This window comes from Triticum aestivum, chromosome 1B, assembly GCF_018294505.1.
Source record: "Triticum aestivum cultivar Chinese Spring chromosome 1B, IWGSC CS RefSeq v2.1, whole genome shotgun sequence".
Taxonomy (NCBI): Eukaryota; Viridiplantae; Streptophyta; class Magnoliopsida; order Poales; family Poaceae; genus Triticum; species Triticum aestivum.
The window spans coordinates 199665036-199737124 of NC_057795.1; the positions used below are offsets into that span (position 1 = coordinate 199665036).

The 72089-nt window shown below is 46.3% G+C and overlaps 1 protein-coding gene and 1 pseudogene across 3 annotated transcripts; both read left to right on the top strand.

Annotated features, from left to right (window-relative positions):
- The first annotated feature begins 19390 nt into the window (after positions 1-19390).
- LOC123115563 (casein kinase 1-like protein HD16) lies at positions 19391-29685 on the top strand. Of its 3 annotated transcripts, none has more exons than XM_044536711.1 (16): positions 19391-19774; positions 23433-23567; positions 23646-23719; positions 23877-23946; positions 25812-25867; positions 25962-26033; positions 26118-26212; positions 26299-26365; positions 26460-26589; positions 26670-26888; positions 27119-27261; positions 27337-27511; positions 27620-27710; positions 28706-28734; positions 28814-28863; positions 28975-29164. In XM_044536711.1, the coding sequence occupies exons 1-15, from the start codon at positions 19685-19687 to the stop codon at positions 28856-28858; spliced, it is 1491 nt and encodes a 496-aa protein (XP_044392646.1). In that variant the 5' UTR covers positions 19391-19684; the 3' UTR covers positions 28859-28863; positions 28975-29164. The 3 variants fall into 3 exon arrangements, with proteins under 3 accessions (XP_044392646.1, XP_044392633.1, XP_044392638.1); XM_044536698.1 differs by adding an exon at positions 29244-29685 and having other exon boundaries at positions 19392-19774; positions 28706-28863; positions 28975-29163; XM_044536703.1 differs by adding an exon at positions 29244-29685 and having other exon boundaries at positions 19392-19774; positions 23471-23567; positions 28706-28863; positions 28975-29163.
- On the top strand, positions 29556-31007 carry LOC123078000 (acetylglutamate kinase, chloroplastic-like; annotated as a pseudogene).
- The last annotated feature ends 41082 nt before the right edge of the window (positions 31008-72089 follow it).

Consider the following 72089-nt stretch of genomic DNA (forward strand, 5'->3'; position numbering starts at 1 on the left):
CCCCCCCCCCTTGAGATGGGATCTCTAGGGGGCGGAGCACCCCATAGGTCCCCTATATAAAGAGGGGGGAGGGAGGGCAGCCACACCCTAGTCCCTGGCGCCTCCCTCTCCCCTCTGCAACACCTCTCCCTCTCGTAGAGCTTGGCGAAGCCCTGCCGAGATCACCGCTACTTCCACCACCACGCCCTCGTGCTGCTAGATATCCATCAACCTCTCCCTCCCCCTTGCTGGATCAAGAAGGAGGAGACGTCTTCCCAACCGTACGTGTGTTGAACGCAGAGGTGCCGTCCGTTCGGCACTAGGATCTTCGGTGATTTGGATCACGGCGAGTACGACTCCCTCAACCCCGTTCTCTTGAACGCTTCCGCGCATGATCTACAAGGGTATGTAGATGCACTCCTCTCTCTCGTTGCTAGATGACTCCATATATTGATCTTGGTGAAGTGTAGAATTTTTTTATTTTCTGCAACGTTCCCCAACAGTGTTCTGTCGGGGATATACCCCACGGCGTAACCCGGCCGGACTTGGCGACTCACTAATGACCTGCCCTGACTGGACGACTCACTAAGTGACCCGCCCGAGCCTGGCAACTCATGGGTGACCCGGCGAGCGGGTCAGAGGAACGACAAGACTCGGTGGCCCAGAAGGTGGTTTAGGGAAGGCCGGATCATGTTACGGTGGGCCGGTTTATAAGGAAAGCACAAGGAATGTTTTCCTACCAAGGAAGCAAGACTAGGACTCCACTTGTAATAGACTAGTCCTAATCTTAATAGGACTCCACATGTAACCCGCCCCTTCAACTTTTATAAGGAGGGGCAGGACACCCCAAGAGGGACAAGCAACAAGAAACAATTTCTAGGGCTAGACACAAAGAGCCGGTTGACCGGCAACTCCCTCATGATCATAATGAGACCTAGCCACAAACAGCATGTAGGGTTATTACCGGATGATGTTTCCCGGGGCCCGAAGCTGTCTAAATTCTTGTCTTGTGTTGCATCTCTCAATTCTGCCCAACCCCTCTCAAGCTACTGCATAGATGTGTTGGCCTTGCGACTAAGTCCTGACACTAAGGACATCTGACGTGACAATTCCACGACAGTTGGCGCCCATCTTGGGGCTACGCACGGTGGTGTTGAGTTCTTGTAGGGATCTCTTTAGGGTTCGAGAAGCTCGCGAGATGCCAGATGAAAAAGAGTTGGCGCAAAAGTTCACATCTTCGACAAACATCCAAAACGGCATATTCAAGATTTACGGTCAAAACAAAATCGGGGTTGTATCACTGCCATCGCCATAACTCGCCGAAATCAAGAGGAGATTTTTTTGGCCGATGCCAAACTACCGCAGCAGTCAACCCAAGCTGACAGCGGTTTCCATTGGAGGATTGGTGACCGGGTCCTATTACTACTACATCTACAAGCAATGGACCAATCTGCATAGAGAAGTCCCAAAATACAAAGTCCCAAGGGAATCAATGGTTGCTCCTACTACTTTGGGCGTGAAGGTCAAATCAACTCCAAAGTACTTCCACTAATACGTAATGAAGATTAGCACTATTTAGTACTAGTGGATCGGTTTTATTCTCTCATCCAATTGCCTGATTCATCGAGCAATTAGGCTAGACGTTGAAAAAAAAGATCCGACCACGACCTGGGTCCTGGGCTCTACCATCGGTGCTTGCGCAGACCCACCTCCGAGCGGCCTGCGGCTTCAGCGGCCTCGTCTCCGCTCCCAAGTCACCCATCTGCAGTCCCAACATCAAGTCATCTCCGCCAGAGCTTCAAGTCACCAGCAGTTGCGGTCCTCTATTCCACCAAGATCGATCGATTTTTTCTGCCGTAGTCAACCTACTGCAGTAGTCAATGGAGTCCGCTGAGTTTTGATACGTCCATTTTGCATCATGCTTTTATATCAATATTTATTGCATTATGGGTTGTCATTCCATGTTATGTCACAATACTTAAGGCTATTCTCTCTTATTTTACAAGGTTTACATGAAGAGGGAGAATGCCGGCAGTTGGAATTCTGGGCTAGAAAAGGAGCAAATATTGGAGGCCTATTCTGCGCAACTCCAAAAGTCCTAAAACTCCACGGAATGTCTTAAAATAAATAAAGAAAAATTGTCGCCAAAGATGAAGGCCAGGGGGCCCACACCCTGCTCACCAGGGTGGAGGGCGCCCCCCTGGGCGCGCCCCCTACCTCGTGGGCCCCCTAGTGGCTCTCCGACGCCCATCTTCTCCTACATGAAGTCTTCCAATGAGAAAAAATAGAAGGCAACCTTTCGGGACGAGACTCCGCCGCCACGAGGCGGAACCTTGGCGGAACCAATTTAGGGCTCCGGTAGAGCTGTTCTGTCGGGGACACTTCCCTCCGGGAGGGGGAAATCATCACCATCATCATCACCAACGCTCCTCTCATCGGGAGAGGGCAATATCCATCAACATCTTCACCAGCACCATCTCATCTCCAAACCCTAGTTCATCTCTTGTATCCAATTCTTGTCTCCAAGTCCGGGATTGGTGCTAGTAGGTTGCTAGTAGTGTTGATTACTCCTTGTAGTTGATGCTAGTTGGTTTATTTGGTGGAAGATCATATGTTCAGATCCTTTATGCACATTATTACCCCTTTGATTATGAACATGAATATGCTTTGTGAGTAGTTACGTTTGTTCCTGAGGACAAGGGAGAAGTCTTGCTATTAGTAGTCATGTGAATTTGGTATTCGTTCGATATTTTGATAAGATGTATGTTGTCTAGCCTCTAGTGGTGTTATGTGAACATCGACTACATAACACTTCACCATTATTTGGGCCTAGAGGAAGGCATTGGGAAGTAATAAGTTGATGATGGGTTGCTAGAGTGACAGAAGCTTAAACCCTAGTTTATGCGTTGCTTCGTAAGGAGCTGATTTGGATCCATATGTTTCATGCTATGGTTAGGTTTACCTTAATACTTTTGTTGTAGTTGCGGATGCTTGCAATAGAGGTTAATCATAAGTGGGATGCTTGTTCAAGTAAAAACATCACCCAAGTACCGGTCCACCCACATATCAAATTATCAAAGTACCGAACGCGAATCATATGAGCGTGATGAAAACTAGCTTGACGATATTCCCATGTGTCCTCGGGAGCACTTTTCCTATTATAAGAGTTTGTCCAGGCTTGTCCTTTGCTAAAAAAAGGATTGGGCCACCTTGCTGCACTTTATTTACTTTTGTTACTTGTTGCTCGTCACAATTTATCCTATCACAAAATTATCTGTTACCACTTATTTCAGTACTTGCAGAGAATACCTTGCTGAAAACCGCTTATCATTTCCTTCTGCTCCTCGTTGGGTTCGACACTCTTACTTATCGAAAGGACTACGATAGATCCCCTATAGTGGGTCATCAAGACACTTTTCTGGCGCCGTTGTCGGGGAGTGAAGCGCCTTTGGTAGGTGGAATTTTGTAAGGAAAAATTTATTTAGTGTGCTGAAATTTTCTGTCACTTGTTACTATGGAAAGTAATTGTCTGAGGGGATTGTTCGGGGTATCTTCACCCCGTACAGTAGAGCAAAGAGTTGCTCCTCAACCTACTCAACCTACTGAACCTATTGAAAATGAAACTCCTTTTGAGATTCCTTCGGGTATGATGGAAAAACTGCTAGCTAACACTTTTACAGGAGATGGAACAAAGCATCATGATGAACATTTACGCTATGTGGATGATGTTTGTGGACTATTTAAGCTTGCAGGTATACCCGATGATGTTGTTAAGAAGAAGGCCTTCCCTTTATCTTTAAAGGGAGACACATTGACATGGTATAGGCTATGTGATGATATGAGATCATGGAACTATAAAAGATTAAAATTGCAATTTCATCAAAAGTATTACCCTATGCATCCTGTTCATCGTGATCGCAATTATATATATAATTTTTGGCCTCGCGAAGGAGAAAGCATCACTCAAGCTTGGGGGAGGCTTAAATCAATGTTATATTCATGCCCCAATCATGAGCTCGCAAGAGAAGTGATTATGCAAAGTTTTTATGCTTGGCTTTCCGATAACAATCGCACCACGCTCGATACTTCTTGTGCTGGCTCTTTTATGATGAAGACTATTGAATTTAGATGGAATTTATTGGATAGAATTAAATGCAACTCTGAAGATTGGGACCTCGACGAACGTAAGGAGTCAGGTATGACACCTAAGTTTGATTGTGTTAAATCTTTTATGGATACCGATATTTTCCGTAAGTTTAGCATTAAATATGGACTTGACTCTGAGATAGTAGCTTCTTTCTGTGAATCTTTTGCTACTTATGTTGATCTCCCCAAGGAGAAGTGGTTTAAATATCATCCTCCCATAGAAGTAAAAGTAGCTACACCTATTAAAGTTGAAGAAAAGATTGTCACTTATAATGATCCTATTGTTCCCACTTCTTATGTTGAGAAACCACCTTTCCCTGTTAGAATGAAGGATCATGCTAAAACTTCAACTGTTGTTCGTAAAAGCAATATTAGAACTTACACACCTCCTGATCAAGTCAAAGTAGAACCTAATATTGCTATTGTTAAAGATCTCTTGTCTGATAATATTGATGGGCATGTTATTCAATTCTATGGTGAAACTGCCAAAATTGCTAAACCTTGTGATAGAGATAAACATAGACATGTGGTAGGCGTGCCTGTTATTTCTGTTAAAATAGGAGATCATTGTTATCATGTCTTGTGTGATATGGGTGCTAGTGCTAGTGTTATACCCATTGACTTATACAAAGAAATTATGCATGATATTGCACCTGCTGAGTTAGAAGATATTGATGTTACAATTAAACTTGCCAATAGAGATACTATATCTGCAGTGGGAATTGTTAGAGATGTTGAAGTCTTGTGTGGAAAAAACAAATATCCCGCTGATTTTCTTGTTCTTGGTTCTCCACAAGATAGCTTTTGTCCCATTATATTTGGTAGACCCTTCTTGAATACTGTTAATGCTAAGATAGACTGCAAAAAGAATGTTGTTACCGTTGGCTTGGATGATATGGTTCATGAGTTTAATTTCTCTAAATTTAGTAAACAGCATCGTGAGGAAGAATTGCCTAGTAAGGACGAAATTATTGGTCTTGCTTCTATTGCCGTACCTCCTAGTGATCCTTTAGAACACTATTTGCTAGACCATGAAAATGATATGTTCATGAAAGAAAGAAGGGAAATAGATGAAGTATTCTTTAAACAGGAACCTATTCTGCAACACAGTTTGCCTGTTGAAATCCTAGGGGATCCTCCTCCACCAAAGGGTGATCCCGTGTTTGAGCTTAAACCGTTGCCTGATAATCTTAAATATGCTTATCTTGATGAAAATAAAATATATCTTGTCATTATTAGCGCTAACCTTTCAGAGCATGAAGAAGAAAGATTATTGAAAACTCTGAAGAAGCACCGTGCCGCTATTGGATATACTCTAGATGATCTTAAGGGCATCAGTCCCACTCTATGTCAACATAAAATAAATTTGGAAGTTGATGCCAAACCAGTTTGTGATCCTCAACGACGTTTGAATCCTAAAATGAAAGAAGTGGTAAGAAAGGAAATACTCAAGCTTCTGGAGGCAGGTATAATTTATCCTGTTGCTGATAGTCAGTGGGTAAGTCCTGTCCATTGTGTCCCTAAGAAGGGAGGTATTACTGTTGTCCCCAATGACAAAGATGAATTGATTCCACAAAGAATTATCACAGGTTATAGGATGGTAATTGATTTCCGTAAATTAAATAAGGCTACTAAGAAAGATCATTGCCCCTTACCTTTTATTTATCAAATGCTAGAAAGATTATGCAAACATACACATTATTGCTTTTTAGATGGTTATTCCGGTTTTTCTCAAATACCTGTGTCGGCTAAAGATCAATCAAAGACTACTTTTACATGCCCTTTTGGTACTTTTGCTTATAGACGTATGCCTTTCGGTTTATGTAATGCACCTGCTACCTTTCAAAGATGCATGATGGCTATATTCTCTGGCTTTTGCGAGAAAATTTGTGAGGTTTTCATGGACGACTTTTCCATCTATGGTTCCTCTTTTGATGATTGCTTGTGCAATCTTGCTCAAGTTTTGCAGAGATGTGAAGAAACTAATCTTGTCTTGAATTGGGAAAAGTGCCACTTTATGGTTAATGAAGGTATTGTCTTGGGGCACAAAGTTTCTGAAAGAGGTATTGAAGTTGATAAAGCCAAGGTTGATGCTATTGAAAAGATGCCATGTCCCAAGGACATCAAAGGTATAAGAAGTTTCCTTGGTCACGCCGGATTTTATAGGAGGTTCATTAAGGACTTCTCAAAAATCTCTCAGCCTCTGACTAATTTATTACAAAGATATGCGCCATTTGTCTTTGATGATGATTGTGTAGAAGCATTTGAAATACTTAAGAAAGCATTAGTCTCTGCACCTGTTGTTCAGCCACCTGATTGGAATTTACCCTTTGAAATTATGTGTGATGCTAGTGATTATGATGTAGGTGCTGTTCTAGGGCAAAGAGTTGATAATAAATTAAATGTTATCCATTATGCTAGTAAGACTCTAGACAATGCTCAAAGAAATTATGCTACTACCGAAAAGGAACTTTTAGTAGTTGTATTTGCTTGTAATAAATTCAGACCCTATATTGTTGTTTCTAAAGTAACTATTCACACAGATAATGCTGCTATTAAATATCTTATGGAAAAGAAAGATGCAAAACCTAGACTTATTAAATGGGTTCTCCTGCTGCAAGAATTTGATTTACATATTGTTGATAGAAAAGGAGCTGAGAACCTCGTTGCAGACAACTTATCTAGGTTAGAGAATGTTCTTGATGACCCACTACCTATTGATGATAGCTTTCCTGATGAACAATTAAATGTCATAAGCACTTCCGGTAGCACTCCATGGTATGCTGATTATGCTAATTATATTGTTGCTAAATTTATACCACCTAGCTTCACATACCAACAAAAGAAAAAGGTTTTCTATGACTTGCGACATTACTTTTGGGATGACCCACATCTTTATAAAGAAGGAGTAGATGGTGTTATTAGACGTTGTGTACCTGAGCATGAATAGGAACAGATCCTATGCAAGTGTCACTCTGAAGCTTATGGAGGACACCACGCTGGAGATAGAACTGCACATAAGGTATTGCAATCCGGTTTTTATTGGCCTACTCTCTTCAAGGATGCCCGTAAGTTTGTTTTGTCGTGCGATGAATGTCAAAGAATTGGTAATATTAGTAGACGTCAAGAAATGCCTATGAATTATTCACTTGTTATTGAACCATTTGATGTTTGGGGCTTTGATTATATGGGACCTTTTCCTGCCTCTAATGGATATACTCATATTTTAGTTGCTGTTGATTACGTTACTAAGTGGGTAGAAGCTATTCCAACTAGTAGTGTTGATCATAACACTTCTATCAAAATGCTTAAGGAAGTTATTTTTCCGAGGTTTGGAGTCCCTAGATATTTAATGACTGATGGTGGTTCACACTTTATTCATGGTGCTTTCCGTAAGATGCTTGCTAAATATGACGTTAATCATAGAATTGCATCTCCATATCACCCGCAGTCTAGTGGTCAGGTAGAATTGAGCAATAGAGAGCTCAAATTAATCTTGCAAAAGACTGTCAATAGGTCTAGAAAGAATTGGTCCAAGAAACTGAATGACGCATTATGGGCCTATAGAACTGCATACAAAAATCCTACGGGTATGTCTCCGTATAAAATGGTTTATGGAAAAGCATGTCACTTACCTCTCGAACTAGAACATAAGGCATATTGGGCTATTAAAGAGCTCAACTATGATTTCAAACTTGCCGGTGAGAAGAGGTTATTTGATATTATCTCACTTGATGAATGGAGAACCCAAGCTTATGAAAATGCCAAGTTGTTTAAAGAAAAGGTGAAAAGATGGCATGACAAAAGGATACAAAAGCGTGAGTTTAATGTAGGTGATTATGTATTGCTATACAACTCTCGTTTGAGATTTTTTGCAGGAAAACTTCTCTCCAAATGGGAAGGTCCTTACGTTATCGAGGAGGTCTATCGTTCCGGTGCCATAAAAATTAACAACTTTGAAGGCACAAATCCGAAGGTGGTAAACGGTCAAAGGATCAAACACTATATCTCAGGTAATCCTATAAATGTTGAAACTAATATTATTGAAACCGTAACCCCGGAGGAATACATAAGGGACACTTTCCAGAAGGTTCCAGACTCCGAAAAGGAATAGGTATGTGGTACGGTAAGTAAACCGACTCAAAAACAATTTTTAAGGCAATATTTCTCCGTTTTGGAATATTTAGAAAAATAGAAAAATAAGTAGCAGTCCGGGGAGGACACGAGGCCTCCACGAGGGTGGAGGGCGCGCCCCCCTACCTCGTGAGCACCTCGTGTGCCCTCCGGACTCCGTTTCCTTGCACGATACGTATTTTGGTCGGTAAAAAATCATTATATATACTCCCGAAGGTTTTGACTCTCGTATCACGCAAATCTCCCATGTTCTTGTTTCGAGCTATTTTTCTGACAGGTCTAGATCATCATGACGACCCCAAGTGCTTCCAAGGACAAGTTCTTCGAGAAGGTAATCAACCCTTACCTCGCGGAGGTGCTGCGACACCCTCAAACCATTGAGATGCGTGATGGGTTGCTGCACATCCGCGATGTTGAGGGACCAAAGGGAACCAGAAGCGTGGAGTCGAGGCTCGAAGCAATGGAGCAACAAGTTCTCAAGTGTCAGGAGATGGTGGAGCGTGGAATCAACGCTACCCATAAGATGCTCGCGGAGTTCACCAACAACTATGAGCCGGATGCCAAGAAGACCGAGGAGGCCATCTTCAAGCTACATGAGAAGATCGAGCACATCCAAGCCCAAATCTATGATCTGCAAAACCAAAACTGTGAGTATGAATATAGATTCAAAAGGATGAGTTTGGCTGCAGATTTGAGGATTCCGGGGACTCGTTCATCCTTCTATGATGGTGAGCCTATGCCATGGAAGGTGGACGACAAGCTTGCATCATCAACAACACCTCCACCGCCAACAACAAAGAAGGAGACATAATCACATGGGTATGGGCACTCCCCTTGTCAACTGCTAAGCTTGGGGGAGGTGCCCTGGTATGTATCACCATCACAACTCATGTCTTCACCGTTTTTCTTAGTTCGATCCTATTAGTAGTATCTTGATTTAGTAGAATAAAGTCATGGCATGATCTAGTTTTGAGTTTTGCTTTATGATCCTTCTTTGTAATCAAGTCCGTGAGCTATATAATAAAGATTAGTTTTGAGTCAAGGGCTTGAGTATTTTGCCATGATCTTGGGTGATTAGAAGAAAAAGAACAAAAAGAATCAAAGAGTTCATATTGAAAGTTATGACTCCACATAGAAAGACTATGATGATTAAAAGTTGTTGGGAGTTGGCAAATATAGCTTTGGTCATCGTTGCAATTAATAGGAAGTAATAAGGAAAGAGAGGTTTCACATATAGATATATTATCATTGACATCTTTTATGATTGGGAGCACTCATTAAAATATGACATGCTAAAGAGTTGAGGTTGGACAAGGAAGACAACATAATGAGTTATGTTTTCTTACATCCGAGATAAAGTATGTTGTCATGGATCCTCTACGGTGTTGAGCTTGCCTTTCCCCCTCATGCTAGCCAAATTCTTAGCACTAAGTAGAAATACTACTTGTGCTTCCAAATACCCTTAAACCAGTTTTGCCATGAGAGTCCACCATACCTACCTATGGATTGAGTAAGATCCTTCAAGTAAGTTGTCATCGGTGCAAGCAATAAAAATTGCTCTCTAAATATACATGACTTATTAGTGCAGAGAAATAAGGTTTGTACGAACTTGTTGTGGACGCAATAAAAGCGACGGACTGCATAATAAAGGTCCACATATAAGGGGCAATATAAAGTGACGTTCTTTTGCATTAAGATTTTGTGCATCAACCCTAAACACGCATGACAACCTCTGCTTCCCTCTGCGAAGGGCCCATCTTTTATTATTATCATCTACCTTATGAAAGAGTCACGGTGATCTTCACCTTTCCCTTTTTATTTTATCCTTTGGCAAGCTCAGCATGTTGGAAAGAACATGATATATATATATATATATATATATATATATATATATATATATATATACATATATATTTGGATAGGGGAGCATGAATTATTATTGTTGACATTACCCTTGAGGTAAAAGGTTGTGGGGCAAAACTATAAGCCCCTATCTTTCTCTGTGTCCGACTAAAACTCCGTAACCACAAGTATTGCGTGAGTATTAGCAATTATGAAGGACTAAGTGATAGTTGAGTATGTGGACTTGCTTTTAAGCTCTAACATAGACTCTTTCCGATGTTATGATAAATTGCAATTGCTTCAATGACCAAAGGTATAATTTGTTGGTGCTCAATAAGGTTTCTGATTCATGCTTTGGCTTTGTGAAAAGATCATCACTGGAACATGAGTAATCATAAGACAAAATCTATTTATGTTGCTGTTATGGAAATAATCATGATGCCTTCATGTCCGTATTTTATTTTTATCGACGCCTCTACCTCTAAACATGAGGACATATTTATTGTTATCGGCTTTTCGCTTGAAGACAAGCGAGGTCTAAGCTTGGGGGAGTTGATACGTCCATTTTACATCATGCTTTTATATCAATATTTATTGCATAATGGGCTGTCATTCCATGTTATGTCACAATACTTAAGGCTATTCTCTCTTATTTTACAAGGTTTACATGAAGAGGGAGAATGCCGGCAGCTGGAATTCTGGGCTGAAAAGGAGCAAATATTCGAGGCCTATTCTGCGCAACTCAAAAGTCCTGAAACTCCACGGAATGTCTTAAAATAAATAAAGAAAAATCGTCGCCAAAGATGAAGGCCAAGGGGCCCACACCCTGCTCACGAGGGTGGGGCGCGCCCCCCTGGGCGCGCCCCCTACCTCGTGGGCCCCCTGGTGGCTCTCCGACGCCCATCTTATCCTATATGAAGTCTTTCGATAAGAAAAAAATAAAAGGCAACCTTTCGGGACGAGACTCCGCCACCACAAGGCGGAACCTTGGCGGAACCAATCTAGGGCTCCGACAGAGCTGTTCTGCCGGGGACACTTCCCTCCGGGAGGGGGAAATCATCACCATCGTCATCACCAACGCTCCTCTCATCGGGAGAGGGCAATCTCCATCAACATCTTCACCAGCACCATCTCATCTGCAAACCCTAGTTCATCTCTTGTATCCAATTCTTGTCTCCAAGTCGGGGATTGGTGCTAGTAGTGTTGATTACTCCTTGTAGTTGATGCTAGTTGGTTTATTTGGTGGAAGATCATATGTTCAGATCCTTTATGCACATTATTACTCCTCTGATTATGAACATGAATATGCTTTGTGAGTAGTTACATTTGTTCCCGAGGACAAGGGAGAAGTCTTGCTATTACTAGTCATGTGAATTTGGTATTCGTTCGATATTTTGATAAGATGTATGTTGTCTAGCCTCTAGTGGTGTTATGTGAACGTCGACTACATAACACTTCACCATTATTTGGGCCTAGAGGAAGGCATTGGGAAGTAATAAGTAGATGATGGGTTGCTAGAGTGACAGAAGCTTAAACCCTAGTTTATGCGTTGCTTCGTGAGGAGCTGATTTGGATCCATATGTTTCATGCTATGGTTAGGTTTACCTTAATACTTTTGTTGTAGTTGCAGATGCTTGCAATAGAGGTTAATCATAAGTGGGATGCTTGTTCAAGTAAGAACAACACCCAAGCACCGGTCCACCCACATATCAAATTATCAAAGTACCGAACGCGAATCATATGAGCGTGATGAAAACTAGCTTGACAATATTCCCATGTGTCCTCGGGAGCGCTTTTCCTATTATAAGAGTTTGTCCAGGCTTGTCCTTTGCTACAAAAAGGATTGGGCCACCTTGCTGCACTTTATTTACTTTTGTTACTTGTTGCTCGTCACAATTTATCCTATCACAAAACTATCTGTTACCACTTATTTCAGTACTTGCAGAGAATACCTTGCTGAAAACCGCTTATCATTTCCTTCTGCTCCTCGTTGGGTTCGACACTCTTACTTTTCGAAAGGACTACGATAGATCCCCTATACTTGTGGGTCATCAAGTTTGTTCCGCTACAAACACACATATTGGATCCATCTGAGAACAAGTATGCATGCTACAAGGATGTACTGCACAAAGCGGGAGTAGTTGAGGCCACAGACTTGGTTTTTGTCTCTGTCTTCATTCCTAAGCCGCCATAATCAGGCGCGCCTCTGACGGCCGCTCGAGATTGATCCGGACTCGGACTTGCCGGCCGCGTGCCCGTCTCCTGAATTGCTGGGTGGCTCCGCCACGGATCTAACCTGAGTCGCCATTGTCCTTGTTGCCAGGCCGCCCCGGTCTCAACTCCGAGCCATCGCTCGTTCGAGCACACCCATCAAGATCACAGAGAAAAGATTAACGTGTGTTGCATGTTGACCAAAGCGAACCAGAAGACATCAAATCATGAACTACTAGAACACGAAGCCATAAGTGGATTTAATATGCGGGGTCAGCAGTATGCGTTTTGACTGGTTTAGACTACGCCGCATCCAGCTCTGTTGATCACTGGAGCCGCTGCCTTCGTGGACGGCCTCGCATTTACCTTCTACCGCACAAAGTCCCAGCTTTGAGCCGCCATGGCCTCGCATCACTCTTGCGCTGAGCCGCCCGCTGGCTTCGTCACATTTTGGTGCCCCCGCCGGGTCTTGCTGTCGCACGCCGAGTCGACTGAACGTCGCCGGGCGCCTCCGCGCCAAGATACTGCTCCTCCTGTCGTGCCGACCTATTAACCCGTTGTGGAGCGCGCTGACTCGTTGTCGCCGCGGCCTTGTCTGCATTGGCAAACTGCTTTTGTTGCCACCAAAGTTGCTGCCGCGGGCTCGTTGAGAGCCGCCAAAGTGCCTCCATTTCCAACGTGATTAGTTCTGGGAGGCCATTAAACAAAGGGCCAACAATGCTTTTCATCAGTTATTCACATGACTACATTACCAAGGGACAAATACTGGAGCAACAATCACTCACGGGCACAGTGAATGGAGATGTTTTCGACCAGCGAGGTAAAGCTGCAACCAGTGACGGTGTTTTGGCAAGGAGGTGACCCGCTAGGGTCACGTCAGATTATGGTTTTGATCCCTGGTATCGATGATCATCGGACGAAAAATACCAGGTGATGTCCATCCAAATTTATTTTATTAACATATTGTTTTTATCAAAGAACAATTACTTGGTCTATGATATTTTTCTGCAGGACCATTATTCCTACAAAAAGGTGTCGCAAAAGGGGCATGAGCAAATATTATTTTTTGCACTAGCGCTCGTCCTGCACAAGTTGCCGCCCCTACTACATCAAATTTGCCCGTCTGCGAGGCTGACCACGCCTGTGATTGACTCGACTATCCACGCGGCTTACTGCGCCTGCGATTAACTCGCCCATCCGCACCGGTTTATAGTGCCGCAGGCAATTCATCTATTGTCCGGGCGAATCAGGTGATATTCATCCAAGTTTGTTTTATTAACACATATTATTTTTGTCAAAGAGCAGTTTCTCTTTGCCTTGGTCTGCAATATTGTTTATGCAGGACAGTTGTTCATTGCAAGAGTGATAGTCGAACGAGATGCTTGACGAATATATGTGTCAGCCACCGCCTCTGCGGCTCAATTTACATCAACACGATGCGGCTGACTTGTTCATCTGCACGGATTACCGCGCCCATGGCTAACTCTCCTGCCCGCGCCGTTTTACAATATCGCGGCTGATTCATTTGTCTGAGCCGCCTCTGATGTTGCGGTCGTCTTTTCCATCCATCTCTCACGGCCTGGTCTATGTCAACAGACCGGGTCGCACCTGTCTGCATGAGTTGTTTATTGAGTATGAGCAAGTAACTGCTTGGGTAGCCCGATTTTCTTCCAACAGATTGGAGGCAAATTATCATGTATTATCATCCGCTGTCTGCACTGGATGGCTTAATGGGCATGCGCACAAGTTGCCGCCACTACAGTTTGGTTAACTTCAAACAGCCAGTTGGAAGGAACCATTGGCCGAGTTGCTGACATGGCTCATACGGGATCATTTATAACCCGTCGGGATTCAACATATTTCAACAATCTGCTGTTCAAGTATATGTCGATTTATATTACGGTCAAATATGGAGAATCTCGAGACAACTCCTCGAGTCGTCTTAAGACTCGGGGGCTACGATGACATGACTCGGCGGAATTGGCCAGTTTCAATGAGTTCAAGGACTCTGGATCATTGGAGGGAAGATAACCCGGTCCTGGAGGCTACCACCATATTGGTAAAAATTTAAAAGCCGTCGGAAGATTTCCGGCTCAAAATGAGGATTCTGGTTCAAAATCCAGTTCAAGGGAAACTTATTTACCATAAAGCTTTGAAGCTCTCAATATCCGGTTCACAATCCGTCTTAAGGACAATCTGTCTCCCACAAAGTTTTGAAGCTTTCAAATCCGGTTTAAAGTTCCGGTTCAAAAAGAATTAATCTCTCGCAAGTTTGAGTTCTTAGAAAAATTAAAGGTTGCCAAAGAGAACTTGCTGCCATGATGCGTGGTTCAAATATGGGTATCCTACCTTACAGTTTATCTTATTATGGTCACTTGGGGGCTTCCTGTTCATCGAGCATAGCTGTCGGTACCCTCTTGATCGGCGTAATGCCAAAACTTATAAGATCACTTGGGGGCTTCCTGTTCAAACATAGGTCGTATTCGAACCAAAGAGAACATAGCTGTCGGTACCCTCTTGATCGGCACAATGCCAAACTCACGAGGGGGCTTCTTGATCGTATTCAAATCATAGCTTAACCTCTTTTGGGTCCGACTTTGATCGTATTCAAATCAGAGTCGTTAAAAAACTCTCAAGGTCATTTGGGGGCTTCCTGTTCAAACATAGGTCGTATTCGAACCAAAGAGAACATAGATGTCAGTACCCTCTTGATCGGCGCAACGCCAAAGCCACTGGGGGCTACATGATCGTATTCGAATCCTAGCTTAACCCCTTTGGAACGGTTTACTGATCATGGAGCGTGGCCTCAACACCAACCAGATGATGATCACGGAGTTCACCAACAACCACAAGCTAGATGCCAAAGTCATTGGGGAGACCATCTTCAAGCTTCAAGAGAAAATTGAGCACCTCCAAGCCCAAATCTATGACCTACAAAACCAAAACTGTGAGTATGAATATAGATTCAAGAGGATGAGTTTGGCTGCAGATTTGAGGATCTCGGAGACTCGATCATCCTTCTACGATGGTGAGCCTATGCCTTGGAATATGGACGACAAGCCTACATCATCAACAACTCCTACTTCACCACCTTCGAGGACATAATTAGATGGGTATGGGCACTCCCCTTGGCAACTGCCAAGCTTGGGGGAGGTGCCCCGGTATCGTATCACCATCACACTCCTTTCTTTACCGTTTTATTTAGTTCGATCCTTTTAGTAGTATCTTTATCTAGTAGATTGAAGTTTTGATATCAAGTAGTTTTGAGTTTTGCTTTGTGATCTCTTTATGTAATCGAGTCTGTGAGCTATCTATAATAAAGATTAGTGTTGAGTCAAGGGCTTTGCTATATTGCTATGATCTTGAGGAAGCAGAAAGAATAAAATAGTTCATATTGATCTTATGGACAGTAATGACTTCACACATAGAAAGTATGAGGCATAAAAGTTGTTGAGAGTTGATAAATGTAGTTTTGGTCATCGTTGCAATTAATAGGAAGTAATAAGGAAAGAGAGGTTTCACATACAAATATATTATCTTGGACATCTTTTATGATTGTGAAGCACTCATTAAGTATGACATGCTAAAAGAGTTGATGTTGGACAAGGAAGACAATGTAATGGTTTATGTTTTCTCACATCTCAGTTAAAGTATATTGTCATTGACCTTCCAAACAAGTTGAGCTTGCCTTTCTCCCTCATGCTAGCCAAATTCCTTGCACCAAGTAGAGATACTACTTGTGCTTCCAAATATCCTTAAACTCAGTTTTGCCATGAGAGTCCACCATACCTACCTATGAATTGAGTAAGATCCTTCAAGTAAGTTGTCATGCTGTAGGCAATAAAAATTGCCCTCTAAATATGTATGACTTATTAGTGCAGATAAAATAAGCTTTATACGATCTTGTTGTGGAAGCAATAAAAGCGACAGACTGCATAATAAAGGTCCACATACAAGTGGCAATATAAAGTGACGTTCTTTTGCATTAAGATTTCATGCATCCAACCCTAAACGCACATGACAACCTCTGCTTCCCTCTGTGAAGGGCCTATCTTTTACTTTATGTTTTTACTTTATGCTTGAGTCAAGGTGATCTTCACATTTCTCTTTTTATTTTATCCTTTGGCAAGCTCCTCGTGTTTGAAAGATCATGATATATATATCCAATTGGATGTAAGTTAGCATGGACTATTATTGTTGACACCACCAAAAGATGAATACGTTGGGACGCAACACAATAAGCCCCTATCTTTCTTAATGTCCGGTTGAAAGTCTATAACCACAAGTACCTCGTGAGTGTTAGCAATTGTAGAAGACTACATGATAGTTGAGTGTGTGGACTTGCTGAAAAGCTCTATTCTTGACTCTTTCTGATGTTATGATAAATTGCAATTGCTTCAATGACTGAGATTATAGTTTGTTAGTTCCCAATGAAGTTTCTGAACCATGCTTGACATTGTGAATTGGTTGTTACTTGAGCATAAGAAATCATATGATAAAATCTATTTATGTTGCTGTTATAAGAATGATCATGATGCCCTCATGTTCGTATTTTATTTTTATCGACACCTCTATCTCTAAACACGTGGACATATTTTTTGATTTCGGCTTCCGCTTGAGGACAAGCGAGGTCTAAGCTTGGGGGAGTTGATACGCCCATTTTGCATCATGCTTTTATATCAATATTTATTGCATTATGGACTGTTATTACACATTATATCTCAATACTTATGTCTATTCTCTCTTATTTTACAAGGTTTACCATGAAGAGGGGGAATGTCGGCAGCTGGAATTCTGGCTGGAAAAGGAACAAACATTGGAAACCTATTCTGCATAGCTCCAAAAATCCGGAAACTCCACGAAACTTATTTTTGAAATTAATAAGAATTATTGAGCGGAAGAAACACCTCAGGGGGCCCACACCCTGGCCAGGAGGGTGGGGGGCGCGCCCACCCCTACTGGGCGTCCCCTGTCTCCCGGGCCCCCTGGTGGCCCTCCGGTGTCCATCTTTTGCTATATGAAGGCTTTTACCCTGGAAAAAAATCTGGGCAAGCTTACGGGACGAAACTTCGCCACCACGAGGCGGAACCTTGGCGGAATCAATCTAGGGCTCCGGCGAAGCTATTCTGCCGGGGAAACTTCCCTCCGGGAGGGGGAAATCATCACCATCGTCATCACCAACGATCCTCTCATCGGGAGGGGGTCAATCTCCATCAACATCTTCACCAGCATCATCTCCTCTCATAACCCTAGTTCATCTCTTGTATCCAATCTTGTATCAAAACCACAAATTGGTACCTGTGGGCTGCTAGTAGTGTTGATTACTCCTTGTAGTTGATGCTAATTGGTTTACTTGGTGGAAGATCATATTTTCAGATCCTTAATGCATATTATTACTCCTCTGATTATGAACATGAATATGCTTTGTGAGTAGTTACGTTCGTTCCTGAGGACATGGGTGAAGTCTTGCTATTAGTAGTCATGTGAATTTGGTATTCGTTCATATTTTGATGAGATGCATGTTGTCTTTTCCTCTAGTGGTGTTATGTGAACGTCGACTACATGACACTTCACCATTATTTAGGCCTAGAGAAAGGCATTGGGAAGTAATAAGTAGATGATGGGTTGCTAGAGTTACAGAAGATTAAATTCTAGTTTATACGTTGCTTCGTAAGGGGCTGATTTGGATCCATATGTTTAATATTGTGGTTAGGTTTACCTTAATACTTCTTTTGTAGTTGTGGATGCTTGCAATAGGGGTTAATCATAAGTAAGATGCTTGTCCAAGTAATGGCAGTACCCAAGCACCGGTCCACCCATATATCAAATTATCAAAGTACCGAACGCGAATCATATGAGCGTGATGAAAACTAGCTTGACGATAATTCCCATGTGTCCTCAGGAGCTCTTTTCTCATTATAAGAAATTGTCCAGGCTTATCCTTTGCTACAAAAAGGATTGGGTCACCTTGGTGCACTTTATTTACTTTATTTACTCGTTACTCGTTACAATTTATCTTATCACAAAACTATCTGTTACCTACATTTTCAGTGCTTGCAGAGAAAACCTTACTGAAAACCGCTTATCATTTCCTTCTGCTCCTCGTTGGGTTCGACACTCTTACTTATCGAAAGGACTACGATAGATACCCTACACTTGTGGGTCATCACCGGACACCATGGCGTTGTACGCTTACTCATTCTTCTTGCCGTCCATGCTGTCGAACACCGCCAGCGCCTTCTTGATGCAGCCACACTTGGCGTACATATCCACCGGGGACGTCTCCATGAACGTACAACAGTGCCCAATGGACGCTCCAGCCGACGTCGTAGGCGCCGAGGTGCGCGCACGCTGAGAGCGCGCTCACCATGGAGCTCTCGTCGGGCCTCCACCCGTCCCGCACCATCGCGTCAAACGAGTCGAGGCAATCCGTCCACCGCCCGGCCTTCATGTACGCCGCGAGCAGCGCGCTCCAGGACGCCGCCGTCCTCTCCCTGGCCACCATCTGCTCGAACGCTTGGCGCGCTAGCTCCAGCTCACCGCACTTGCCGTAGAAGCTGATGAGGTTGTTCTGCGTGTGCTCGTCGTGCTTGAGGAACCCGAGTTCTCAAGTCGTCCCTGCAGCTGCCTCCCTTGCCGCAATGCCGCGAGCTGCACGCACGACTTGAGAACGAACGGGAACGTTTAGCCGTCGGGCTTGACGCCGTTGTGCAGCATGCCGACGTACAGCCACAGAGCGACATGGCCGCGCATCAGTGTGTTGTAGTCGAACGCCTCCGGCTCGTCGAGCGTGGGAGCGGTCGAGGCCGAGCTTGAAGTTCCTCGCGTGCTGCTCTATTGTGTTAAGTGGGAATCCCACTTATTCCCACTTAATCCATGTTAGTTTTGGTGGGGTGCCCACTTTCTGAGCATCAAACTGTGTTGGGACCTGGTGGATTGGTGGTGGGACTCCAAACTAAAATCCCACATGCAGCCTGAGCCATTCCTAACCGGTCTGGTTGAGAGGTGCTTTAAGATTGGGGCAATCTAAATTTTTTGGAGCATCGAGATGGCCAAATTACATACGAGCCTCTACCTCCGGCTCCGGGAGATCGCACGACATACTAGTCCAGAAGTTTCGATCCCCTCTCCTCTCACTTTCCCGTTTGTTCTCCTCGCCCCCATTCCTCCCGGCTCGCCGTCGCCGACGGGACCGCCTCCTCCACCTTCCGCGCATCCCCACCAACATCTCCCCCAGACCTATCTCTAGCCACGACTAAGGCGTAAGGAGGAAGCAAGCGCCCACCTCCCGCCGCCTCCACCGCCACCGCTGTAGCAGCAGTAGCGGACGCAGGAGATTCAGAGCTGTGTGCTGAACACGAGCGTGGCAGGGATGGACGACGGCGACAGCGTCGCTCGGAGCGCAGACAAGGACGATGCCCCCCCGGGCGACGACGGGAGCTCCACGCCGCTCCCTGAGACGGTGAGGATCTCCTCTATTATGCAAGCACCGGGTGTTTGTTTCGAATTGTCCGCTGTTTGGTTTTCATCCGCGTGATGGAACGTCTTTGTTGGTGCGGTATCGCTCGGAGTTGAGCGATTCGTGCTTGGAATGGCACAATCTCGTGCGGCCGCAGGGTTCCAAGAGCTGGGGATGGAGATATCTTGTTTAGGACTATAGGTTCCATGCTAGAAACGCGAGTAGACATGAATTCGGTATGTTCTTAGGTCTGATATGGCATGAATGGTCGCAATTGAATGGCAGGACCCGCAGAGGTATGAAAATGTGACATGAGCATGCTGTCCGAGAAGTTCCTAGTGTTATGGATGGCGTGCAGGTCTTTGTTCTTAACCTACTATACTCGTGTTTTTCACGGCACAAATGGAGTAAATATGCTTCTTTAACATAGCAGGAAGTAGATGCGCGAGTTTGAATATGCTACTGTAGTTGTTATGGAACCATAGGAGCTAGTTAATGCAACAAGCAGTGCCTAACTGAGATTTCTAAATTTGGAAAAGGAAATGTGGGAATGCAGCCGCATAGGTTGGTCGGAATATGCTGTGCAAGTGCGTACTGTTTTTTTTTACAGAACAAATTGTGTATGATTTCTAGGGCTGTGAACTGAGTTGCACTATGCTTTTGTCTTGGTAAGACAAAACCTTCTTCAGTGCTGATTTTGTGTTCCTTTTTGACCCGTGCATGCCATTTATGGTACAAAATGTCAAAATAACTACTATTCAAATGGATATTAGCATCTCCAATAGACTAGTAGTTTTGATCACATATACTTTTTAGACTGCCAGTTGGTGGCATTCCAGAATAAACATCTGGATGCCTACATGCTGCAAAGCTCAAAATGTCCTTTGCTTCATGTTTTATATGTGGTATTACTACTTATTTTGGTCAGGGTGTTATATAACGAAATTCAAAGATGTGTGGGAGCCTGGAATTGTTCTTGTTAGGAAATAGTAGGAAATATGCAATTTGTACTTCCTGGGGGCCAATGGCCAGTATATATGTACATCTACGGTGGTAAATTTGTAGGAAACCCTTCATACAATGGGGGAAATATACAGGCTATACATGGAACATAATATAACTCACCCTGTTGCCGCGGGAAATTGATCCGCACAGCACCACAGATTCCTCGCTTACGTGGAGGTAAACCGACCGTTTTTTATGCAAAACGGTAAAGATGAGCCGAACCGTAGGGCTGCTAGGGCTGGGCAAGTGGGCAGAAGCTATGACCTAGGTGCTGGAAGGAGAAAACTTAGGAGAAAAAAGTAACGCAGAGTTGCAAAAGGATCGATTGATTGTAGCTTTTCAATCGGCCATGTACCCATATATATTAGGGCATGCTTGGCCTTTGGCAATTTGGAATAGGACTCCTGACTAGTCACGTACTGTTTTCTTGGCATACAAGCCAAATTCCTGATCTTTAATTAATTTGGTTAGACCTGTAAAATCACCAACCTGAGCCCAATAATAGTACACCTTCCATATTAGCTCCGCTCTGGCCGAATAGCTGATCATGCAAAATCTTTTCTATATCAAGCATTCTAGACCAGATCACTTTCCTTCTTTCTCTTCATGCGCGAGCTCCAGCACACAATTCTGTTGCATCCAGCCTGCTGCACCTATCCTCTGTACTTGCAATCATGTGGCCATTCTCAAACAATGCATCAACCAATTAGCTTAACCACCAAAATTAAATAATTTGGGTGACCATTCAAGCTGGATCCAAATTAGACTCTCAACACACGCCCCCCTGTTTTTGGTGCAATTTTATTTATCAAAAACACCATGGCAATATCTTGGGATGATTTCAACCACTTCACCGGCCATATCAATTGCTTAGGCGATGTACAAATAACACACTGGCAAAATTTTGCTTAGGGGGCTATCTGAAATCATATCGACCATGTTTTGCTTAGGGCGACATCTTAGATAATATCGCCCATAGTGCCATCAAGCTTCTTGCCACATGCGGATAGTACTTCTTCAAATATTTTCCACTTAGGCAATTTCTCACCCTGCAAAGATTGTAGAAAATATGAATTTCCAGGAACAATCTCTACAACCTTATGCGGACCTTCCCAACTCGGCGACCATTTGCCGAATTTATTATTTCTAGTTCCAATAGGAAAAATCGTTTTCCACACTAATTCTCCAATTTGAAACAATTTTCCCCTTTCCTTTTTATTATAAGCCTTTGCCACTCGTAATTTCTTTTTTTCAATCTTTTGCAAGGCTCTCAACCTTTCCTCTGAAATATCATCTATCCTATCCATCATTAAATTATTGTAATCCACAGGCGACAAATCATTTTGTCTGGCTACTCTTAAGAGCTTGCAAATTAATCTCCACGGGCAGCACTGCTTCCTGCCCATACACTACCTCATATGGTGTCACTTGAGTCACTCCGTGCTTAGATATCTGATGATCCCATAAAGCTTTCAAGAGCACTTCATGCCGCCTTCTCGGATGCTCCTTAATTTTCTTCTTTATAAGCTTAATGAAAGTTTTATTGCTAGATTCGGCCTGTCCATAAGCTTGAACATAATAAGGCGACAAATTTAACAATTTAATTCTAAAAGATTAGGCAAATTCACGAAATTGATGAGACATAAAAGAAGAGCCTTGATCAGAAGTACCGGCGGAGCAGCCCGAAACAAGCAAAACACAGGCACGTGCAAGCAGAGGCAGGGCAACAGCAAAAGTGCTCACACATGAGACACGGGTAGCAGCAGCGGGCGCATGGGGAGTGAGCAGCAGGCCAGGGTGCATGAGAATTGCAGCGGCGAGTGCTCGGAGGTGCAGAGCTGGGCGGCGGAATCATGGAGCCGGGTTGGCGGCGGTGGAGGTGCAGAGCAACGAGCCAGTGGCCGGGCGGAAATGGAGGTGGCAGCATGGACCCGGTGGGGCGATGCCGATCTAGGACGATTTGCAGGTAGTGGAGGCGGGGCGACATCAGCTACAGGAGACTGGCGGTGTTGGCTGGGCGATGTAGACCTGCGTCTTGGAATCGTGATCCAGCAGGGCGTTGACAAGTGTAGAATCATCATCCGAGGGCAGGTGGCGATGTGAACAGCAGGCAGCAGCAGCCGTGAGAAGGACGCGGCGGTGGCTGCCAAAAAAAGTTGTAAGTATGCAGGAAACCCCTCATACAACAGGGAAAATATACAGGCTATACATGGAGCATAATATAACTTTTAGCAGTTGTAACCACAGCACTAGCTCTAAAAATGATGATTGATGTACTTAATAGGACAGTGCAGGCATATGCCTCCTATTATAATCTTTGGAAATTACTACCCAATGGAAAAATTATAGTAGGTAATAGCCCCAACAGTCAAGAGTTCTTGCAGGTAGAAGTTATTAATGTTTTTCTCCTGACACGGGATGAGCCTTTGTTCATCCAGCTGTGCAAGATTCACTGAGTTTATTCACTGCCCAAGAATCTTTAGCATTTGATGTGCAGGAACCTAACTTTTTTCATTAGTCTTAGCAGTAGGCGTAGCCGCGTAGTAGGAATACCTGGTTGCTCAGTAGGAATATCTGGTTTTCAAGACGGGTGTAGCATGGTTGCATCGTTTTGGTGATTGCGTGACTCATATTCTTTTTCATTGAGGTGGAACAGATCCAGATTGGCAATTCACCTACCTACAAACTTGACAGAAAGCTTGGAAAGGGAGGATTTGGGCAAGTATACGTTGGTCGCCGTATTTCCACTCCTAGTCTCAGTGACAGGACACCTGGTGCAAATGCTTTGGAGGTCAATTTGTCTTATTTGGATGCCTCTTTGTATTTTAATAATTGCATTATATTTATATCATGTTTCTGTTTATGTTAGGTTGCAATCAAATTTGAACACCGAACCAGTAAAGGCTGCAATTATGGAGCTCCTTATGAGTGGCAGGTTTACAAGTAAGTGTTCAGTCTGTTCTATTTTTTCTTGTTCTTGCAACTTATTTACATTTTGACAATTTCCTTTTTGGTCTTGCTTTTCTGTACTAATTGTGATTGCAATTGGCATTTCTAGAATGCATATTAACTTTGTTTGCGTAAAACATCCATCTGGCAGCACTCTTAGCGGGATTCATGGTGTGCCAAGAGTACACTACAAAGGGAAGCAATCGGAGTACTATATCATGGTAATGGAGCATGTACCCTTTGCCTCCTTTTATGTGGTGACTTGCAAGAGGCCCATGTGTTGCACGGAACATCAAGATGCATTTATACGAGTTGTTTATCTTGTGGGAGACAAAGATGAACGAGGGAAGGCCTTATCGGCAAATGTGGAGAGGGGTGCGGGTATCTTTTTGCAAAATTGCCGTAGTTTGCTTTCTATCCGTCAGGTATAGATCGGACGGTCTATATTGCAGGATGGCAGGCACACCATCATCACCAACTCAGTTTTTTTATATGTGGTGATTCTGAGTGCATAGACACTTAGTAGTTGATTTCTGGTTTTACCATCGCCCCCCCCCCCCCCCCCGCCCTCTCTCTCTCTGGCACAGTATGCATGCTTGCTAGCTTGTTTGATTACCTTCTCACTCGCTACCTTTATGACATACAGTATAACACTGAATTTCCCCTTTTTGTGTTTCCTTTATCAGTAAACAACATAGAATGCCCTTGATCATCTTCCATTGGTGCTCTGCCCTGTAACTGATGAGACTAATGACGAAAGTTGTTCTTCCAATGGTGTAGACTGTAGGCATACCGAGTACAAAAGTTCCTGTCTTCTTTGGTATGTTGGTGGGATTATGGAATTAAAGTTTTGTAAACGGCTCAGAAGACAGAATGCAGTAGCATATTTCTTGTTTACGAAAATAAGGGCTTGTAACTCTTATGAGAAATATTTAAATTTTATGTTTGATCACTACTCCCTCCGATCCATAATAAGTGTCGCAGTTTTGAACTAAGATTGAACTAACCTTAGTTCAAAACTGCGACACTTATTTTGGATCCTGTCGCAGTTTTGAACTAAGATTGAACTAACCTTAGTTCAAAACACTGACACTTATTTTGGATCGGAGGGAGTACAAAACTTACCAAAATAAATAAATTGTATCCACAATCCTGTTGCTGATGACCACATTTTCTTAGGAGTACCACTTTGCGCTGCATGTAGATGTAGCCATTGGCCAAGCCACCACATATGATTGCTGGCATGCTCCATGCTTGTTAAGTTCGTTTAACTGATTAAATGTACCTATTGAATAAAGTAGATTGAATTTGATGAAGACGTAATGATTTGAGGTAGAAAGTCTTAATCAAGTGTGTAAATAATTTAATAAATACTAGAAACCAGTTAGGGCGTGAAAGTTCATATAAATTCGAAAATCATTAACCTTTCATTGCTTCTGAAGCACTCTGCTTTTGTTTATATAGCTGTTCACTGTTGGTTTTGAACTTTATTTCCACATAGTAATATATATATATAGTAGTCTTTCACCTTCTTGAGTGAATTTCAGTGTCACTGTTGATCCTAAACGTGCTCAAAACTTCAGTTGGATCAGAAGACTTGTTTCGTTAGCATCAGATTAACATCAATGGCCAAGAATATATGTGCATAGATGAGGGAGTACTGTTTAGTAAAAATCACAATTTTTCTAGGTAAGTCTGAAAGTCTAGTTCTTTTGTTTAGGATCTCCGACAATCAATCGGATCTGATGTGGTTGAGAGAAGTATTGGAGTGTGTGAGGTCCATTTGTTGCAGTGGAAAGAATATGGGAAGAGAGAAGTAGATGGAGAAAAGAGTATGGCATGTGGGTCCAGTGAGAAAAATAAATAAGAGAACAGATCGGAGAGGAGAGAGAATGAAGTGAGTTGAAATAAGTAACGATATATTGTTGGAAATGCAATTATAACCAGTGCATCACACCACATCTACCAAGCCAACTTTTGGACAATTTTAGCGCCAAGATGTTCCCACATCTTTTTGATTGCTTGTTCCATTGCAAAACTAGGATGTTTTTTTTCTAATGTAACCTATATATATATATGTATTCAGATTATGGACATGTTGGGACCAAGCCTGTGGGATGTATGGAATAATAATTCCCACTCGTAAGTATCTAATTAGTCATTTCCCTTTGTATGTATTCCTTAATGTTCATCGCTGGTTTGCCCAGTTAATTTGAGTTTTGTCTTTCTGTTACAGAATGTCTGTTGAAATGGTTGCTTGTATTGCTATAGAAGCCATTTCCATACTGGAGAAGATGCACTCAAAAGGGTATTTATTTGTATCTTGGCAATGGAGCTTTGTTTTATTGTTTTGGCATATAAAAACATAGCTAACAACTCTTGTTTATCATAGGTATGTCCATGGTGATGTAAAACCTGAGAACTTTCTGCTTGGACCCCCAGGCACACTGCAAGAGAAGAAGCTTTTTCTTGTTGACCTTGGATTAGGTAATCTTATTTCACTGTTCTTTCGATAATGATTTTCCAGTGTCTACTGTGTCCAGTGGGGTGCTAACATTACTTTCTCTCTGCAGCTACTAAATGGAAAGACACTGGTACAGGAGAACTAGTTGAGTATGATCAGAGGCCTGATGTCTTCAGGTTTGCAGGAGAAATACTAAGCCCTAAAGCCTTCCTTTTCTTATTAGTTTATTAGTTACTACACTGACATTTTTTCTACTTGTTTTTCCTACAGAGGAACCGTTCGGTATGCTAGTGTGCACGCGCACTTGGGAAGAACTGGAAGCAGGAGAGATGACCTTGAATCCCTTGCCTACACACTTGTTTTTCTTCTGCGTGGTCGCCTTCCTTGGCAAGGATATCAGGTGAAGTTTGGTTGGGAGTAAAATTTTCATTTTGCATTTGGTTCTTTTCCTTACCCAAGACTTTTGTGGAATAATTGTAGGGAGAAAATAAAGGTTTCCTTGTTTGCAAGAAAAAGATGGCGACCTCTCCAGAATCTTTGTGTTGCTTTTGTCCACAACCTTTCCGACAGTTTGTTGAGTATGTCGTGAACTTAAAGTTTGATGAAGAACCAAATTATGCAAAGTGCATCTCTCTTTTTGATGGAATTGTTGGCCCCAATCCAGACATAAGACCAATCAACACTGATGGTGCTCAGAAGGTACTGCATGTCGTGCCTTGTTACTTCTCACTAATTCATAACGTGTTATGAGTGATGACCATGCTCAGATGCTAAAACTATGTAACTGTGTAATTAGATTGTTCCTAGCTAACCTTCTGCAGGAAGTTCTTGGGCGTCATGGTTTAATGCTTACCGGGGAATTTGACTTCATATCATTTCAGCTGTGCAATGTGAGTTAGCATACTAATAATTTGTTGAATTTCTACCAGCTTATATACCAGGTTGGCCAGAAGAGAGGTCGCCTCATGATGGAGGAGGATGACGATGACCAACCCAAGAAGAAGATCAGGATGGGGATGCCTGCAACACAATGGGTTAGTGTTTACAATGCGAGGCGCCCTATGAAGCAGAGGTATGAATCCCATAGAGGTAAGCTAGCTTTAGATGGAAAGTAAACAATTCCATTCCAACCACACTTCTTTTGCAGGTACCACTATAATGTTGCAGATGGTAGGTTAGCACAACATATTTCAAAAGGAAATGAAGATGGCTTGTTTATAAGCTCAGTTGCCTCTTGCTCAAATTTGTGGGCTCTAATAATGGATGCTGGCACTGGCTTTACTTCTCAAGTCTATGAACTTTCTCCATATTTTCTTCACAAGGTTAGTCATGCTGACTTCTTTTGCATTGCACATCTTTCTTTCTCTTTCGTTTCTACAGCGTATCAATGGAGTAATTTATTTCAATATATTTGCTTTTCTTGCTCTTAGGAATGGATAATGGAGCAGTGGGAGAAGAACTTCTATATCACTGCGTTAGCAGGTGCAAACAATGGTAGTTCTCTGGTGGTCATGTCTAGAGGTAATTGCAATGATGTCTGCTGAAGAACGTTAGTCAATCAGAACAGAGACGTTAGCTGTCTGGTTTCCTTAAAAAACTAACCATGCAATAAACGGAAAAACAAAGACAAACCAGGCATCTTTTTGTGAAAACTGTTCTTTTTTTCTTTTTGTATTTGGTGAAAATTAATGAATCGGATAGTAATGAGGACATTGTCTTGGGCCTTCCTGGTTTAATTGGCCTGTTCTGCTGTGTATCTTCACAAGATACTCTAGGGTTTTTCTCGTCCCTCTGCCTCATTCTCACTATGTTTTTCTTTTCTAGTCTAATTTCTGTCTTCTCCCTCTGTTCGGCCATGCATTGCCATTCACTATACAGAGCCTCAATCTCATGTGAAATCATCTACTTTCGATTTGATAAAAGCGCCATGGTTGTCATCCAGCCTCTGTTAGGGCAGTGTTAGCTAGCAAGCTGGGCAAGTAGCAGGGGTAGCAGCTTGATTGAACATGTCATCCCAGGTGACAGCGAGTAGATACTTGCCAGGGATAACTCAGTCAATGGATCTCATGCTGCGTAGGTGGGGATTGTGCTCGTTGGGTTTCATGCTCTAGTGGGATGTCTATGTGTATGTTTATCTTGGAATTGCATTATATGTTGTCTTGGTAGTGGTACTAGTGCGTGGGAAACTAATATTTACAGGCTGGTGCTCGAACCAGCGAATTGCCAGATGGGCCGGTGAAGTGGGGGACCTTGCCTGTTTGATTACCGGTCTGACTTTAATAACTACACTTGCACTGGCAGTACCAAGACTCTGATCATGTTGTGTCCTAGTACTGTGGTTTCTCTCGAATCTTGCCTCTTCTTCCAGATAGTGTAGGATTGATCTGTTCAACATTAGTGTGGATAAGCATTGGCAGATCTTCCTTACAAAATGCTTTTGAAGTTGGAGGTCCTAAATATCAGTGTTCTTGTGAATACATATGTTTAAAAGATTGGAACTGACTTTGAGCCTCCAGGAACACAATATGCACAACAATCCTACAAAGTAAGTGACTCGTTTCCCTTCAAGTGGATAAACAAGAAGTGGAAGGAGGGGTTTTACGTCACAGCTATGGCCACTGCAGGAAGCCGATGGGCAGTGGTGGTGTCCCGGAATGCTGGCTTTGTAGATCAGGTGTGTCTGTGCTTTGCTGAATCTCAGTGTTTGATGGGGCATATGCTATAAAAATTATGAGGATACAGTTTAATGCCTGCGCTTTGTGTTTTAAACTATTTTCTGTTGTAGGTTGTGGAGCTTGACTTCTTGTATCCAAGTGAGGGAGTTCACCGGCGTTGGGATAATGGTTATCGCATCACGGCTACTGCTGCTACATGGGACCAGACAGCACTTATCTTGAGCATCCCCAGAAGAAAGCCTGCTGATGAAACGCAGGAAACCCTAAGAACATCTGCTTTCCCGAGCCAGCATGTGAAGGTGATCTAATATACCCTCCCTTTTATCTGATATCCGTGTTTTAGCTGTTCTTGACCAACTATTGATTCATATTGTTGCAGGAGAAATGGGCAAAAAATCTCTACTTGGCCTCCATTTGTTATGGAAGAACGGTATCATAAGTTCCATTTTGTTTGGCTAGCATGTAGAGTTTATTTAACGACTTTCAGGTTTGCGATTAGATGATGGAGTTTTGAAGGGCAATGGTATTCCTAATTCACCCATAATTAATAGAGTTGATAGATCATAGATGGCAAAGCTGCTGTGTTTTCTGTTTACATAGGTTATATAAGAGTGTATGTTGTGGTGATTTGTTGTTGTATTCTCTTGTCCATAGAATGTAAAAAATTGGTGTGATCTAAATGTAGCCCATCATGCATATAGTTCAAATTAGATATTTTGCCCTTGAGGTAGGCAGCAAAATTGTACAAACTTAGCTGTGCCTGGGTGGCCGGACTCTACTGCATTACAGTTTCTGTGATCTCCTGTGATGTCTCAGGATGTGTTCGATTGCGAGTATGATGAGCTCATTCTTGGATGGAGCTGGTCACTAGTGATTATCAGGTGTATGCTGATGTGTGCTATTCTTGGATGGAGCTGGTCACTATCTTCGTAGGTGTATGCTGATGTGTGCTATTCTACTTTTGTTCACTCAGTTGCCTTCCTATGCTTTAGCTTCCGATGTAAATCCTACTACTCCCTCCGTTCTGATTCAGGCATCCCACCTCAGTCCACCTGATCCCACTATGAATTGGTGGGAAATATTGGGTAACCCACATGGATTAAGCAGGTTGAAGTGGGATTCCACTAAAAAAATACAAACGCAAGACGTATTCAAAACAACAACTACAATGCGTCTCGGCTAGTCCTGGCCATGGGCCGGCCCGGCCTGGCCTGAAAAAGCCTGACCCGGCCTGGCCCGACGCTGCTCCCGGGCCGGGCTTGGGCCTAGAGTTTGAGCCCGATGGCCTGGCCTGGCCGGGCTTAGGCCCGTTGTTTTTGCGCTTTTCTAAAGGGGGCCTGGCCTAAGGCCTGGTGGGCTTTTACGTGTTTGGGCCGGGCTTGGGCCCAAAAAATAGGCCCGATGGCCGGGCCCGGCCCAGCCCGGGCCTAGGTTTTTTGCCTCGGTCTTGGCTAGGTCCGGCCCGACCTGAGGTTTGGCCAGGTATAGTCTCGGCCTCCTTCCTGTGCTGTGCTAGCGCGGCGCGCGTTGGCTGTGGTGCTGAAGTGCGTGGACGTCCTGTCGGAGGTGCTCGCCTTCATTCAATGGTTCAAGAGCAAGACGGTGGTGGTGAAGTACGGCTGCGCGGCCATTAAGTCGCCGGAGCTGCAGGCGTCGATGATACGCAACCTTGTCCACCTCTCCTGTGTCGGCCTGCGCCCCGTGCTTGTGCACGGCGGTGGTCCGGAGATCAACTCCTAGCTGTAGCACATCGGTGTCGAGCTGCAGTTCCGCAAAGGCCTCTGCGTGATCGACGCTCTCACCGTTGAGGTCGTCGAGATGGTGCTGGTCAGCAAGGTCAACATCAACAGGCAACTCGTCTCCCTCATCAGCCTCACCGGTGCCACCGCCGTCGGCCTCTGTGGCAAGGACGCACCTCCTCACTGCGCGCCCTTCTCCTGACACTGTAGCCCTCGGGTTCGTCGGCGAGGTGACGCGCGTACACCTCTCCATGCTCCACCCGATCATTGCGTCCTGCCAGATCCTAGTCATCGCCACCGTGGCCGCCGATGAGACTGGGTAGGCCTACAACATCAACGTCGACACTGCTGCGGGGGAGATCGCAGCTGCCATTGGCGCTGAGAAGCTGTTGCTTTTTTTTTGAGAAGACGAGAAGCTGTTGCTGATCACTGCCATTAGCGCCGGGATTAAGTGTAAAGTGGGACTCCAATGGACTAATAGGGCTAGCCCACCTAATTTTCTTCTTGTCCAATGAGAGCCCATTAGAACAGTTTTAAGTGGGATATGATGGCTAATCCCACTTATTCCCACTCCCACCTGGAGCCTCAGTTCCGATGCTTAAGGCATCAATTTTCGCTCAGAATGACTGATAGTACAATAGTACCACTCTGACATCTGGACACACCATCTGATCAGCTACTATTTTTTTCTTTAGATTGAGCAAGGCTTTTTTTTTCATGGAGCGTACCCAGCCTAACTTATTGTTTTAATAAAATACTCGGCAAACCCAACATTGTTTTTCAGCCCAGCGCAACTTTAAAACTTTCAAGAGGAGGTATTAATTGAGGCCTCGAAGTAACTTTAAGTCTTATTTTTAGCCAGCCTGACAAATAAACTATAAATTCTTAAAATAAGGGGGGCCTGCATGTCTGCCATAGTGCTGGCAAATGGGACTCATGAGGTTTAAGCTTGCTCAAGGTGTTATCAATTTAGTCAACAAATAATTTTGACAGCGGTAACAGTTGGATGTCTTCACTCTCTCGTCTTCTTTTTTTAGCCGCTCAAACAAGAAAGCATTGCCGGACATCCTGCTCGTGCCTCCAGCGGCTGGCGACACCGCCAAACATGCCTCGTTGCCCCACCCTATTCTAAACCGCCGGCCAGACCATCCCTCTACCTTCTCACAGCTATTGTTATTCTTCGCTGATGGTAGCTGCACGCCCGCACCCGAACTAGTCAATCCTTGTATTTCACTCTGCCACTATAGCCTCTTGTCCGGCTCCGAGTTGTTCCCTTCTGAAGCCTCGCCGTTGTCCACTTTCTTGATGCGCTCGGTGTGGCATTGTTAACGTGGTCAACAAGCAATAGCCATCAGAAGAAGAGCGTACTTAGAGAGGCTGACAGTAGGGACCCATTTGATCCACGGCTGCTCGGAAGCAAGTGCCTCCTTATTACGCGCAAAAAGAAAAATTTCTCCCTCTAACAGTTGGGACCCATCAGGTTGAAGCATATACGTAGCGTTATCTGTTCGGTCGCAAACATGTACGTATATACCGGTCTTTCTTCAATGTTCAATTGTGCCAGAGTAAGGAGCAACATATGTCGTACTAGGAAATTTGGCCCCGAACGTAGCAGGTCACGAAGTCCCGTTTAAATCGTGTACACGTACATACATACAATCACACTGCAAAAAATATGGCTAAATACACAGTACATACATACGACACGGGTCTCGAACGTGTACTCGCACATACATGCAGGGCTCCTGTACATTGAGGCAACATAAGTAGCAATGGGGCACATGCAACAGATGGGTGCACATGATGGTGGGGGTACACAACAATTGGGTTCTGTTCATCGAGCGTCAACAGGATGAGATGAGATGGCCGTAACGGCGAGAGCGAATGGCCTACGGTTGCGATGGGGCCTTGTTCATCCAATGCCAACTGGCTGGGTGGGACGGCTGAAACGGGGTCCTGTTCAATGGTAGCCAACGGGCTGGGGTGTGGCGTGCCACGAAACGACCAAAATGGGGTCGTGTTCATCGACCCCTCCACTGGCTAGGGTGTGGCGTATCGCGGAACGATTTCCGCGGGGTCTTGTTCATCCATCAACCACCTACGGCCACAACGTGGTCCTCTTCATCGAACCCTAACCGGCTGGGGTGTGGCATACCGAGGAATGGCCTCCACGGGGTCATGTTCATCCAGCGCCAATCACCTATGGCCGGAATGGGGTCCCGTCCATCGACCCCAACCAGTTGGGGTGTGGCGTACCACGGAACGCCCATCTCGGGGTCCTATTCATCTAGCGCCAACTGCCAACGATCTCCAAGGGGTCCAGTTCATCGATCCCCTCCGAATGGGCTGGGGCATACACACATGCAATAGCACGGGGACTGTACATCGAGAGCCAACACCGACTGGGTTAACTCTATGTATCGCGGCAGGGGCTCTATGCGACAACCGGATGGTCTTGACTCTATGTATCGCGACTACAGACTCACGCATAAGAAGAACATGGCCTCCTACACTACCGCACATGATCGATCAGGGCCTCCTACACTACCGTGCACGGTCGCAACAACTCGCCCATGCAAGATTCTTGCACCACACACACCAGCCACAGAGGCTAGCGAGAGACTCACATCGATTGATTGTGCTAGCAAACTACATATGCGCACGAGAAACGATCGATCCATCAAGTCTCCCTTCGGTTGGTCGGGTCAGTAATGCGAGGAATCGATCGGGTTTAGAGTGCGAAGGGCTCGCTTGGGTTCAATAATGCGAAGGGCCCGGTCACACACACATGTGCACGAAGGAAACGTGCAAACCACCCCATTCATTGCTCGAGCCTGACACCCACCGTATACCGTGCGAGGTGAAGAAACCGTGAAAAATTCTCGGCCACACTTCTACCACTATCTTTTACGTCAAGGAAGGCTCAAAGAAGGTCATGCAGGTGCGTTGCCAGCTTCGCCAAACCCCGAAAAATTCTCGGCCACACTTCTACCACTATCTTTTACGTCAAGGAAGGCCCAAAGAAGGTCATGCAGGTGCGTTGCCAGCTTCGCCCAGGATGAAAATTACACTTTCTATCATAATTTTTTGCCATACAAGTAGGTGCACACCACGCCATTTATATACGTGTTTTTGTCACTATTATCGCCATGCAGGTGTCACTTCCATGACATAAAATATTTTTATTTGGACCAAAATGTCACGGATGTGTCTTTTTCTGAAGGAAATATGCCCTAGAGGCAATAATAAAGTTATTATTTATTTCCTTATTTCATGATAAATGTTTATTATTCATGCTAGAATTGTATTAACCGGAAACATAAAACATGTGTGTATACATAGACAAACATAGTGTCACTAGTATGCCTCTACTTGACTAGCTCGTTCATCAAAGATGGTTGTGTTTCCTAGCCATAGACATGAGTTATCATTTGATTAACGGGATCACATCATTAGGAGAATGATGTGATTGACTTGACCCATTTCGTTAGCTTAGCACTTGATCGTTTAGTATGTTGCTATTGCTTTTTTCATGACTTATACATGTTCCTATGACTATGAGATTATGCAACTCCCATTTACCGGAGGAACACTTTGTGTGCTACCAAACGTCACAACGTAACTGAGTAATTATAAAGGAGCTCTACAGGTGTCTCCGAAGGTACATGTTGAGTTGGCGTATTTCGAGATTAGGATTTCTCACTTCGATTGTCGGAGAGGTATCTCTGGGCCCTCTCGGTAATGCACATCACTATAAGCCTTGCAAGCAATGTAGCTAATGAGTTAGTTGTGGGATGATGCATTACATAACGAGTAAAGAGACTTGCCAGTAATGAGATTGAACTAGGTATTGAGATATCGACGACCGAATCTCGGGCAAGTAACATACCGATGACAGGAACAACGTATGGTGTTATGCGGTTTGACCGATAAAGATCTTCGTAGAATATGTGGGAGCCAATATTAGCATCCAGGTTCCGCTATTGGTTATTGACCGGAGACGTGTCTCGGTCATGTCTACATAGTTCTCGAACCCGTAGGGTCCGCACGCTTAAAGTTTGGTGATGATCAGTGTTATGAGTTTATGTGTTTTGATGTAGCGAAGGTAGTTCGGAGTTCCGGATGAGATCGGGAACATGACGAGGAGTCTCGAAATGGCTGAGACGTAAAGATCGATATATTGGACGACTATATTCGGTCTTCGAAAAGGTTCCGAGTGATTCGGGTATTTTTCGGAGTACCGGAGAGTTACGGGAATTCGTTGGAGAGTATATGGGTCTTATTGGGCCATACAGGAATAGAGGAGAGAGGCCAAAAGGAAGGAGGTGCGTGCCCCCCTCTTGTCCGAATTGGACAAGGGGTGCAGCCCCCTTTTCCTTCTCCCTCTCCCCCTCTTTCCTTCTCTCCTACTCCGGAAAGGAAAAGGGAATCCTACAAGGACTTGGGAGTCCTAGTAGGACTCCCCACACTTGGCGCGCCCTCCTCTAGGGCCGGCCTCTCCCTCCCTCCTTTATATACGGGGGCAGGGGGGCACCTCTAGAGACAACAATTGATCTCTTGATCTTTTAGCTGTGTGCGGTGCCCCCCTCCACCATATTCCACCTCGGTAATATCATAGCGGTGCTTAGGCGAAGCCCTGCGTCGGTAGCATCATCAACACCGTCATCACACCTCGTGCTGACGGAACTCTCCCGCAAAGCTCTGCTGGATCGGAGTTCGTGGGACGTCATCGAGCTGAACGTGTGCTGAACTCGGAGGTGTCATACGTTTGATACTTGATCAGTCTGATCGTGAAGACATACGACTACGTTAACCGCGTTGTGCTAACGCTTCTGCTTTCAATCTATGAGGGTACGTGGACAACACTCTCCCCTCTCGTTGCTATGCATCACCATGATCTTGCGTGTGCGTAGGATTTTTTTTGAAATTACTACATTTCCCAACAGTGGCATCCGAGCCAGTTTTATGTGTAGATGTTATATGCACGAGTAGAACACAAGTGAGTTGTGGGCGATACAAGTCATACTGCTTACCAGCATGTCATACTTTGGTTCGGCGGTATTGTTGGATGAAGCGGCCCGGACCGACATTACGCGTACGCTTACGTGAGACTAGTTCTACCGACGTGCTTTGCACATAGGTGGCTGGCGGGTGTCAGTTTCTCCAACTTTAGTTGAACCGAGTGTGGCTACACCCGGTCCTTGAGAAGGTTAAAACATCACTAACTTGACGAACTATCGTTGTGGTTTTGATGCGTAGGTAAGAACGGTTCTTGCTCAGCCCATAGCAGCCACGTAAAACTTGCAACAATGAAGTAGAGGACGTCTAACTTGTTTTTGCAGGGCATGTTGTCATGTGATATGGTCAAGACATGATGCTAAATTTTATTGTATGAGATGATCATGTTTTGTAAACAAAGTTATCGGCAACTAGCAGGAGACATATGGTTGTTGCTTTATTGTATGCAATGCAATCGCCCTGTAATTGCTTTACTTTATCTCTAAGCGGTAGCGATAGTCGTAGAAGCAATAGGTGGCGAAACGATAACGATGCTACGATGAAGATCAAGGTGTCGCACCGGTGACGATGGTGATCATGACGGTGCTTCGGAGATGGTGATCACAAGCACAAGATGGTGATGTCATATCATGTCACTTATATTGATTGCATGTGATGTTTATCCTTTATGCATCTTATCTTGCTTTGATTGATGGTAGCATTATATGATGATCTCTCACTAAATTTCAAGGTATAAGTGTTCTCCCTGAGTATGCACCGTTGTGAAAGTTCTTCGTGCTGAGACACCACGTGATGATCGGGTGTGATAGGCTTTACGTTCAAATACAACGGGTGCAAAACAGTTGCACACGCGGAATACTTAGGTTAAATTTGACGAGCCTAGCATATACAGATATGGCCTCGGAACACTGAGACCGAAAGGTCGAGCGTGAATCATATAGTAGATATGATCAACATAGTGATGTTCACCATTGAAAACTACTCCATCTCACGTGATGATCGGACATGGTTTAGTTGATTTGGATCACGGGATCAATTAGATGATTAGAGGGATGTCTATCTAAGTGGGAGTTCTTAAGTAATATGATTAATTGAACTTTAATTTATCATGAACTTAGTCCTGATAGTATTTTGCAAATAATGTTGTGGATCAATAGCTCGCGTTGTTGCTTCCCATGTTTCATATGTGTTCCTAGAGAAAACTAAATTGAAAGATGATAGTAGCAATAATGCGGACTGGGTCCGTGATCTGAGGTTTATCCTCATTGCTGCACAGAAGAATTATGTCCTTGATGCACCGCTAGGTGACAGACCTATTGCAAGAGCAGATGCAGACGTTATGAATGTTTGGCTAGCTCAATGATGACTACTTGATAGTTTAGTGCACCATGCTTAACGTCTTAGAATCGGGACTTCAAAGACGTTTTGAACATCATGGACCATATGAGATGTTCCAGGAGTTGAAGTTAATATTTCAAGCAAATACCCAAGTTGAGAGATGTGAAGTCTCCAACAAGTTCTATAGCTAAAAGATGGAGGAGAATTGCTCAACTAGTGAGCATGTGCTCAGATTGTCTGGTACTACAATCGCTTGAATCAAGTGGGAGTTAATATTCCAGATAAGATAGTGATTGACAGAGTTCTCTAGTCACCATCATCAAGTTACTAGAACTTCATGATGAACTATAATATGCAAGGGATGACGAAAACGATTCCCGAGTTCTTCGTGATGCTGAAACCGACGAAGGTAGAAATCAAGTAAGAGCATCAAGTGTTGATGATTGACAAGACCACTAGTTTCAAGAAAAGGGCAAAGGGAAAGAAAGGGAACTTCAAGTAGAATGACAAGCAAGTTGTCACTCCCGTGAAGAAGCCCAAAGCAGGACCAAAGCCTGAAACTGAGTGCTTATACTGCAAAGGAAATGATCACTGGAAGCGGAAATGCCCTGAATATTTGGTAGATAAGAAGGATGGCAAAGTGAACAAGGGTATATTTGATATACAGGTTATTGATGTGTACCTTACTAGTGTTTATAGTAGCCCCTGGGTATTTGATACTTGTTCAGTTGCTAAGATTAGTAACTCGAAACAGGAGTTACAGAATAAACAGAGACTAGTTGAGGGTGAAGTGACGATGTGTGTTGGAAGTCGTTCCAAGATTGATATGATCATCATCGCACACTCCCTATACTTTCGGGATTAGTATTAAACCTAAATAAATGTTATTTGGCGTTTGCGTTGAGCATGAATATGATTTGATCATGTTTATTGCAATATGGTTATTCATTTAAAGTCAGAGAATAATTGTTGTTCTGTTTACATGAATAAAACCTTCAATGGTAATACACCCAATGAAAATATTTTGTTGGATCTCGATCGTAGTGATACACATATTCATAATATTGATGCCAAAAGATGCAAAGTTGATAATGATAGTGCAACTTATTTCTGGCACTGCCGTTTGGGTCATATCGGTGTAAAGAGCATGAAGAAACTCCATAAAGATGGACTTTTGGAATCACTTGGTTATGAATCATTTGATGCTTGTGAACCGTGCCTTTTGGGCAATATGACTAAAACTCCGTTCTTCGGAACAATGGAACGAGCTACTGACTTGTTGGAAATAATACATACCGATGTATACGGTCCAATGAGTGTTGATGCTCATGGCGGTTATCGTTATTTTCTGACCTTCACAGATGATTTGAGCAGATATGAGTATATCTACTTGATGAAACATAAGTCTGAAACATTTGAAAAATTCAAAGAATTTCAGAGTGAAGTGGAAAATCATCATAGCAAGAAAATAAAGTTTCTACGATCTGATCGTGGAGACAAATATCTGAGTTACGAGTTTGGTCTTCATTTGAAACAATCTGAAATAGTTTCACAGCTCACGCCACCTGGAACACCACAACGTTATGGTGTGTCCGAACGTCGTAATCGTACTTTACTGGATATGGTGCGATCTATGATGTCTCTTACCGATTTACCACTATCCTTTTGGAGTTATGCATTAGAGACAGCTGCATTCACGTTAAAAAGGGCACCATCTAAATCCGTTGAGACGATACCGTATGAACTGTGGTTTAAGCAAGAAACCTAAGCTGTCATTTCTTAAAGTTTGGGGTTGCGATGCTTATGTGAAAAAGTTTCATCCTGATAAGCTCAAACCCAAATCGGAGAAGTGCGTCATCATAGGATACCCAAAAGTAACTGTTGGGTACACCTTCTATCACAGATCCGAAGGCAAGATATTCGTTGCTAAGAATGGATCCTTTCTAGAGAAGGAGTTTCTCTTGAAAGAAGTGAGTGGGAGGAAAGTAGAACTTGATGAGGTAATTGTACCTTCTCCCGAATTGGAAAGTAGTTCATCACAGAAATCAGTTCCAGTGATTCCTAGACCAATTAGTGAGGAAGCTAATGATGATGATCATGAAACTTCAGATCAGGTTACTACAGAACCTCGTAGGTCTTCCAGAGCACATACTGCACCAGAGTGGTATGATAATCCTATTCTGGAAGTCATGTTACTAGACCATGATAAACCTATGAACTATGAGGAAGTGATGATGAGCCCAGATTCTGTGAAGTGGCTTGAAGGCCATGAAATCTGAGATGAGATCCATGTATGAGAACAAAGTGTGGACTTTGGTGGACTTGCCCGATGATCGACAAGCCATAGAAAATAAATGGATCTTCAAGAGGAAGACAGACGTTGATAGTAGTGTTACTATCTACAAAGCTCGACTTGTCGCAAAAGGTTTTTTGACAAGTTCAAGGTGTTGAATACAATGAGATTTTCTCACTCGTATCGATGCTTAAGTCTGTCCGAATCATGTTAGCAATTGCCACATTTTATGAAATCTGGCAAATGGATGTCAAAACTGCATTCCTTAATGGATTTATTAAAGAAGAGTTGTATATGATGCAACTAGAAGGTTTTGTAGATCCGAAAGGTGCTAACAAAGTGTGCAAGCTCCAGTGATCCATCTATGGACTGGTGCAAGCCTCTCGGTTTTATACAGACTTTTGGAGAAGCCCGTATTTTTACAAGAAAGTGAGTGGGAGCTCTGTAGCATTTCTAAATACTATATGTAGATGACATATTGTTGATTGGAAATGATATAAAATTTCTAGATAGAATAAAAGGACACTTGATTTTTTTTCGCGAATACGCAAAAGCTTTGCGTATCATTGCATTGATAGAAGGAAGGAACAGAAGCAGTTACATGGTAGGCCTCACAAGCACGTACGCCAAGGGCGTGAGCGAGAGCTTCAAGGGCGCAAACACAGAGAAGGGGGTTGCGCGTCCTCTATAAAAGAAACTACGCAGGCGGGAGCAAGTTACTGAGCCCCTTGGCTCCGGCGGCGGCCCAGTTGCGGGCGTCTTCCTTGATGTCGTGCACGAGGAGCGGAATAGATGGGGTTGCTCCGTTGAAGACGCATGCGTTTCTTGCCTTCCAGATACGCCATGCGGTGAGCAAGATGAGCGAGGCTAGACCTCGGCGAAGGGCGGTGGGGGCGTCCTCCATGGACTGGGCAAACCAGTCGCGAAAATACAGCCCGGGGATGGGAGTGGCATGTTGGGGACCCGGATCCAAGAAAGGACTTAGTGCCGGGTTTGCCTGGAGAAGACGCAGCCCGCGAGCAAGTGCGCCATGGTCTCGGGCTCCTGGTCGCAAAGGAGGCAAAGAGGGGCGTGGGTGAGGCCGCGGTGAGCAAGCCGGTCGGCGGTCCAGCATCGTCCCTGGAAGGCGAGCCAGATGAAGATCTTGATGCATAGGGGTGCCAAGGATTTCCAGGTGAGGCTCCAGGAGGGCTCGATAGTAGAGCCGACGAACAAGGCTTTGTAGCAGGATTTGGCGGAGTAAACTCCGCCGGGGTCCAACGCCATGTGAGGGCGTCTGGTGAGGCGGAGAGCGTGACCCGATGGAGCCGCATCCAGAGGAGGACGTATTGGACGAGCGCCTTGGGGGAAAGATGGCCATGTACGTCGTGAATCCAGGCACGGGAGGCAAGACCCGCGGCCACGGTGCAGACTCTGCGATGTCGATGAGGGACGAGGGCGTGGAGAAGGGAGCCAGCTCCGCGATGGAGAGCCTGTCGATCCAGTGGTCCTCCCAGAATAGGCAGGTGGCGCCATCGCCAATCGTCGAGGAGGTAGAAGCTCGAAAAATGGCCTTGACGACCGGGCTGCAAGGAATGTGAAGATGCTGCCAGGGGAGGGTGGGGTCCGTTTTGTGCAGCCAAAGCCATCGGGCTTGCAGGGCGTGAGCGGAACACTGCAAGTCGGGAATGCCAAGGCCGCCGCATGCCAAGGGGCGGCAAACCTTGGCCCAGGTGACAAGGCAGTGGCCTCCATTGGCGGTCTTCCGCCCTTGCCAGAGAAATGCACGGAGGAGGCGATTCACTTGTCAAAGGATGGAGGGGTGCAGAGACAAGGCAATCAGGATGTGCGTGGGCATCGCGCAGAACACATGACGGATGAGGGCCAAACGCTCGCCGCGGGAGAGCAAGGACGCCCACCATGGGGAGAGTTTTTTCTCCAGCTTTTCGACGAAGGGTTGGAAGGAGGAGGCAGTGATCTTCCGGATGGAAAGCGGGAGGCCGAGGTATTTGGCGGGGAACTCGCCGATTGTGCACGGGAAGTGGTCGGAGATAGACGCACGGAGCTCAGGAGGGCACCGGATGGCAATAGCCGTGTTTTTGGCGAGGTTGGTATGGAGACCGGAGGCGGTGCCGAACAGCTCAAGAATGCGGCGCACCGCGGATAGGTCGCGTTCGTCGGGATGGTAGAATAGCACGATGTCGTCCACGTAGAGGGAGATGCTGGAGGCCATATGGCGGTCAGTGAGACAGTGTAGGAGCCCTAGGGAGGTGGCGCACTAGAAGAGGCGGTTGAGGACGTCGATGACAATCACAAAGAGCATGGGGGACACGGGGTCGCCCTGGCGAAGCCCCTTGCAGTGCCGGATTGGAGGCCCCGGGAGCCCGTTGAGGAGCACCTTGGTGCTGGCCATGGAGAGGAGGATGGAAATCCAGTTGTGCCAGCATGGACTGAAGACCAGGTGCTGGAGCACCTCGAGGAGGAACAGCCAGGAGACAGAGTCGAAAGCGCGGACGATGTCCAACTTGAGGAGGACGCGCGGCAGATGGAGGGAGTGCAATTGCCTGGCGGTCTGTTCGACGAGCATGAAGTTGTCGTGGATGCTCCGACCGGCAATGAAAGCACTCTGGTTGGTGGAAATGAGCTCCCCGAGACGCGGCGCAAGCCGGAGGGAGAGTACCTTGGCGAACAACTTGGCGAACAGGTGTATGAGGCTGATCGGTCTATACTCGGAAAGCGAGGAGGCTTCCGGACGCTTGGGAAGAAGGGTGAGGAGAGCTTCATTCAGTTTGTGGAAACCGCGGCCATTGAGGCTGTAGAGTTTGCCATGACGAAGTCCTCGCGGATGATATCCCATGCAACGATCAGGAATTCGACTGTGAAGCCATCAGGCCCGGGCACCTTGCCACGGGGCAACTGGCGAATGGCGGACTAGATCTCATCGGCGGAGAAGGGTTGGTCGAGCGTAGACAAGTCGAAGTGCCGATCATCAATCTCATCGAGGGCGATGGTGTGGTCACAATGACCAGCAGTGCCGAGCAGGCCAGAGAAGTGGGAGAAGGCGGCTTCGGCCATGGTCGCGGGATCGGTGACGACGTCGTCGCCCACGCGGAGCTCGTGGATGCAGTTCCGCTGTCTGTGATGGGCAGCCCGAAGGCGGAGGAAGGCAATGTCAGTGTCGCCGGCGCGCAACCAGGAAAGACGGACCCATTGACGAGCGATAGATCCGTCCAGGGAGGCGAGACCAAGGTAGGTTCTCTTCAACTTGTGATGAAGCCAGGATTCCGCCGGCGAGAGGGGCCGAAGTCTTGAGCCGCGTTGAGGCACGCGATGAGCTCACGGGAGATGGACAGTTGAAGCACAACGTGACCTATCCTCCGAGTGCTCCAGCTTTGCAGGCGACGAGCGGTGCATTTGAGGCTGGCGAAGATGCGGCGAAACGGGTCCGAGTCGCGTGCCGGCTCATGCCAAGCGGTGGCGACCATCTGGTGGAAACCCTCAAGCTTGGGCCAGAACCGCTCGAAGTGAAACCGCTTGTGGCTAGGGAGGGAGGAGGGGGGGGAACAATCAACGAGCAACGACACATGATCCGAGGCGGCGGAGGAAAGGCATCGGAGGAGGCAGTGGGGATGGGCCACTTCCCAACTTGGCGAGCAAAGAACACGATCGATGCGCACGAGAGTAGGAGGGTCCTGCTCACTGGACCAGGTGTACCGTCTGCCATGCAGGTATAGCTTACGGAGCTCAGCGTCAGCCATGAAGCGATGGAAACGCCGCATGGAGCGCTGGTTGAGCCGGTCATTGTTTTTATCAGCCGCGGACGTGATCATGTTGAAATCGCCGCCGACGATCCAAGGGCCAATCCGAGCGGCGCGGAAGTCGGAGAGGTCAGCGAGCATGGAGGCTTTTCCCGCCTCGTCCTGGGGGCCGTAGACTCCCGTGATCTACCAGTGAGAGTTGGATCCTAGGGTGGTGGCGCAGGCCGCGATGAAATGAGCCCCGATGAAGGGGTTGGTTAGGGAGATCTCGGATGGGCGCCAAGCAGGGAGGTTAAAGAAATTAGAGAACTCGCTCCCAAGAGAATTGGCGACCAACAAGGGGGTGACGTCTGCGAGCTTCGTCTCTTGCAGGCAGACCATGGTGGTGCGAGCAGCACACACGACCGAGCGGACAGAGCTCCGCTTCGCAGGACAGTTGAGGCCACGAGTGTTCCAGAACATGATACGGAGAGTACAATCCATAATAAAACCAGCAAGACATAGTAAAAACGACACAACACGACTAGGCGGCAATGAGCCGGCTAGGCAAGGTGACCGGCGTCACGGACCCAAGCAAGAAACTAGAGGGCACATTCCAGCCATAGAAGTCGGCGAGAGCCTGCACGGTCTGGGCCGCAAGGGGTTCCTCGAAGAGTCTGGAGTATTTAGCCAAGATGTCTGCAGAAAGAGGCTTGTTGTCGCTAAGGAGACCAAGGCGGGGAGAAGGACACGCCGTGCCTTGGACTCGGAGTCAAGGCCTTGGTCAACGCGTGCCAACCGGTTGCTACGCCGGGGGGTGAAGTTCGGCGGCACCATGTTCCGGTGATGTGGAGCAGGGGCAGGCAGGAGAGGAGCTGTGGGTGCCTGAATTAGTGACGTGAAACTAGCCAGGGCAGCCGAAGGGGCGCTGCATGGGGCGGTCACATCAAGGGCCAATGGGGAGCAGGCACGTTGTGGCGAGGAGGGGCCGGCCCCACGAGGCACCGACACGATGGCACGCTCCGGGATTGGCGCAGCAGATGGATCGGGGGGCGATGACACAAGCGAAGATTGGCCGCGGGTTGGTGGGGCACCACGTGATCCACGCCAGGAGGAGCGGGTTGGCAGTTGTCGACCGGACGGGGAGGAGATCCGAGGGGAATATTCGCCGAAGGATCTGGGGCCTCCTGGTTGGTGCGACCGGTCGTAGCACACAGGAGAAGGGGCCCGGGTGGGGTCAAGACCGCCGATTGGCGGGGCGAGAAGACCGGCGAGGAAGGGCGCGCGGGAGTTCAAATTAAAGCCGAAAGCGTGAGGGCCCCGCTGACGTCCGCAGCCTCAGGCTGGCTGACGCGCTGGCGGGCCATGCGCTGTCGGGTAGCAACCGCCGGGCCTGCTGGAGGGTGCGCCCCGAGGACGCCTTGCCAAACGCGCGCGGGCGGAGGAGCACCTCGCCGCCGGCGAGAACCGCCGCGCGAGGAGGAGCCGCTTCCAAGACCACCATCGGCGCTCCCGAAGCGACGCGGGAAGCTATGATGCTGTGGCCAGAGGCCAGGGAGGGGGGGGGGCGCTCGTCGCCGACAGGGCCGGATGGCGGAGAGGGGCGGCGAAAATCCACGCAGTGGGTCATGAAGATACGGATGGGGTGGCAATACGTGTGGAGCGCGAGCCGCTCGGCGTGGTCGGCGTCGGCGTCGGGGAGCACCGCGTCCAGCTCGGGGAGGAAGAGGTCGGTCTCGCGGGGTTGGGCGCCCAAGCGGTAAGACGGAACGCCGACATGTCCGCATCGGAGCGCGTCTCGGGCGCGAGCTCCTCGACCTCACAGAACGACGTGAGCATGTTGTCCACAGAGGAACGGAACCATGCGTGCTCGGGGATCCCGGTGATCTCCAGGTCCACCTTGAAGCGGAGGGCGATGAGCTCGGCGCCGACGGCACGACTCCAAGGGTGGAGGAGCAGGCGAAAACATGGAGAGCGCACGTTGGTGAGGCCGACCCGAGCGCGTGTCTCCGACCGAGTGAAGCGGAGGAGGAACTCGCCAGGCAGGCGGTTGTGGACGGAGAAGTCAGCATCTGAGAGCCCAAACTTGGAGGCGAGAAGGTTGGCCACGTCGGCGCGGGAGACACGCGTGCGGTTGCCGGCAAGGACGGCGACAAGGGCGTGCTGCTCCAGGGCCTCCTCGGCCGCGCGGACCTCCGCGGAGCGAGGGAGGAAGCAGAGCGCGCTCGACGAGTGCAGAGCGGGGTGGCCGGACATGGGGACCGCGAGCGGTGGGGTGGAGCTTGGGGAGCGCGACCGTGAGGAGGCGGGAGGATGCGACGAGGAGGAGCCGGAGAGGGGTGGCAGGGAGGGAGTGGCCAGCAAGGCGGAGGTGGTGGCTGTGGCGTCGCTGGGGGCGGGAGAGTCGCCGCCGGGGGGCGGAGATGGGCGCGCCGAGCCCCGGCTATCCCCGCTGGAGACCACAAGGGAGACAGGCCGAGGGGAGGCAGGCAGCGCGCGCTGGCGCTTGGCTGGGGGGGGGGGGTGGGGGGGGGCAAGCAGGCGGCGCATCCAAGTGCAAAACTTGGCGACGTGCCCGTAGTGCCTGCAACGGCGGCAGCAGATGTCGCGCCGACACTCATTGAGAGGATGGCCTGAGCCGAGGCAGCGGGGGCAGGCATCGGCGGGGATGGGGGGCAGCCTAGGGAGGCGGCGCGAGGACCCGGCCGGAGGGCGCCGGAGTCGGGGGCTGCGGGGCCGCTTGCCATGCACCAGTACCCAGGGCTCCGGGGAGGCGACGCGCGCGTCCGGCTCGTCGCAGACGCGGTGGATCTCAGATCTTGGGGCGGCGCGGGGGGCGAGCACCGGCGGATCAGGAAGCAGGAACCGGCCTCGGAGGACACGAGGGGGTCGCCGCACAGCGCCTGGCGGTAGGAGCCGGGTAGAGAGAGCCGGCGGGAGGAGTCCGCAGAGGACGTGCTGTCATCAAGCCAGCGGCGCACGCGGTCGCGGCCGCCGGCGGCGGGGGGAGAGGACTCCATGCGGTGGGCAGCGAGGCCGGAGCGGCCGACACTGGAGCGGGGGAGGGTGGCCGCCGGGGCCAGAGTGGCCGTCGGCGGGGGGGGGGGGCAGCGGGGCTCGAGAGGATCGGTCGTTGTCATTGTCTTTTTCAAAGAAAGACCTCGGTAAAGCTACTTACATATTGAGCATCAAGATCTACAGAGATAAATCAAGACGCTTGATAAGATTTTTTCAATGAGTACATACCTTGATAAGATTTTGAAGTAGTTCAAAATGGAACAATCAAAGGAGTTCTTGCTTGTGTTGCAAGGTGTGAAGTTGAGTAAGACTCAAAACCCGACCATGGCAGAAAATAGAAAGAGAATGAAAAGTCATTCCCTATGCCTCAGTCATAGGTTCTATAAAGTATGCTATGCTGTGTACCAGATCTATTGTATACCTTGCTCTGAGTTGGGCAAGGGAGTACAATTTTGATCTAGGAGTAGATCACTAGACAACGGTCAAGAATATCCTTAGTAAGGACTAAGGAAATGTTTCTCGATTATGGAGGTGATAAAAGGGTTCATCGTAAAGAGTTACATCGGTGCAAGCTTTTACACCAATCTAGATGACTCTAAGTCTCAATCTGGATACATATTGAAAGTGGGAGCAATTAGCTAGAGTAGCTCCATGCAGAGCATTGTAGACATAGAATATTTGCAAAATACATACGACTCTGAATGTGACAGACCCGTTGACTAAACTTCTCTCACGAGCAAAACATGATCACACCTTAGTACTCTTTGGGTGTTAATCACATATCCATGTGAACTAGATTATTGACTCTAGTAAACCCTTTGAGCGTTGGTCACATGACGATGTGAACTATGAGTGTTAATCACATACATATGTGAATATTGGTGTTAAATCACATGGTGATGTGAACTAGATTATTGACTCTAGTGCAAGTGGGAGACTGAAGGAAATATGCCCTAGAGGCAATAATAAAGTTATTATTTATTTCCTTATTTCATGATAAATGTTTATTATTCATGCTAGAATTGTATTAACCGGAAACATAATACATGTGTGAATACATAGACAAACATAGTGTCACTAGTATGCCTCTACTTGACTAGCTCGTTAATCAAAGATGGTTGTGTTTCCTAGCCATAGACATGAGTTGTCATTTGATTAACGAGATCACATCATTAGGAGAATGATGTGATTGATTTGACCAATTTCGTTAGCTTAGCACTTGATCGTTTAGTATGTTCCTATTGCTTTTTTCATGACTTATACATGTTCCTATGACTATGAGATTATGCAACTCCCGTTTACCGGAGGAACACTTTGTGTGCTACCGAATGTCACAACGTAACTGGGTGATTATAAAGGAACTCTACAGGTGTCTCTGAAGGTACATGTTGTACATGTTGAGTTGGCGTATTTCGAGATTAGGATTTGTCACTCCGATTGTCGAAGAGGTATCTCTCGGACCTCTCGGTAATGCACATCACTATAAGCCTTGCAAGCAATGTAGCTAATGAGTTAATTGCGGGATGATGCATTACATAACGAGTAAAGAGACTTGCCAGTAACGAGATTGAACTAGGTATTGAGATACCGACGATCGAATCTCGGGCAAGTAACATACCGATGACAGGAACAACGTATGGTGTTATGCGGTTTGACCGATAAAGGTCTTCGTAGAATATGTGGGAGCCAACATTAGCATCCAGGTTCCGCTATTGGTTATTGACCGAAGACGTGTCTCGGTCATGTCTACATAGTTCTCGAACCCATAGGGTCCGCACGCTTAAAGTTTGGTGACGATCAGTATTATGAGTTTATGTGTTTTGATGTACCGAAGGTAGTTCGGAGTCCCGGATGAGATCGGGGACATGACGAGGAGTCTCGAAATGGTCGAGACGTAAAGATCAATATATTGGACGACTATATTCGGACTTCGGAAAGGTTCCGAGTGATTCGGGTATTTTTCGGAGTACCGAAGAGTTACGGGAATTCGTCAGAGAGTATATGGGCCTTATTGGGCCACACGGGAATAGAGGAGAGAGGCCAAAAGGATGGAGGCGCCCCCCCTCTTGTCCGAATTGGACAATGGGTGCAGCCCCCTTTTCCTTCTCCCTCTCCCCCTCTTTCCTTCTCTCCTACTCCGCAAAGGATAGGGGAATCCTACTAGGACTTGGGAGTCCTAGTAGGACTCCCCACACTTGGCGCGCCCTCCTCTAGGACCGGCCTCTCCCTTCCTCCTTTATATACGGGGGCAGGGGGCACCTCTAGAGACAACAATTGATCTCTTGATCTCTTAGCCGTGTGCGGTGCCCCCCTCCACCATATTCCACCTCGGTAATATTGTAGCGGTGCTTAGGCGAAGCCCTGCGTCGGTAGCATCATCAACACCATTATCACGCCGTCGTGCTGACGGAACTCTCCCGCAAAGCTCTGCTGGATCGGAGTTCGTGGGACGTCATTGAGCTGAACGTGTGCTGAACTCGGAGGTGCCATACGTTCGGCACTTGATCGGTCGGATCGTGAAGACGTACGACTACATCAACCGCGTTGTGCTAACACTTCCGCTTTCGGTCTACGAGGGTACATGGACAACACTCTCCCCTCTCATTGCTATGCATCACCATGATCTTGCGTGTGCGTAGGATTTTTTTTGAAATTACTATGTTCCCCAACATTTTCTTATAGTGTTTACATTGTCGCCATGGAGGCGGCGAAGGAGTTATACTGTGCTTGTATGTTGATGACATATTTTATTTGGAACCAACCTCAAAGTCATTGAGGAGGTTAAGTCTTTTCTATCTCATAACTTCAAGATGAAAGATCTTGGTGAGGCTGATGTTATCTTGAACATCAAGCTATTGAGAGATAATGAGGGTGAGATTACTTCTGCAATCCCACTATGTTGAGAAGATTTTGAGTCTGTTCGGATATTCAGACTACAAACCTTCTCCAACACCATATAATCCCAGTGTGCGGATTCGAAAGTTCGAAGGCATATATAAAGATCAATTGAGATATTGTCAAGTTATTGGTTCACTCATGTACCTAACTTGCGCTACGAGGCCAAACATCACGTTCATTGTGAGAAAACTTAGCCAGTTTGTTTCCAACCCGAGAGATGCGCATTGACATGTTGAAAGAGTTATGCGCTAGCTGAGAGGTACGACGAGTCATGAACTTCACTATACCGGATACCTGTCGGTGCTTGAAGGGTATAGTGTCGCGAATTGGATCTTAGATGCTGATTAGATGGAGGCCACAAGTGGATATGTGTTTACACTTGGGGTTGGTGTCATTTCCTAGATGTCTTGCAAGCATACTATCTTGATGGAGTCGACAATGGAAGCGGAACTCACAACACTAGATAAATTGTGTACAAAAGCAAAATGGCTTCAAGAATTTTTTATGGATTTGCCAGTGGTTGAAAAACCAATCCCAACCATCCTTATGAACTATGACACTTAGACAAATATTGCCAAGGCAAAAAGTTCAAAGGACAACATGCAATTCACAAAGCATACAAGGAGATTAAAGCCTGTCAGACATTTAAGAAACTCTAGAGTATCGTTGGATTACATCAATCGGCTAAGAATCGGGCATATCCTTTCACAAAAGGGCTATCACATGTTGTGATAAAAAATGCATCGATGGAGATGGGTGTAAGACCCACATGAGTTAACATGGTAGTCACCCAACCTATATGACCAGAGATCCCCGTGAAGTAGGACCTGATAAAACATGCCAGTGGTAACTGAGGAGAGTAACCTAATAACCCACTATGTTGAAGATGCAATACTATTGGGAACTATATGGCAAGTTGACTTGTTCTTAATAAGCAAGATGCTATCCTACAGAGCAATATTTGGAAGAACACACCTATAAGGGCCAGGAGTGTGACTATCATGCTGCACCCACGGGGTTAGCCTTCGATAACCTAGTACCAGCAAGACAATGGGTGAAACTTCTTTACACCAATGACAATTCAAGGCATAGTCCATTGTTTAGTTATGGAGGAGTGTAGCTCTGAGCTCTGTGTGGATTGAAAGATCGAGAAGATAGGTCTAGAGGGAGGGGGTGTAGAGGGAGGGGGAGGGTGAATAGACACTTAACAAGGCAAAGATGCAGTTTTTAGATTCTCTTGGAATTTAGCCAGATTTTTGCACAAGTTAAATGGCAACCAGTACAATCTACACATGCATATCTAGAGATTGAGAAGCGAAAAATGAACAACATGCAAGTGCAAGAAAGTAAATGGGGGTAGAGATATGAAGATCAAACGCAATGAAGACACATTGATTTTGGCATGGTTCCGCTAGGTGGTGCTATGTACATCCACGTTGACGGAGACTTCAAGCCCCAGAGGGTAACAACTGCGCCAGTCCACGGGGGGTTACATCCACAAAGGCTCCACGAAGAAGCAACCTTGTCTATTCCATCATGGCTTACGCCCATGAAGGACTAGCCTCACTTGGGGTAGTTCTTCATGAAGTAGGTGATTTTCTTGCCCTTACAAACTCTTGGTTCAACTCCACATGATTTGGAGGCTCCCAAGTGACACCTAACCAATGTAGGAGACACCACTCTACAAAAGGTAATAGATGTTGTTGTTAATGAACTCTTTGCTATTGTGCTTCAAAAGATAGTCTCTTTAACACTCGGTCACTCTCTCACGGATTTGGCTTGGGGTAGGAGAAGGATTGAAGTGGAAAGCAACTTGAGGGGGCTAGAAATCAAGGATCAAATGGTTGGAGTGGAATGCCTTGATGTCAACACAAGTGTAGCTAGGTGGTTCTCTCTCAGAAAATGGATATGATAAGTAGTGGTTTCGCCCTGGTTGCTCTCTCCGAGAGTAGGTGGTGGGTGGCGGTATATATAGCTGTCACTAAGGGTTCTGTGCCTAGGACTGGTTCTCGTGTTTAGTTAAAAACTGGAACGAAACTGACTGATTCTTGGGAGAGGAATATTCCTCCTATATGCCGAACCGGGTGGTTCTTTCGAATTGTGCGGACCACACGGAACGCCTTGCTTGCCCACGTCCACAAATTTTGCGGCTTTGCCCATCTCTTTCTCCCTCGATGGCCTTCCCCTCTCGACCTCAGCCGCGCTCGTGATAGTGGCCGCTCCGGCGACGCCAGCAACTACTCATGCAGCTCAGCTGAGCCGCCATGGCCACGCGTAGTGCACCAGCAGATGGCCATCACCGACTATCTCCTCGATCGGACCCCGCACAGATCTGGCAGCCTGCAACCACCGACAGGCCGCACCGCCTCCATCCGATCGTTCCCCTGCTTCGCCCTTGACTTTCCAGCCATGACCAGGCACTCGAGCTTCTTCGATCAGCACATCTTAGGAGCGAGCACACCCAACAAGCAATGAGTAAATAAGCAGCTTGATCTGATAGAATGCTTGATCTGCGTGTTATTTATGTCTATATGTGATGGTTTTGGGTGTTCCTGCATCGACAAGCACGGAGCAGCACAGGTTGCAAGCAACATGCCCAATTATTTCCTCCCTCCCGTAAATCAAGACATGAATCAGAAAACTGCAAATTTATTGGAGATGACATTGTTACAGATTATTAGTAGCGTCATCATGACTTCATAGTGTTTCCCATGATTTTTGAAAATTACAAAGAGCTATTTTACATCATATGCATATGATTGTAATCACACCACTCTTATGAAAGGGGTGAGCTGATTCCTGATTTTCAAATTCCACCCCTTCAACCAAACACATAAATAGAACTGACCCATTCCATCATTCGGCTCCAACCAAACATAGGAACGGAACTGACCCATTACATAAGAATGTAACCATGACATTCAATTCCACTTCATTCTCCAACCGAACATACCCTAAAGATGTATCCATTACACACGTTTATGTACAACTCAGTGGAACCGGGTCAAAAACTTAGAGGCACCAACTAGTGTAAAAGATTCGAACATTAGCAGTTTCCTCATCTCGGTAATTCCCATCTATTTCTCGGAGATTCTGAAGTGAAGTCGATGGGTTACAGAAACTGGGCACCTACACTTCAGAGGGATCGAATGCCATCTCAATGAGACCTAGTTTCTAGGGTTTAGGCAGTGGCTCTGTCTGATGTATCTCGGTGGGTCCGGGTGTATCTATTTCGGTGGGACCGAGGATCACTTTAGGGTTTTGGATAGATTGGATAGTGAGAGTGTGGTTGAGGTTTTTGGAGCAATATCTTCAAGCACTTGAGTAAATGACTCATGATCAAAACCTCATCCCCTTTAATAGTATTAGCTTTCCTATGGACTCAATGTGTTCTTTGATCACTTAAACAAAAATGCAGAGTCTTGAAGCTTTTGCCAATGCTTGTCCTTTATATATAGTTTGAGGGGTCCACATCTCCATTCATTTACTTGCCTAGGTTGAACTTTTCCTGAAATGGATTGGAGAAAAACATTAGTCCAACAACATGTATGTTGACCTAAATTACCAAAACCACCAAGGGAGCAAATGTGCTTTGATGGATGTTCAATCTTAACTAGTCTTCACCGAAAGTACTGTTATATAAAACAATGTTTGGAATAGAGGACAACCCTATGGGCCTTCGAGATCCGGTGGGGGATTGTTGAAATATAGGGTGGGATTTACGCCCATGAAACAATTTCAAAAAAATCTGTAAGGGCCCATGTAGGTGTCATGACATGGTGGTGGGAATTTTAGTCCCACCTCACAAGTGGAGAAGAGTTGAGACACCTTTATAAGGGTTTCTCTTCCACATGCTATTGGATCTTGAGGAAAGGAGAGCGTGCTCCTCCTCCGCTACCTGCATCACATGTGTGTGCGTCGTGTTTTGTGTTTGAGCCAAGCTCACATCTATATCATGATATTTGCCAGTTAGGAATGGATAATTAATTCGCAATTAATTATGAGTCATTAAAGGACGCGCTACAAATCTAAGATGTCAGATCATGGACTGTTGTCGACTCTTGCATGGGTCCAACCCATGTCTCCATACAACGACCAACTATATATAGGATGTGTCGACAACCCAACCACCCCGGATTAGATCACATCTTCTCTACATGCTCGCATGATGCCCACTATCGTTCCGCTCACTGCTGCTGCATCCCGCGACCCCATCTTGTGCACCACGTGCATGACTGTATGGGAGAGTAGGCCTGCAGAACCCCAACAATTATGTTTTTGGGGAGCGTCTCTTACGCTACTGCTCGCCACTGCTCGTCTTCGTCCACTACTTCATGGATGTCCTCGTCACCTTGGACATCACCATGTCCACTGAAGCAGAGAAGACCGCTGCCGAGGACACTGCCGTGGCTATGACTTGGCCGACTGGAGGGTATAATTCATTTACCACTCTCCTATTTATTTTTATGTTGGTCGTACTAGTTATCAACGTATAAACATCTACTATATGCGTAGTACATACTTACATGAATATCAGTATAAACTTAATATTGTTAATGTGAGGCTAGGGTTTCCACTGCCTCCCACCGCGCAGCCGCTGGCCTACCTCGTGTCCTATGGCCTTAGGGCCATGGAGGCGCAGTGGAGCCCGATCCTTACTGGCGGGAGGGCTCCGTTTTAGCTTATTTTTTGAGTTTTGGTAGGGTTTGTGTCTCGCTCAGGAAAGCGAGATTGTTGGAAATATGTCTTAGAGGTAATAATATTGTATTATTACATTTCCATTTTCATAATTAAGAGTTCATATTTCATGGTATAACTGATTTGATCCTGGAATATGCGATTCAGTGGAAGAATCATATGCACGTGTGGAATGATAAACGGTAAGGTATAGATTCCTAGTCTTGCCTCTAAGACTGGCTGAAGCGTTGTTGGTGATCATGTTTTCCGGATCTTAGGATATCATTAAGTGTAACGATAGTCGTAAAACAACATTGAGATCGAGTATGACATTAGAAGAACAAACACATTGAATTGACCCAAACTTGTTTGTTATACTTCGAGAAAATATCATCAGAAATCAATTGTTATAGCTCGGAGTGTTAGCATGTGTTTAAGTTTCTTAGACTATGAGAGTATCGTAGTCACTTCCTACCATACAGTGAACTTCGGGGTTTCTCGAACGTCATCTGTTACACGGTGATCATAAACGACAACTTACATGTCCATCAAAAAGTTTGACAAGAGACTAGATAGCTCGAGAGTGGGATTTGCTCCCCCGACGATGGAGAGATATTATTAGGGCCCTCTCAGTGTGACAACATAATCATCATCTGGCCAGACACATGTGACTATGTCACAAGGATGCCGGAACACTTCAACAAGAAAGAAGAACAAAACCGATAACGAGCAGAACGGTATAGTGATCATGTGCATGAGTCGGGACGATACCGACACACCTCGGGTTTTGTAAAGTATCTGAATAAAAGGGAGAATCACACGTGTAATCATAGGGATCGATATGGACGTTCATGGTTTCGCTATCGGTCATTGAACGAAGGAGTTTGGTTCATGTCTATGATTTACCGAACCTACGGGGTCAGAAGCTTAAGGTAATCACGATATGTTGAGTGTTAGTAGGACAAGAGTATCGAGGATTTATTTGTGGAATTGTTTCATCAATTTTGGGAATTTTTAAGAGGAACCAGAAGTGTTCCGGGATCACCAGAAGGGTTTCAAAATTTATCGGGCAATACAGGGTATTACGGATAAATAATATATAGGTGGAAAATGTTTTTTGGTTTTAAATCAATAATAAAAGGCTCTAGCAATTGTTAGAGGGATTCTATATTTAATTTAATATCAAGGGCCTTAAAAGGCCTAGTGGTGGAACGACTATCGGGCCACCATGGCCCAATAGGAAGTGGCACCCCCTTTCCTTTGGGGGGGGGGGGGAGGAGTCCAACTCCTCCCCCTTGGCCGGCGCCCTGCTACTTGTGAGCTGTGTCGGGATTTTCCTCAGTTAAGAACCAAGGTTATCAATCCAGTAGGAGAACCACACACAACCTCGTGAACAACACCTACACACAAAAGAGCAAATACTTGCACCCAACGCGATCAAGGGGGCTGTCAATCCCCTTGGCGGTTAATTACAAGGATCAAATATAATAATGATACATGGATAAATAAACACAAAATAAAAGAACGGTAAATAAATTGCAGCAAGGTATTTTTGGATTTTAATAAAGATAAAGGTAGACCGAGGGGCCATAGTTTCACTAGAGGCTTCTCTCTCGAACAAAAAGCATACCGTGGGTAAACAAATTACTGTTGGGCAATTGATAGAAAAGCGCATAGTCATGACGATATTCAAGGCAATGATCATGTATATAGGCATCACGTCCCAGACAAGTAGACCGATTCCTGCCTGCATCTACTACTATTACTTGACCCATCGACCGCTATCCAACATGCATCTAGAGTATTAAGTTCATAAGAAACGGAGTAACGCCTTAAGCGAGTGACATGATGTTGACAAAGTAAACTTAGTGAATATGAATAAACCCCACCGTTTTCCCTTAATGACAACAATACAAATACATTTCTTGTCCCCTTCTGTCACTGGGATATAGATCACCGCAAGATTGAACCCATTACAAAGCACCTCGCACATTGCAAGATAAGTCAATCTAATTGGACAAATCAAACGGATAGATCAAAGAGAAATACAAAGCTATAACAATCATGCATATAAGTATTCAGAAAAGACTCAAATATTTCTCATGAATAATCTGATCATAAACCCACAATTCATCAGATCCTAACAAACACACTGCAGAACAAGATTACATCGAATAGATCTCCAAGAACATCGAGGAGAACATTGTATTGAAGATCAAAGAGAGAGAGAGAAGAAGCCAGCTAGCTACTAGCTATGGACCTGTAGGTCTGTGGTAAACTACTCACACATCATCGGAAGGGCAGCAAGGTTGATGTAGAAGCCCTCCACGACCGACCTCCCCTCCAGCAGAGTACTGTAAAAGGCCTCCAGATGGGATCACAGAATAACATAAACTTGTGGCGGCGGAAAAAGTATTTTGGGTGGCTCTTTGTTGGTTTCCCAATTTTAGAGAATTTAAAAAACTGGAATTAGGTTAGATGGAGCCCCAAGGGACCCACAAGGTACTAGGGCGAGCACCCTAGGGCGCGCCCTAGTACCTTGCCGTCTACTCATTTGCCTTCCGGTCTCCTCCCAAAGCATCTAGGGTCTCGCTTGTCCAGAGAAAAATCGTCAAAAAGTTTCGTGGCATTCGGACTTCGTTTGGTACTGATTTCCTGGAAAACAAAAAACAAGCAAAAAACAACAACTGACACTTAGCACTGGGTTAATAGGTTAGTCCCAAAAAATGATATATAATTGCATATAAAACATCCAAGATTGATATTATAATAGTATGTAACAATCAAAAATTATAGATACGTTGGAGACGTATCAAGCATCCCAAGCTTAATTCCTGCTCGTCCTCAAGTAGGTAAATGATAAAAAACAATTTTTTTGATGTGGAATAGTACCTAACATGTTCATCATGTAATCTTTCTTTTATGGTATGAATATTTAGATCTGAATGATTCAAAGCAATACTCTATAATTTGACATAAAGATATCAATACTCAAGCATACCAACAAACAATCATGCCTTTGAAAATAAAAATGCCAAAGAACGCTATCACTACAAAATTATATAGCCTTATCATGCTCCATATTCTTAACACAAAGTAAAAATCATGCACTACCCCGGTGTCAGCCAAGCAATTGGTTCATACTTTTTAACGCACTTCATCTTTTTCAAACCCCACACAATAGATGAGCGCAAGCCATGGATATAGCACAATGGGTGGAATAGAGTACAGTGGTAGAGATAATATGGAGAAGACAAAAAGGAGAAAAGCTCACATCGACGAGGTTAATAAATGGGCTATCGAGATGCCCATCAATTGATATCAATGCAAGGAGGAGGGATTGCCATGGAATGGATGCACTAAGAGATATAAGTGTATGAAAGCTCAAAATGAAAACTAAGTGGGTGTGCATCCAACTTTCTTACTCTAGAAGACCTTGGGAATTTGAGGAAGCCCGTCATTGGAATATACAAGCCAAGTTCTATAATGAAAAATTCCCACTAGTTATATGAAAGTGACTACATAGGAGACTCTATATGAAAAACGTGGTGCTACTTTGAAGCACAAGTGTGAAAAAACATAGTGACATTGCCCTTCTCTCCTTTTCTCTCTTTTTTTGGTGGGCTCTTTTTGGCCTCTTTTTCTGGGCTCTTTTTGGCCTTTTTATTTATTTATTTCCTCACTTGGAACAATGCCCTAATAGTGAATAAATGATGACCATCACACTTTTATTTACTTACAACTCAAAATTACAACTCGATACTAGAACAAAATATGACTCTATATGAATGCCTCTGGCACTGTACCAGGATGTGCAATGATCTAGCGTAACATGTATAAAAAATGATGAACGGTGGCGGAACCACAAATACTATGTCAGCTATATGATCTTGCAAAGCAATATGACAATAGTGATGTGTGTCATAGTAACGGAATGGTAAAAGTTGCATGGCAATATATCTCGGAATGGCTATGGAAATGCCATAATAGGTAGGTATGGTGGCTATTTGAGGAAGATATAAGGAGGCTTATGTGTGATATAGCGTATCATATCACGGGGTTTGGATGTACCAACGAAGTTTGCACCACATCTCGAGGTGAGAAAGGGCAATGCACGGTACCGAAGAGGCTAGCAAATTGTGGAAAGGTGAGAGTGCGTATAATCCATGGACTCACATTAGTCATAAAGAACTCACATACTTATTGTGAAAGTTTATTAGCCCTCGAAGCAAAGTACTACTATACATGCCCCTTGGGGGGGGAGTTGGTAGGAGTTAACCATTGCGCACCCCCAACCTTCACGCAAAGGAAGACACTCAATAGTAAATCGTTCTCCAACTTCTTAGCATAATGGGAGACTATACGTGCATGCTTCGAGAGTCACAAACCTTAACACCAATATTCTTACTAAACCACAATCATTCACCAGTACCTCTCACATAATACCATCTTTGTCAAAGTCCTGGGAGCGGGGGTCCCCAGACTTGCCTGCCTATGGCCCATGGCGTGGCTCCACCAGCGGCCCTGTACGGTCCATCTTCACTAGCAAACACTCAAGACCTTCACGAGCGGATGACACAAGACCTCCTCGGGGGCGGCCTCACCAGGCTGGCTCACGAGGGGCGGAGAGATCAAGGCAAGGGCACCTCACGAGGTTCCTGTGACACAAGCCATGATGACCGGGGCCAGGCGGGCGCCAGCGCGCGCAGTGTCCTCGTTTCCTCTTTGGTGCTAAAGAGGCAAGCACAGGCGAGGTGTCCCGAGGCATCAAGCAAAGGTTTCCATATCGGTGCAACGAGACCAAGACCAGCAGGACGGCAGGATGGAGGTCACCGTGGAGCCCAGGACGGCGTCACCACCAGATCCTTTGGCAGGCGAAGACTACTTTTGTTAGGATAGCTTGTACTAGTTGTCCCCCTTCAAACTTGGCCGTTGTGGGATCCCTTCCGCTCAATATTTGGGAAGAGGACCAGGACCTCTATAAATAGGGATAGCCATCACCAGATCAGGGGACGGATCATTCGGACCACCCGAGTACTCACCAGCTCACCGAGCCTAAGAACACCTCTCCTCCTGAGGATGTTCTTCCCTTGTACTTGTTCATCACCAGCCAACAAGGCAATCCACCACACCACACTGGATTAGGGTATTACACCACAACGGTGGCCCGAACCAGTAGAAACCCTTATGTCCCTTTCTCTCCGAGTTCGTCGAGCTAGGCCATGGATCGTTGAGCGAGCTAGCTAGCAAGGGAGAGAGAGAGAGATCTTCGTGCGCACCCCAGTGTTCGAACCTTAAGGGTTTTGCCAGAACCCGCAATCTGACATTTGGCGCGCCAGGTAGGGGTGCATCAGACATGACAGCTTGTCCATGGAAGTTGAACCACGGCGACCATCACGTTTCTTGTTTCTACCACTGCCACACCCACACGCGATCTCTACGATGCCGCTCCAACCTACATCACGATGTCCCCCGATGTTCGCCTCATCCCTCTCGGCCCCACCGCTCCTCTGCCTTTGTGTGCATGACATGCGGGCCAGCTGAACTGCGGCGACCATCAACTTTCTACCATAGCCACACCCAATTGGACGCGGTTTGCCTGCTCCACTCCTGTGCTCCGATCCGTACTCCCGCACCATCGAATTTTCATCCATCGGCTGTGACGCATTTCGTCCCGGGCATCAATCCTCAGCTGGAGTACTTCTGTACTACAGGTAGTACCCGTTGGTGTGGCCATCTATGCCTCGTGATGCCCAGACGCCCAGCTGTGGCACCCTCTGTGACGCCCCCGATTCAATCGTACACTAATCATGCACGCAAATGTGTACGATCAAGATCAGGGACTCACGGGAAGATATCACAACACAACTCTACAAATAAAATAAGTCATACAAGCATCATAATACAAGCCAGGGGCCTCGAGGGCTCGAATACAAGTGCTCGATCATAGACGAGTCAGCGGAAGCAACAATATCTGAGTACAGACATAAGTTAAACAAGTTGCCATAAGATGGCTAGCACAAACTGGGATACAGATCGAAAGAGGCGCAGGCCTCCTGCCTGGGATCCTCCTAACTACTCCTGGTCGTCGTCAGCGGGCTGCACATAGTAGTAGGCACCTCCAGTGTAGTAGGGGTCGTCGTCGACGGTAGCGTCTGGCTCCTGGACTCCAGCATCTGGTTGCGACAACCAGAAAGAAAGGAAAGGGGGAAAAGGGGGAAGAAAGCAACCGTGAGTACTCATCCAAAGTACTCGCAAGCAAGGATCTACACTACATATGCATGGGTATATGTGTAAGGGGGCCATATCAGTGGACTGAACTGCAGAATGCCAGAATAAGAGGGGGATAGCTAGTCTTATCGAAGACTACGCTTCTGGTCACCTTCTTCTTGCAACAGGTAGAAGAGGGTAGGTCGAAGTCCTCCAAGTAGCATCTCCAAGTAACATCTCATAGCATAATCCTACCCGGCGATCCCCTCCTCATATCCCTGAGGGAGAGCGACCACCGGTTGTATCTGGCACTAGGAAGGGTGTGTTTTATTAAGTATCCGGTTCTAGTTGTCATAAGGTCAAGGTACAACTCCAAGTCGTCCTGTTACCGAAGATCACGGCTATTCGAATAGATTAACTTCCCTGCAGGGGTGCACCACATAGCCCAACACGCTCGATCCCATTTGGCCGGACACACTTTCCTGGGTCATGCCCGGCCGCGGAAGATCAACACGTCGCAGCCCCACCTAGGCACAACAGAGAGGCCAGCACGCCGGTCTAAACCTAAGCGCGCAGGGGTCTGGGCCCATCGCCCTGAGCACACCTGCACGTTGCGTGGGCGGCCGAAAGCAGACCTAGCCTAGTGGCGTTCCAGTCCAATTCGGCGCGCGCCGCTCCGTCGCTGATGTCTGAAGTGCTTCGGCTGATACCACGACGTCGGGATACCCATAACTACTCCCACGTAGATGGTTAGTGCGTATAGGCTCGTAGCCAGACTGAGATCAAATACCAAGATCTCGTTAAGCGTGTTAAGTATCCGCGAACGCCGAACAGGGCCAGGCCCACCTGTCTCCTAGGTGGTCTCAACCTGCCCTGTCGCTCCGCCACAAAGTAACAGTCGAGGGCCGTCGGGAACCCAGGCCCACCTCTACCGGGATGGAGCCACCTGTCCTTTCAGCCCCCTCGTCAGAATCACTTGCGGGTACTCAATGAGCTGACCCGACTTTAGTCACCACCTGTATAGTATGTATGTATGTATAGTATATACCCGTGATCACCTCCCAAGTGATCACGGCCCGATAGTATAGCAAGGCAGACTGACAAGAATGTAGGGCCAATGATGATAAACTAGCATCCTATACTAAGCATTTAGGATTGCAGGTAAGGTATCAACAGATGTAGCGACAATGTCAGGCTATGCATCAGAATAGGATTAACGAAAGCAGTAACATGCTACACTACTCTAATGCAAGCAGTATAGAGGAGAATAGGCGATATCTGGTGATCAAAGGGGGGGCTTGCCTGGTTGCTCTGGCAAGAGAGAGGGGTCGTCAACTCCGTAGTCGAACTGGGCAGCAGCAGCGTCGGTCTCGTAGTCTACCGGAGAGAAGAGGGGGAAGAAACAATGAATACCAAGTAAACAGATGCATATCGAGGCATGACATGTCAAGAAGCGATGCTAGGCGTGCCCTAACGTGGTATGAGGTGGTACTGGTTAAGGGGGAAATCATCCGGGAAAGTATTCCCGGTGTTTCGTGTTTTCGGACAGATGAACCAGAGGGGAAAAGTTGCGAGTTCGATAGGTTAGGGGTGTGTGGCGGACGAATGGACTGCGTATCCGGAATCGTCTCGTCGTACTGAGCAACTTTCATGTTGAAAACATTTTAATCCGAGTTACGGATTAAAAGATATGATTTTCTAAAGATTTTATTAATTTCTGAAATTTATTTATTTATTTAATTAATTCGAAAAAAAAGTATTAATGACGTCAGCATGATGTCATGCTGACGTCAGCAGTCAACAGGGGTTGACTGAGTCAACCCTGACATGTGGGTCCCGCTGGTCAGTGACACATTTTTAATTAAACATTTTAATTAACCTAATTAGTGTTAATAGGGGGTGGGCCCCACTGTCATACTCTGTTAGCTAATTAACAGTAGTTAATTAGGTTAATTAGTCATTAGATTAATTAATCTTAATTAGCTAGGTTAATCAGAATTAATTAAGTTAATTAATTAGTTAATTAATTAATTATTTTTATTATTTATTATTGATTTTATATATATATATATATATTTTTTAACTCCTCTTTTTTCTTTGGTGCGGGTCCACATGGCAGTGGCCCGAACCGGCCGCAGCTGGGCACCCGTGGCTGCATAGGGCGCCGACGGCCACTGCGGTCGTGCACGCCGTGGGCAGCAGGGGGAGGCCGGGGTAGGGGCGGAGCAGAGCAGCACGGCGGCAGGTGGGGCACGGCAGGGGGCGCGCGAGTACGCGGGAGCAAGCAGCAGCAGCAGAGCGGGGCCGCCAACGTGGGGCGCCGTCAAGCGCGGCGGCCAGCCGCAGCAGCGGGGACCGAGGCGGGGCGAGGGGCATGGCCGCGGCCGCAGGCAACGGCGGGCGTCGCCAGGGCGTGCGACGAGGAGGCCAGGAGCACCGGCGACAGGAGGCGAGGTGGGGCTTGCGTCGCCCGGAACTCGGGCGTATGGGGGCGAAAGGGAGGAGGCGAGGCTCACAAGGGGTCCGCGGGGTCTAGGACGCGGGCGCGATGGAGCTTGGAGGCGACCGGCGAGGAGGGAGTCGGGGAGGCGGCCGCCGGCGTCGGGGAGGGGGTCCGGTGAGGCGGGGGGAGGTCGGGGACGATCCCGCGGCGGCGGGTGCCCCGCGCGTGGAGCGACGGTGTGGAGGGGGGGGGTCCGGACGGCGGCGAGGGGCGCAGGGGGGTCGGAGGTGACCGGTGTCGGGGCGGCGGGGGCCGCCGGCGATGAGGGGAGGACAAGGGGGGCCGGGATCGGGCGGGGGCCGATCCGGATCGGCGCGAGGGGGGAGAAAGGGGATCGGGGGGGAGTGGGGGAATGGGGTTAGGGTTTCTGGTAGCGGGGGGGGGGGGGGGTTATAGCCGGGGGTGGGCCGGCTAGGCTAGGTGAGTTGGCCCAGTTGGATGGCCAGCTGGGCCGAGGCCCAGTGAGGGGGGGAGGGGCTGTTCTGTTTTTATTTCTTTTGTTCTTTTCTTTTTATTTATTCTTTTATCTTTGTTTCTTATTGTTTTAGTTTTTTGTGAAATATATACTTGGCATCTAATTTGGTATTTCAATTTAGTCCACTACCACAAAAACTCTAGTCCCCAAATAATTTAGTTTGATAATTTATTTAATTAGGGAAGGCATTTAAATAATTAGTTTTGCTACTATTTAAATCATTATGGTGTAGTTAAGCATTTCATAAAAGTTTGGTTTCACCACCCCATTTACCTATGATTTATTCGACACATTTAGAACATTTTAGTTTTATTTTTGGAAAACTTTTGTTGTTTGCCTTAATTTCAAATTTGAATTTGAATCGTTTTCGAACTAACACGAGATTAGCGACAGTAACGGAGGTGACGTGGTGTCATTAGCAGAGGTTACTGTAGCTTGATTATCCGGGCGTCACAATTCTCCTCCACTACAAGAAATCTCGTCCCGAGATTTAAGAGGGGAGTAAGGGGAAAGTTCTGGCTACGATATTCTAATGGATCTTCTCATCCTGGCTTGCTCTTCTCGAAGAGGTTGATCCCTTTCGTTGATGTCTTCATTTCACTGCTTCAAGTCACCATGATCAATTTGTCATCCTTTCTTCGGGATCTCCATCGTACTTACGAATAGGTAAGGGGCAGCTCTACAACGATAGGATGTTATAAGGGAAAATCTTCTGGGGGTTTCCCAAGTATGAACATATGAGTATCTCTCGAGTTGAACAAATGAAACACATCGAGAGCAAAGTAAGAAGGTGCAATAAGAAGTTTAAAACGGATAGGCAATCGTTCATTGCCTGAAACAGAGTGTGAATGGGGTTCAGAGCAACGGGAATAAGTATTGTGTCCGATACCAAATTGATCACTAGGAAGGTGGCTCGCACATTACATTCGAAGTCAAGCTCTAGGAATAACTTTGGCAACAGGGTGTATAGGAGAGTCAAGTTTCGATCCTGTAGAACTGTGGGTTATGGGCCCACCATGTGGGTTAAAAGCAGGAAGGCGCTAATATTTGCACGGTCAAGATAACAAGGTATGTCAGAGGATAGCATGTCGGTTTTGTTGTCAACAATGTCGATACCAAGGGCGAGGGACGAAGAGAACCATTTTCCTGCTCGTTGAACGAGGCGGACCAGTAGGCAAAGTTCTCGTCCATCGGTGGTTACCGAAATGTCACCAACAAAAGTAACAGGGTCTCGCTGGCAGAGTTGTACACCGAGGTGTTTACATAAGCAGGAGAATATTACTGCTCAGATCATATAGATCACAAGAAAGGTTAAATCAACAATGGTAGGAAAACATGATCATCAGATTAAACAGATCAATGGAAAGGAAAATAGGTTTAAACACATATTTCAAGGGTATATCCTTCCCAAGGACAAGCAGAGCATGATATCCATGTCAGGATATAATGTAGAAAACTCTTTAGGTAGGGGAGAGGATTTTTCATGACATTACCCATACAGCGGTGTTTGGATAATTGGGCAGAAAATATTTAGCATTGGGCTTCAATGTACTTGTTGAAAATCAGAGTACCACAAACATGCTTCGAGATAGCATCGACATGGTCTTCGAGCAAAGGTCAGACTTTGAAAACAAGAAGGATCCATCAGGAATAACTTGTAGAATAAGTCTTACAATTTCCTCATGGATGAATGGATAACCTTGCTGAAAAGGAATCTAAAATGATAGGTCCTCCAGCCGGGGGGGGGGGGTGCTAGGCATGACATCATGTTAGCGGGTCATCAAAAGATCAACATCATAACTCTTGGAAAGGTGTCCCAACCCTCATATCTGACCGAGATTCAGATCCGATTGGTGTCAGGATACCTCAGACTTAGGATACCTGAGAAGAAAAGGTGCAACGCAAATTGACGAGATGACATTGTAAGATTCTCGGGGAAATGAACTATGAAGTGTTTTCCGTTATCAAGAGTCCATCATTAACCCAAGGAGAGGACAAGGAGGTGTCTGGTGAACTCAACGGCAATTCACCGAGATTCCCAAAAGATGGATTTCCACAATTAAGTGAACAAGGGGAAATCATTGGTCAGATCAAATGATATAAGGAAGTATGCTCTAGGAAAACATACACAATTAAACACTGGTTGAAGGGTGCGCCCGAAGTACGGGTTGGGTTGCACGACCAATGTTAGAATGGTGATTCAATTAGCGAAGGACTTAGAATGAACTATCGCCCATTCACTTCAAAGCAATAGGGTTGTTAGAAGTTTTGAATTCACACGTCATAGCTCCATTGTCGGTATTCCGGTTGAAAACAATACGGGGACCAAGGAATGAACGAAGATGGCAAGAAGTATTATGATATCAAGAATTATTAAGAGGTGGTGAAATTCTCACCACATTCTTGACAAAAAGAGATGGTAATACTTCCGAGGTAAGGAAGATCAACTGCTGGGTAGCAGTGATCTCAAGGTTTACACAAAACACGAACAAGTTGTGTTGAACGGAAGGCAATAAGGTGGTCGATGAGAACAGGAATCATCGAGGGGCAAGGATGGTATTACCCATTATGAATTCAATTGAATTCCTGGAAGAGCTCATAAGGTTGATGATGACCACGACACAATTGTCGAGAGATTTCATGCAGATGTAGTCAATCAGCGACGACATCAAGTCGAAGGAATGATGAAGCAAGAGGGTATTGGAACCACAGTTACGACACAAACTCGAACTCAAGCTTGTTGTTTAAGGTGAAAGGTTATGACGAGGAAAATCGACGTAAGGTTAGTTCATCGTCGAAAATTGGTGCTCCGAGAATAAGGACCAGGTAGCACCGTTAGAATCGTCACGACAATGATATAGCCAAACAGGCTAGGAATGGCGTGATCGGGTAACAAACTCGTACTTATAGAAGCTTACTGAAGAGTTGTTGAACCGTAGAGCGGACTCGGTTCAGTTATCGGTGTCTTTGAGTGTTCAATAACTCAGAGCCCGCAAAAAATTGGAATCAGTGGGAAGGTAGCACTTGATGAAGAACTCATAAAAAGTTATGAAGTTCCATGATAATCTCGAGATACCAGGGGGGTAATACTCGACACAAGATCAAAGTAAAGGTTGGACTGGTGTATTGATCCATAGAAGACAATTGTTTTAACTTGTCCGAGAAATGAGATCAAAGAAGAACAATCATGGTCGGAACCACGGTTGCAAGGGATCAATTCACAGATACCATATGTTAGCTATCAAGGAAATAATTATTATTACAAGAAGCTTCCATGATAGGATATACATCGCGTCCATGGGCATGAACACAAGGTTCAAGGTCGACTCCCACTTCCTTAATGTATAATCTTCCATTCACCTCTCGTATTTCGAAGATGACATTAGTTGTTGAAAGTTTTACCTGGTGCAATACCAGATAAGTATGACTCGTGAAATCTTTCGGGTTCACACGGTTTAGAGAAGGCATATGTTCAACCCATAGGGGCTTCTTAGAGACATATACCACAAGTTTCAAGAGTAAATAACACAAGCCCGAAAGCAGAGCATGGTTGGCCAAGCAGAGGATACAACTTAACAAAGGCAATATGTATCAGGGGAAGAACTCACAAGGTGATCAAATGTGAAGGACACTGTCGGATAACAATCCAACAAAGGACTTGGTGGTCCACAAAGGATCTGATACGAGTATCGGTACTCAACTAGAGGAAGAAGAATGCAAGGAGATCAGATTATAGAAACAACTGACTAACTCAATTGTCAAATGCAAAGGAATTATGATTTCCAAATCAAGGGATCAAAAGCAATGCTCTCATTAGGGATGGATAAGTTGAATAGCCTTAGGGTACAATCAATGACAATTGGATTGGTCGAGAACCAATTCCCGCTAAAAGAATGGAAACTCAGCCGGAAAGGTAATTTATAAGGATCAATGATGATTGCGTGTATTCGCAACATATTGAGTCAACAGACTCAAAATGATAATGACAAGGAATGTCAATAAGATTTCTATACTTATGGGATTAATCATAATGAAAGCAAACAAGAATTTCCAGAGCAATAGGTTGCTGAGGATTTTCGGAATATCGGGTGGTATTTCGAAGACTTTTGTGTAACACATGAACAACTGGGGAATGAGCGGATACTCGATAAGCGCGAGAATTTATTTGAAGGGGGTATTCATGTGGCAAAGAACTGCTAGGCAGTAGGCACAAAGTATTCTCGGAACAATAGAGAAAACTTCGGGTATCTTGTAATAACAAGATCAATGGGGGAGGATCGTATGAATGGCAAGTGTAAGTAGTTACCCATACGAATTTATCAGTGGTCAGGAATAGCATAAGTGATGGGCACAAAGTCTCGAGAGAACATCAGAGAGTATCTTCGGAATCTTCCGATGTAGCAGGCGATCATCTGAAGTAAGGGGCTCTCCGGGAGAAAGTACTTGCGAGAACCTAAAGTTAGTTTTTTTTAGCAAAATCGTTTAACCCGAATAGAAGAGAGTTCAGAATCCCAGAGTAAAGGTCGAGGAGTAAAAGATCGTAATACCACCCAATGGCGACGTGGGCCCGTAAGGCACACAGCCATGTTAGTAAAAGTTTTGCAATGACTAGACTCGACTTCGGCCAAGGAGTGTGGAAGGGGATTCCTACAGGCAGTCGGCTCTGATACCAACTTGTGACGCCCCCGATTCAATCGTACACTAATCATGCACGCAAATATGTACGATCAAGATCAGGGACTCACGGGAAGATATCACAACACAACTCTACAAATAAAATAAGTCATACAAGCATCATAATACAAGCCAGGGGCCTCGAGGGCTCGAATACAAGTGCTCGATCATAGACGAGTCAGCGGAAGCAACAATATCTGAGTACAGACATAAGTTAAACAAGTTGCCATAAGATGGCTAGCACAAACTGGGATACAGATCGAAAGAGGCGCAGGCCTCCTACCTGGGATCCTCCTAACTACTCCTGGTCGTCGTCAGCGGGCTGCACGTAGTAGTAGGCACCTCCAGTGTAGTAGGGGTCGTTGTCGACGGTAGCGTCTGGCTCCTGGACTCCAGCATCTGGTTGCGACAACCAGAAAGAAAGGAAAGGGGGAAAAGGGGGAAGAAAGCAACCGTGAGTACTCATCCAAAGTACTCACAAGCAAGGATCTACACTACATATGCATGGGTATATGTGTAAGGGGGCCATATCAGTGGACTGAACTGCAGAATGCCAGAATAAGAGGGGGATAGCTAGTCTTATCGAAGACTACGCTTCTGGTCACCTTCTTCTTGCAACAGGTAGAAGAGGGTAGGTCGAAGTCCTCCAAGTAGCATCTCCAAGTAACATCTCATAGCATAATCCTACCCGGCGATCCCCTCCTCATATCCCTGGGGGAGAGCGACCACCGGTTGTATCTGGCACTAGGAAGGGTGTGTTTTATTAAGTATCCGGTTCTAGTTGTCATAAGGTCAAGGTACAACTCCAAGTCGTCCTGTTACCGAAGATCACGGCTATTCGAATAGATTAACTTCCCTGCAGGGGTGCACCACATAGCCCAACACGCTCGATCCCATTTGGCCGGACACACTTTCCTGGGTCATGCCCGGCCGCGGAAGATCAACACGTCGCAGCCCCACCTAGGCACAACAGAGAGGCCAGCACGCCGGTCTAAACCTAAGCGCGCAGGGGTCTGGGCCCATCGCCCTGAGCACACCTGCACGTTGCGTGGGCGGCCGAAAGCAGACCTAGCCTAGTGGCGTTCCAGTCCAATTCGGCGCGCGCCGCTCCGTCGCTGACGTCTGAAGTGCTTCGGCTGATACCACGATGTCGGGATACCCATAACTACTCCCACGTAGATGGTTAGTGCGTATAGGCTCGTAGCCAGACTGAGATCAAATACCAAGATCTCGTTAAGCGTGTTAAGTATCCGCGAACGCCGAACAGGGCCAGGCCCACCTGTCTCCTAGGTGGTCTCAACCTGCCCTGTCGCTCCGCCACAAAGTAACAGTCGAGGGCCGTCGGGAACCCAGGCCCACCTCTACCGGGATGGAGCCACCTGTCCTTTCAGCCCCCTCGTCAGAATCACTTGCGGGTACTCAATGAGCTGACCCGACTTTAGTCACCACCTGTATAGTATGTATGTATGTATAGTATATACACGTGATCACCTCCCAAGTGATCACGGCCCGATAGTATAGCAAGGCAGACTGACAAGAATGTAGGGCCAATGATGATAAACTAGCATCCTATACTAAGCATTTAGGATTGCAGGTAAGGTATCAACAGATGTAGCGACAATGTCAGGCTATGCATCAGAATAGGATTAACGAAAGCAGTAACATGCTACACTACTCTAATGCAAGCAGTAAGAGGAGAATAGGCGATATCTGGTGATCAAAGGGGGGGCTTGCCTGGTTGCTCTGGCAAGAGAGAGGGGTCGTCAACTCCGTAGTCGAACTGGGCAGCAGCAGCGTCGGTCTCGTAGTCTACCGGAGAGAAGAGGGGGAAGAAACAATGAATACCAAGTAAACAGATGCATATCGAGGCATGACATGTCAAGAAGCGATGCTAGGCGTGCCCTAACGTGGTATGAGGTGGTACTGGTTAAGGGGGAAATCATCCGGGAAAGTATTCCCGGTGTTTCGTGTTTTCGGACAGATGAACCAGAGGGGAAAAGTTGCGAGTTCGATAGGTTAGGGGCGTGTGGCGGACGAACGGACTGCGTATCCGGAATCGTCTCGTCGTACTGAGCAACTTTCATGTTGAAAACATTTTAATCCGAGTTACGGATTAAAAGATATGATTTTCTAAAGATTTTATTAATTTCTGAAATTTAATTATTTATTTAATTAATTCGAAAAAAAAGTATTAATGAAGTCAGCATGATGTCATGCTGACGTCAGCAGTCAACAGGGGTTGACTGAGTCAACCCTGACATGTGGGTCCCGCTGGTCAGTGACACATTTTAATTAAACATTTTAATTTACCTAATTAGTGTTAATAGGGGGTGGGCCCCACTGTCATACTCTGTTAGCTAATTAACAGTAGTTAATTAGGTTAATTAGTCATTAGATTAATTAATCTTAATTAGATAGGTTAATGAGAATTAATTAAGTTAATTAATTAGTTAGTTAATTAATTATTTTTATTATTTATTATTGATTTATATATATATATATATATATATATATATATTTTAACTCCTCTTTTTTCTTTGGTGCGGGTCCACATGGCAGTGGCCCGAACCGGCCGCAGCTGGGCACCCGTGGCTGCATAGGGCGCCGACGGCCACTGCGGTCGTGCACGCCGTGGGCAGCAGGGGGAGGCCGGGGTAGGGGCGGAGCAGCGCAGCACGGCGGCAGGTGGGGCACGGCAGGCGGCGCGCGAGTACGCGGGAGCAAGCAGCAGCAGCAGAGCGGGGCCGCCAACGTGGGGCGCCGTCAAGCGCGGCGGCCAGCCGCAGCAGCGGGGACCGAGGCGGGGCGAGGGGCATGGCCGCGGCCGCAGGCAACGGCGGGCGTCGCCAGGGCGTGCGACGAGGAGGCCAGGAGCACCGGCGACAGGAGGCGAGGTGGGGCTTGCGTCGCCCGGAACTCGGGCATACGGGGGCGAAAGGGAGGAGGCGAGGCTCACAAGGGGTCCGCGGGGTCTAGGAGGCGGGCGCGATGGCGCTTGGAGGCGACCGGCGAGGAGGGAGTCGGGGAGGCGGCCGCCGGCGTCGGGGAGGGGGTCCGGTGAGGCGGGGGGAGGTCGGGGACGATCCCGCGGCGGCGGGTGCCCCGCGCGTGGAGCGACGGTGTGGAGGGGGGGTCCGGACGGCGGCGAGGGGCGCAGGGGGGTCGGAGGTGACCGGTGTCGGGGCGGCGGGGGCAGCCGGCGATGAGGGGAGGACAAGGGGGGCCGGGATCGGGCGGGGGCCGATCCGGATCGGCGTGAGGGGGGAGAAAGGGGATCGGGGGGGAGTGGGGGAATGGGGTTAGGGTTTCTGGTAGCGGGGGGGGGGGGGGGGGGGGTTATAGCCGGGGGTGGGCCGGCTAGGCTAGGTGGGTTGGCCCAGTTGGATGGCCAGCTGGGCCGAGGCCCAGTGAGGGGGGGGGGAGGGGCTGTTCTGTTTTTATTTCTTTTGTTCTTTTCTTTTTATTTATTCTTTTATCTTTGTTTCTTATTGTTTTAGTTTTTTGTGAAATATATACTTGGCATCTAATTTGGTATTTCAATTTAGTCCACTACCACAAAAACTCTAGTCCCCAAATAATTTAGTTTGATAATTTATTTAATTAGGGAAGGCATTTAAATAATTAGTTTTGCTACTATTTAAATCATTATGGTGTAGTTAAGCATTTCATAAAAGTTTGGTTTCACCACCCCATTTACCTATGATTTATTCGACACATTTAGAACATTTTAGTTTTATTTTTGGAAAACTTTTGTTGTTTGCCTTAATTTCAAATTTGAATTTGAATCGTTTTCGAACTAACACGAGATTAGCGACAGTAACGGAGGTGACGTGGTGTCATTAGCAGAGGTTACTGTAGCTTGATTATCCGGGTGTCACACCCTCAGTGCGGCCACGCCACCACCGGCCGCTTCATCTTGAATGAGTGAGTCACGAACCACGCCACCACCATGAGAATGACATGTGGGCCAGCCGCATTCAAGGTCCGCATGTCATTGACTCATAGGCCGGTGCACTAAGCAACTAAAGCTCGGTCTCATGGGCCCCGAGAGGGAAATTTAACTCCTGCGGTAGGCCTTGTGGTACTCCCGCAGTACGAGCTCGTGCCAAACCCGGAATTTGTTTCTTAATACTAGCAACTAGTAAGGTACACATGCATTGCACGCATGAGATTCTGGTGGTTTGTGCATTATGCTTAAGTTCAACCATGGAGTCTTCTAGATTCTACATGTGGCAAAATCTGGTCGAATGTACATGATATCCAACGACCAGTAGTGCTCAGATTGGCCATCTTTGTACGTCGGATTGGCTTCATCCAACGACCAACTTTCAAAGTTATTCGCACACTATATAGGGGTATAGATATAGATGTGTCGGCCCGTGTGTTGCAATGGATCCAAAGTATATCTATTTAGTGGAGCGCACTCTAAACACATTATCTATTTATTTTTCTCTAACCTTTCGTAGCCATCAACTAAGCCACATAAGCTTCATGGGTGCCCCCACATCATATTATTCATACTATGTTGACTGGAAAAAAGATAAATCACCCAAAACAAGATTTTCCCGTTTTTTGTTCCTACGATGCTGTGTCGTGCACGTACCTAGTTGTATAGTGGTAGTACTAGTTGTGTAGTACAAACTTGGCACTAGTAGGAGTAGTAGT

Coding starts and splice junctions, on each gene's coding strand:
- LOC123115563 (XM_044536698.1), top strand. CDS start 19,685: ATGGACGACGGCGACAGCGTCGCTCGGAGCGCAGACAAGGACGATGCC. Junction 26,590..26,669: donor TTCCTTGGCAAGGATATCAG/GTGAAGTTTGGT, acceptor GAATAATTGTAG/GGAGAAAATAAAGGTTTCCT. Junction 26,889..27,118: donor ACACTGATGGTGCTCAGAAG/GTACTGCATGTC, acceptor AATTTCTACCAG/CTTATATACCAGGTTGGCCA.